The sequence below is a fragment of the Taudactylus pleione genome, unplaced genomic scaffold, assembly GCF_031769625.1.
Source record: "Taudactylus pleione unplaced genomic scaffold, aTauple2 ptg000128l, whole genome shotgun sequence".
Classification (NCBI taxonomy): Eukaryota; Metazoa; Chordata; class Amphibia; order Anura; family Myobatrachidae; genus Taudactylus; species Taudactylus pleione.
Window position 1 is genome coordinate 2,807,374 of NW_028284530.1, and position 57,857 is coordinate 2,865,230.

The 57,857-nt window shown below is 43.8% G+C and overlaps 1 protein-coding gene across 1 annotated transcript; it reads right to left on the reverse strand.

The window, feature by feature from the left end:
• Nucleotides 1-51,315: 51,315 nt before the first annotated feature.
• On the reverse strand, nt 51,316-54,214 carry HESX1 (HESX homeobox 1). Its single transcript, XM_088472751.1, has 4 exons — nt 54,019-54,214; nt 53,444-53,646; nt 53,111-53,212; nt 51,316-51,568 (listed from the first exon to the last, which is right to left on the reverse strand). The coding sequence occupies exons 1-4, from the start codon at nt 54,212-54,214 to the stop codon at nt 51,467-51,469; spliced, it is 603 nt and encodes a 200-aa protein (XP_088328877.1). The 3' UTR covers nt 51,316-51,466.
• Between the last annotated feature and the right edge of the window lie 3,643 nt (nt 54,215-57,857).

Sequence of the window (57,857 nt, forward strand, 5' to 3'; positions counted from 1 at the left end):
AGCGTGTGTGTGAGGCTATGGGGGCAGCGTGTGTGAGGCTATGGGCCAGCATGTGTGTGTCAGGCTATGGGGGCAGCGTGTGTGAGGCTATAGGGGCAGTGTGTATGTGTGAGGCTTTGGGGGGCAGTGTGTGTGTGTGAGGCTATGGGAGCAGTGTGTGTGTGAGGCTATGGGGGAAGCATGTGTGAGGCTATGGGGGCAGCGTGTGTGTGAGACTATGAGGGCAGCGTCTGTGTGAGGCTATTGGGGAAGCGTTTGTGAGACTATGAGGCCAGTGTGTGTGTGACGCTATGGGGGAAGCGTGTGTGAGGCTATGGGGGCAGCGTGTGTGTGTGAGGCTATGGTGGTAGCGTGTGTGTGAGGCTATGGGGGCAGCATGTGTGAGGCTATGGGGGCAGCATGTGTGAGGCTATGGGGGCAGCATATGTATGAGTCCTTAGATGTAGATATTTTCTACAAGCTACCCTATGGTGCTCAGTTAAATTCCATGTTCAATTGGACGGTAAGGCTGTATGGGACATACATATTTTTATATTATTCAAGGTAGTTGCTTCAAACCTACATTAAAAGACAGCAAACATTACATTAAAAGACAGCAAATATATAACTTTACGAATTTATGGATGAGAAATCTGGAACCAGAACCAATCACTAAACCATCTAAGCATCTATTTGGAAAATGGTTATGCAGTACGGGTCGGGCGTCTGCCCAGATTCCCGACCATCGGGAATCTGCGTTCAGCAGTTCACTGCTGAATAAGGGCCTTGTGTTCAAAATAACTGGACAGAGGCCCTGATTCAGAGCCGGACACTCTGACAGAGCGCTCACTCTGAATCAGGGCCGGGCGATTTTTTTTTTAGAGAGGCCTCCTGGCCGCTCGCATAGCTGTGGGTGACCACCCACGGCTATAGAGAGCAGCCAGGAAGATGGTTGCGATGGTCAAGACCATCGCGACCATCAGGCTTGTGACGAGATCCTTGTGGTAGGGTCTCGTTGCCGCAAGCCTCAGAGAGATTTCGGCTCAAACAGAGCCGAAATGTCTCCCACTGACATCATTCGTGATATCAGTGGGGCCGCCCCCACACGGAGGCGTTCACATGGGAACGCCTCCGTTTGGGCAGCCACTCCACCAGCCCGCCCACCAAAGGGGGCGTGCTGTCACTCAACATCGACAGCACGCCCCCTTTGGTATGAGACCCGGAGCGACATTACTGTCCCGCTGAAATCGGGATGCTGGAGAGGGGTGCGCCCTCTACGGGTGGCGCCCCTGTGCGACCGCACTGGTCGAACACCCCTAGAGCCGACCCTGGTAGTGCCCCCATAGTTATGCCCCTGTAGTAGTGCCCACATATAATGCCCCTGTACTGCTGCTTGTACAAAAAAACCACTTACCTTAATCCCCGCTCCTGCATCCGCCGCCGTCCTGTCCGCCCGGCTGCTCCTCGGAACTATGGGAGAGACGTCATGACGTCTCTCCCATAGTGCGCATGGAGAGAGGCGGAAGCTGGAGTTCAGAAGAGAACTCGAGCCTCAGGCTAGCGCGGTGCTGCAGGGAAGGAGCCGGGCACCCGCTGGTAATAACATCTCAGCGGGCGTCCGGCTTACAGCCTCCCTGCGGCACAGCCGGGCATGCATATGAATCATTCTATATTCATATGCATACCCGGCTGTCCGTCCATTACCCCCAGGAATTTCATTTTTACCCCATGTGGGGTAATTTACCCCTGTTCCCTGACCACTGAGTTAGGGGGATGTGTCTCTGGAGAATTTTGTTGAAAACTGGTGCCCCACAGGGGTGCGTTTTGAGCACTCTATTATATTCTCTATTTATTTATGACTGTGTTTCAACTTCACAGTCTGTTAAGATTGTGAAGTTTGCTGACGTCATTGCCATTGTGGGTCTGATAGGTAACGAGGGGGAGGAAGCCTATCGGTATGAGGTGCAAAGATTGCTAGAATGGAGCAAGGATAATTGTTTACTCCTAAATACCAAAAAAACTAAAGAGATGGTAATTGATTTTAGGACGGTGGGTTGTGGACCTAAATTACCAGTGGTTTTGTTGGACGATATGGTCATTGAGGAGGTGGATTCCTTTAAATTTTTGGGAGTTCATATCTCAAAGGAGCTGACCTGGTTTTTTAACTTTACATCTGTGGTAAAAAAGGCGCAGCAACGCCTTTTTTTTCTGCGGAGACTGAAGGCAGCTTGTCTGAGTACGGAGACGCTTCTAAGCATTTATCGTTGTATAATAGAGAGTGTCCTGACTTTTGGGATTATTATATGGTATGGGAATTGTACTGCTGCAGATCGGGGTGCTCTTTAGTGGGTGGTCAAAACTGCAAGCAAAGTAATAGGTGTAAAACTGCCCCAAATTCAAGTTCTCTATGAGAGTAGAGTATTAAAGCAGACTAGAAGCATTTTAGCTGACCCTAGTCATCCCAACTATATGGTTTTCGAAAGATTACCATCAAATGTACGCTTTAGGAGTGTGTGCAAACATACAAAGAGGTTAATAGCTTCTTTCCGGTAGCTGTTCGTCTATTGAACTGTCAAAATGCACTGACCTGAGTATTATGGAAATGTTTTACTGGTTTGTTTTATATGCTGAAGTGTTTGTAATTGACATTTCGTTGACAATCTAACATGTTTTGTTTTGTTGTTGATGACAATAAAGTGTGTATTGTATTGTATTGTATTGTATTGAGAACGTAGAACAATCTCTAGTTCTGCCATGGTATGACAATTGTTGCATACATATATATTAGTAACTGTTACATACATATATATTAGTAGTTCTTTCATAAGGCAACTTGTGTTTGTGGTCCTTAAATGTGGAGGGTTTGAAACCTGTCACTGAGTTTATTGTGCTATTTGATTAAGTAAGTGATTGCGTTTTCAAGCTAAGCACAGTTTATACTTCCTTCATAAATAGAGACATTTACTGGGATTTCAATCCCCTAGATGGGGGATCCAAGGCCTAATGAGGGTTAATGTAGAGCTATGAGAAATTTGTTCCTACATCCTCTGTACCTTCTCTAACCCACCGGATCAGCATAACAGAAGATTGCAATTACCGAAATCTAAGATAAATGGACAATCTGGCTGCGTTCAAATGTATTTAAGGAATTAGGAGAGCGAGTGGTAGAGAGAAAATAAAGAAATCAAATTCATCACGCAGGACCATGCCTGAAAGATCATATAACAAGAACGTCTGATTAACCCTTTAACACCGTGACCTGCTATTGAAGTGCTCCTCTTTTGTCTTAAAGGGTATCAAAATATAAGATCCTTTTATATGAAGGGCCGTGGACTGAATGAAGTGACACACTTAAAACAGGCTAGATGGCTATGTCTGTGGGCTTTCAGCTGGGCTGGTCTTTTAGTAGTAAATTAATATTTGTCATACCTTCACACAAAAGATCTCTTGATGCACCTCTGAACATTATCTTAAAATCCAATTTATAACAGATTAATGTCTGTAAGCAATTATAAGTACACACAGTTAAAATAAAAAGTATGTTACTTTACCTGAATGAATAAAACATTAACTGAAACACAATATAACTCACTAATACAAACATAACCCCAAAGGTATTAGTGCAGCTGTCTTTTGACAGTGTACTACACCAAGGTCACGTTCTGATAGAAATGGCCCTGATGAAGCTGGTGACCATTGGAGGTTGCTTGACTTCACCAACAAGCTGAACTGCTGATAGACATTGGATAATGGGAGATTGTGCTCCACCGAGTGGAGTAAAGAAAAAGAGCTGCTACAAATTACAGGCCCCACTATTATTATTAACATGCTCGTGATTGTGGCCTGTGCAAACACTGCAGACAGTAGAGCCTGATCCATGGGGTAACATCTTTCCCACAGCAATGAGATGAGATGATTCTTTTCCATGTCCCATCTTAATAATTGGACGGGTTGTAGCAGTTAGGTAATATGGTAGAGAATAAAAAAAAAATCCCAGATGGCTATAGATCTATCATAGCATCAAATTTATGCTAACCAATGATTGAACTGTGCATCTCATATCTTCTGTTTATTTTTGAAGTGGTTGCTAGAAGCCTAACTTGTCCCTAACCTCCACATTGAGTTGCTTTTATCTTAGTAGATTTATTTATTTTGCTCAGTGTAGATATGTACCTACAAATGTGTCCAATGCATATAATTAATGGGCCCATACATCTATGGCATCAATTCCCTGTTTTGCTGATCCGACCCGATCCTCTTATCGGGGAATCGTGATTTTTCAATGTTGAACATTCCTGATTCCCTGACCCTGCTGTCAGCAGAATGGGGAATTGCAGTCGCAGATATCTGGGCCCAGTAAGACATTTGGCACTGGATCGCATCATCATGGCCTTGTCCCCTGCCTCACAATGTCGGTAATCTCGGCAATGTGTAGCGGGGGCAAAATGGCGTGATTGTGTGGTCACGCCTACGCTCCGCCCCTAATGTTGAGTATTATCCTGGCCATGCCCCCTATGCCATGCCCCCCTCTATGCCGACCTGGCCGCCCCCAGAATGTCAGCAAGCATGACTTGTATGTTAAATTGTGCTGTTTGAGACAACTTAAAAACAAAAACAAGTAAAACATATGGAATAACATGGACATCTTGGGTGTAGTATATTTTGTCGACATTCATCATGTCGACATTTATAATGTAGACATAATGTGGACACTCATCATTTTTACATGCTTGGCATGTCAACATTGACCATGCCAACATTCATCATGTCAACAGTAATGAAATGTCGACAAAAGGTACCTGGTGGTCTAGTGGTGACTTACCTGGTACGGTGAGTCCGGCAGCTCCAGCGATGTCTTCCGAATCTGGCCTTCAGCTGATGACTTTCGGGAGATCTTGCGTGACTTCCGGCGGTGAGTATTACTAATACTAACACCTAACCCTCCTCCTAGTGCCTAACACTTACCTCCCCTCCTGTAACCTAACCCTCCCCCTAGTGCCTAACTCGAACCTCCCCTCCTGTAACCTAACCTCCCCCTAGTGTCTAACCCTAACCTCCCCTCCTATATCCTAACCCTCCCCCTAGTGCCTAATACTAACCTACCCTCCCGTAACCTAACCCCCCTAGTGCCTAACCTTAACTTCCCCTCCCGTAATCTAACCCTGACCCTCCTCCTAGTGCCTAACCCTAACCTCCCCTCCTGTAACGTAATCCTCCCCTCCTGTAGCGTAACCCTCCCTCTAAAGCCTAACCATAACCTCCCCTCCCGTAAACTAAATCTAACCCTCCTACTAGTGTCTAACCCTAACCTCCCCTCCCACAGCCTAACTCTAACCTATGCTGGTGGTCTGTGCAGAATGTCGACATTTCACATGTTGAAATTGTGAACATGTTGACATTCTGCAGATGCCGATTGCTCAATGTCAACATTTCAACAATATCAACATCATAACTGTCGAAATTGTGGTGTCCACATTATGAATGTAAGTAGTTAGCACTAGTGGCCAATTAGAAGCGGCACATAATCAGCGCCATGCAAAATTATATGTATTATTATAATTATTATTGTTTATTTATAAAGCAATGACATATTACACAGCGCTGTACATTGAGGGAATCATAATACAAACAGATGACGTACAATTAAATGAAACAGAAGATGCTCCTGCTCATACAATCTAGTAGGTGTGGGAAACAAATAATACATTGGGTAGAGGAAAAACACCTGTACACCTGCTTCTTAATGCAAATATCTATTCAGCCAATCATGTAGTGGCAACTAAATGCATAAAAGCATGAAGACATGGTCAAAAGGTTCAGTTGTTCAGACCAAACACCAGAATAGGTAGCATACATGATCTTAATGACTTTGACAGTGGAAGGATTGTTGGTGCCAGGCGGGGGTTGTTTGAGTATTTATCTCCTGTAATTTTTGCGCACAACAGTCTCTAGAGTTCTTGGATCTCGGAGTCTGGCGTTTGGTTGTGATGGATGTCACTGCACCTGATAGCACTGCTAACGTTGGTGGTAATTCTCAATGGCTGTGCAATTCACCAGTAATAACTTCCCCATACAAAGCATAGGAAAATCTATTCAACAAGCACCACAGTGGTACATGCACCACCACAATATTTGTTTTATTATTACGATATTAGGATGGTAATTTCCATCCCTCTCCCCAGGGGTGGTTTAAGATAGAAGAGGGCCTTTGTGCTGCCTCAGTGCCACCTATTCTCTGGCAGCACAGTAGACTCTGACTTTGTGGCAGAGTCTACTACGCATGCGCAGGTCTCTGGGAACATGGTGCCGGTGCTATGTTCCCAGAGACTACTCTATTGCACATGCGCAAATCTCCGGGAAAATGGCTGCCATCCCTTTTTCTGGTGATTTCTGTCTGCAGCACTGGCTGACGTGAGATTCTGTAGAGGTAAGTATTATATAATATGGGTAAATAATGTGCGGTGTGGGCCCCCATGGACCCAGGGGCGCCCATGTGCAAAGCACACCCTGACCCTACTATAGATAAGCCATTGCCTCTCCCTCTATCCCCCCAATATTAACATTCCCTCCATGTTCCTCTTTATTTCTTCCCACCTCATTTCTTTTTTTTCTTTTTTTTTTTTCCTATCCTGCCCTAGGCAACAATTGTGCTAAGTGGCTGTACTGGCTCTTGTTTACAGACATTGGCTTAGTTGACTGCCTATTGTTGTTTTGATTACAACAATTAATTGTCTTACTACTATCCCTTCCCCCATTTCCCTTTTTTATTGCTGCATTCTTCCCTTTTTTTATGCTGAAAACCTTTTTTATGCTGGAAACCTCGATTAATACTATTATTTTTTGTTTTATTTATTCTTTGAGTAAAACATGTTTTTTTCTCCCACTGGTCAAAATTTTTAAAATATTTATTTTTACATTTACATTTATTTTTTAACTATTTTTTTTTTCAATTATAATTAAAGAGGCGGCTAGATGAAGGTGTTATGTTACACTGAAATATTTACAGTTAAACATAAATTACACATTCATCCATTAAAAAAAGGTAATTTTTCAGAAAATTGTTACATAATACTGTCATCCACTCGCCTCTTCAATTATTATTATTTTATTTTTTTTACTTATTGGAGCTGAAAGCCTAAGTCTGGACTTTTAATTTCACTGTGTATGCGTGGAAAGGCTAGCTTGGCCACACATAAGCATATGCCCTAATGGTAAGTCAACAAATTGCAAATTTTTATCATGATAAATGGCGGAAAAAAAAATCAGGCTTATTGTCGCATTTTAAAAAATAGATAATTAAGTTCTAATATTATTTACAATATTGTATTAAATGTATTTCTGATGCAATATTGGCCCTGATTCTTTGCCACAGCCTTGTCTGCGTCATATGCTAACGACACCGCTGATTTCTTCAAAACTGAGACGTCCACTTGCTCCTGTGGAAATCCTTCTCGGTGCACCATCGGACGCACCATGGAAACTTGCACCAGCTGGAGCACCATTATCATACAAAACAAATTTGAAAACTCGTTGCATAAGATAAAACTCGTTGATAAGTATCCAGTATGAGTGATTGTGCTTCTTTAGACGCAGCCGCTGTCAGCGACACGCCTATGTCTGCCCAGGCACCCCCCTGTTACTTCCCAGGAATGCAAAAACCATACTCCATGCTTCAAAATTAGTTGTGCACCTCAGCGCAGTAACAATTGGGACACGTGCGCAGAACTTAAAACATTGGCCAACTGCGCTCATATCGGCATACCATGCGGCTCTAAATCTGGTCCATGGGTCCTGATTCAGATCTACATGCAACTACACTTTGCACATGGATCTTCTGATTTTTGTGCAAGCAACGGAGCCTGGGTACAAAACTTTGATCAACTATGGGCAATTCCAGTTGTGAGCTTCTCCACTTGCAGTTGAGAGAAAGCAACTGGTTACACATATAGGCTAAATGTACATGGGCGTGTAAATGGAATTGCAGGGTGAGCGTACTCAGTGATCCACCTGACGTCAGATGAATCCCTGGCACTAAGGATAGAATGCACTGATAGTGATGACAGTGACTTTGACAGTTAGATGAATGGGGGAGTTGCCACCTAATAGATGCAGCAAAATCTATGGGCGAAGATCCACATTTTTTTTTTTTGGAGCACTCAAAGCAGCCACAGATGAGGCCAAACTGCATGCGACTCAATTAAGCCCATTGTGCTTTTTCTATATATACTATTTAGTTTAAAAGCCACATCCATTTCAGTTTTAATGATGCAGATTTTTTTAAATGCCTGTTTATTTTATTGCATTTAGATTTGGTATAAGTGTTAACTAAAATGTGATTTACCATCATTACTGCACTGGGAATACCCACTTGACTCTTATTCAGATGTGGCATTATAGACCCACTTAAGAAATAGCAATCACTGCAAGTCTGCCACCAGTAATCCACCCATTTCTTTAAGGATTGCTTCTGCTCAGAAGACTCCACGTAATAGGAGGTGATTAGCAAATTTGAAATCTAAGCCCTCTTTCATTCTGGATTTGACAGCAGGAATACTACCAATGTACAAATGGTTTAGAAAACAAAGAACATTAAAATGTATTAATGAACAGTATAATAATGTGGTTCAATAAAAATGGGGAGGTATTCAAGTACAATATGTGACAATGTTATTATTAGGGGTGTGCACCGGCCACTTTTCGTGTTTTGTGTTTTGGTTTTGGATCTGGATCTTTCTTCGTGTTTTGGATCTGGATTGGATTTGCCAAAACCACCCTTCGGTGTTTTGGGTTCTGGGTTTTGTGTTTTGGATCTGTATTTTTTTTTTAAAAAGCATAAAAACAGCTAAAATCACAGAATGTGTTGATTTTTCTGCTCCTATGCTATTATTAACCTCAAAAACCTAAATTTCCACTCATTTCCAGTCTATTCTGAACACCTCACACTTCACAATAGTGTTTTTATGTCCAAAAGGTTGCACCGAGGTAAATGGATGACTATGCTAAGCGACACGAGTGGGCGGCACAAACACGTGGCCCATCTAGGAGTGACACTGCAGTGGCAGACAGGATGGCAGTTTGAAAACTAGGCCGCAAACAGTACATAATGCAAAGAAAAAAAAGAGGTGCAAGATGGAATTGTCTTTGGGCCCTCCCACCCACCCTTATGTTGTATAAACAAGACATGCACACTTTAACAAACCAATCATTTCAGCGCCAGGGTCTGCCACACGACTGTGGCTGAAATGATTGGTTCGTTTGGGCCCCCACAAAACAAGCTGGCAATTAATCTGTCCCTGCACAAACTGGCTCTACGGAGGCAAGATGTTGTCCTCATCCTCCTCATTCACCGATTCCTCACCCTCTTCAGTGTTGTGTACATCCTCATCCTCACAGAGTATTAATTCGTCCCCGCTGGAATCCACCACCACAGGTCCCTCTGTACGTTCTGGAGGCTGGTCTCCCTGGAAGAGTTAATAATTCATTTTTATGAACATCATTTCCACATTTTGTGGAAGCAACCTCCTACGCCTTTCGCTGACAAGGTTCCCGGCTGCACTAAACACTCTTTCGGAGTACACACTGGAGGGGTGGCAACTCATGTAAAATAGAGCCAGTTTGTACAGGGGCCTCCAAATTGCCTCTTTTTCCTGCCAGTACATGTACGGACTGTCTGACATGCCTACTTGGATGCTGTCACCGATGTAATCCTTTAACAGACAGACGCACACTTGTCGCTGCTGCTTTGAGGATGCAGGTGTGGCTACAGCCCACACAATTCACAAAGACAGAAAATTTTTATTTTTTATTTTTTGTGGAGCGCACTTTGAGGGTTACACCACCCTTTAACAGACAGACGCATGCTTGTCGCTGCTGCTTTGAGGATGCAGGTGCGGCTACTGCGCATACATTTCACACACAAACACAGAAAAAAAGATTATTTTATTTTGGTTGGAGCGCACTTTGGAGGTTACACCACCCTTTGACAGACAGACACACACTTGTCGCTGCTGCTTTGAGGATGCAGGTGCGGCTACAGCACACACAATTCACAAAGACAGAAAATTTTTATTTTTTATTTTTTGTGGAGCGCACTTTGAGGGTTACACCACCCTTTAACAGACAGACGCATGCTTGTCGCTGCTGCTTTGAGGATGCAGGTGCGGCTACTGCGCATACATTTCACACACAAACACAGAAAAAAAGATTATTTTATTTTGGTTGGAGCGCACTTTGGAGGTTACACCACCCTTTGACAGACAGACACACACTTGTCGCTGCTGCTTTGAGGATGCAGGTGCGGCTACAGCACACACAATTCACAAAGACAGAAAAAAAAGAAGAATTTGTTTATTGTTTGTGGAGCGCACTTTGAGGGTTACACCACCCTTTAACAGACAGACGCACGCTTGTCGCTGCTGCTTTGAGGGTGCAGGTGTGGCTACAGCCCACACAATTCACAAAGACAGAAAAAAAAAGAAGAATTTTTTTATTGTTTGTGGAGCGCACTTTGAGGGTTACACCACCCTTTAACAGACAGACACACGCTTGTCGCTGCTGCTTTGAGGATGCAGGTGGAATCTAGACGGGATTTGGAACCGGGGACACACTACCTCCATCAATTGTCTAAATCCCACTGCACTAGTGGCGGATACCGGACGCACGTCTAACACCAACATAGCAGTCAAGGCCTCAGTTATACGTTTTGCTTCAGGATGACTGCTGTCGTACTTCATCCACCTCGCTAGGGACTGTTGGAGGGTCAATTGTTTAGTAAAAGTAGTGGTGTTCCTACTTCCTCTCTGGGATGATGAACAACTCCCAGCAGCAGCAACAGCTTGTTTGGTCCTCCATTTATGTTATATTGATATATACGTGCGGCTAAGGCGCACACAAACACAGAAAATAATTTTTTATTTTTGTTGGACACTAGTGCACTTTGTGGGTTACACCACCCTTTAAGAAATGAGCCAGCCGGCCCTTTACTTATGGGACACAGGCGCACGCTTGGCGCTGCTCCTTTGTTGATGCACGCACAGCCACAGTGCACACAATTCACAAACACAGAAAATATTTTTTTATTTTGTTTGGAGTGCACTTTGGGGGTTACAGCACCCTTTAGCGGTCAAGCCAGCCGGCCCTTTACTTATGACACAGGCGCACGAATGGCACTACTTTGTTGATGCATGTGCTGCTACTGCGCACACAATTCACAAACACAAAAAAATTATTATTATTTTTTTTTTGGAGGGCACTTTGGGGGTTACAGCACCCTTTAACAGACAGACACACGCTTGTCGCTGCTGCTTTGAGGATGCAGGTGTGGCTACAGCCCACACAATTCACAAAGACAGAAAATTTTTATTTTTTATTTTTTGTGGAGCGCACTTTGAGGGTTACACCACCCTTTAACAGACAGACGCATGCTTGTCGCTGCTGCTTTGAGGATGCAGGTGCGGCTACTGCGCATACATTTCACACACAAACACAGAAAAAAAGATTATTTTATTTTGGTTGGAGCGCACTTTGGAGGTTACACCACCCTTTAACAGACAGATGCATGCTTGTCGCTGCTGCTTTTAGGATGCAGGTGCGGCTACAGCCCACACATTTCACAACGACAGAAAAAAAAAGAATTTTTTATTTTTTGTGGAGCGCACTTTGGGGGTTACACCACCCTTTGACAGACAGACACACACTTGTCGCTGCTGCTTTGAGGATGCAGGTGCGGCTACAGCACACACAATTCACAAAGACAGAAAAAAAAAGAATTTTTTATTTTTTGTGGAGCGCACTTTGGGGGTTACACCACCTTTTGACAGACAGACGCACGCTTGTCGCTGCTGCTTTGAGGATGCAGGTGCGGCTCCAGCCCACACAATTCACAAAGACAGAAAAAAAAGAAGAATTTGTTTATTGTTTGTGGAGCGCACTTTGAGGGTTACACCACCCTTTAACAGACAGACGCACGCTTGTCGCTGCTGCTTTGAGGGTGCAGGTGTGGCTACAGCCCACACAATTCACAAAGACAGAAAAAAAAAGAAGAATTTTTTTATTGTTTGTGGAGCGCACTTTGAGGGTTACACCACCCTTTAACAGACAGACACACGCTTGTCGCTGCTGCTTTGAGGATGCAGGTGGAATCTAGACGGGATTTGGAACCGGGGACACACTACCTCCATCAATTGTCTAAATCCCACTGCACTAGTGGCGGATACCGGACGCACGTCTAACACCAACATAGCAGTCAAGGCCTCAGTTATACGTTTTGCTTCAGGATGACTGCTGTCGTACTTCATCCACCTCGCTAGGGACTGTTGGAGGGTCAATTGTTTAGTAAAAGTAGTGGTGTTCCTACTTCCTCTCTGGGATGATGAACAACTCCCAGCAGCAGCAACAGCTTGTTTGGTCCTCCATTTATGTTATATTGATATATACGTGTGGCTAAGGCGCACACAAACACAGAAAATAATTTTTTATTTTTGTTGGACACTAGTGCACTTTGTGGGTTACACCACCCTTTAAGAAATGAGCCAGCCGGCCCTTTACTTATGGGACACAGGCGCACGCTTGGCGCTGCTCCTTTGTTGATGCACGCACAGCCACAGTGCACACAATTCACAAACACAGAAAATATTTTTTTATTTTGTTTGGAGTGCACTTTGGGGGTTACAGCACCCTTTAGCGGTCAAGCCAGCCGGCCCTTTACTTATGACACAGGCGCACGCTTGGCACTACTTTGTTGATGCATGTGCTGCTACTGCGCACACAATTCACAAACACAAAAAAATTATTATTTTTTTTTTTTTGGAGGGCACTTTGGGGGTTACAGCACCCTTTATCGGTCAAGCCAGCCGGCCCTTTACCTATGACACAGGCGCACGCTTGGTGCTACTTTGCTGATGCACGTACGGCTACTGCGCACACAATTCACAAACACAAAAAAAATATATTTTTTTATTTTGTTTGGAGTGCCCTTTGGGGTTACAGCACCCTTTAACGGACAAGCCAGCCGGCCCTTTACTTATGGGACACAGGCGCACGGTTGGCGCTGCTCCTTTGTTGATGCACGTGCAGCCACAGTGCACATAATTCACAAACACAGAAAGTATTTTTTTTATTTTGTTTGGAGTGCACTTTGGGGGTTACAGCACCCTTTAACGGTCAAGCCAGCCGGCCCTTTACTTATGACACAGGCGCACGCTTGGCACTACTTTGTTGATGCACGTGCGGCTACTGCGCACACAATTCACAAACACAGAAAAAATATTATTTTTTTTTTGCACTTGGGGGGAGCACCCCTGATGGACAGAGCACCCCCTGGTCAACACTACAGCACCCCTTTAGGACTGGGATACTGCACAGGACTTTGGAGTGGATGAAGCCCCTATGGACAACTGACTGCACAGCACAGTCCAGCCAGCCCCTATGGACTTTGGAGGAGTGGACACAGCCCCTATGGACAACAGCAGCACAGCACAACACAGCCAGCCCCTATGGACTTTGGAGGAGTGGATACAGCCCCTATGGACAACAGCAGCACAGCACAGCACAGCCAGCCCCTATGGACTTTGGAGGAGTGGACACAGCCCCTATGGACAACAGCAGCACAACACAGCCAGCCCCTATGGACTTTGGAGGAGTGGACACAGCCTCTATGGACAACAGCAGCACAGCGCAGCACAGCACAACACTACACAGCCCAGCCAGCCCTAACTCCCACCCTCCCTCTTCACTGTCCACAGCCGAGTGAGAAAATGGCGCAGACGCGGGTACCTTATATAGAATCCAAAACCCGCGAGACCCGGAAGGCGGGATGATGACGTTTTGCCTCGATTTCAGATCCGAGACAGGCGGGAAAAGTCGAGCCTTACTCGGATCGGCCTCGGATCGGGGGGGCTTGGGGGGGTTCGGATTTCAGAAATCCTAACCCGCTCACCCTACAATTGTACTGTAATGAATAGATTTTTAAAAAAAACATTGAGTGGAGAATATTATTGTAAAACTCAGGGCCTCCAGTCACGGTGCGATATGCATAATGCGATGTGACTTGCGGTCCGACAGGCGACATATAGGGCGGTCCCCACAAATGGAGTGATATGCCGGCAACCCCTTCCCCCACCCGCATAGCGCTGCATGGGATCGTACATCGCATCCCCAGATCAACTGAACATGCAGTAAGATCTGGAGGAGCGATATATATACGATCCCACGGGAGCGCGCACTGGCCGATATCATGCCCACACATGATACTATATAGCAGTGATATCGTTCCAATCCGTCGGATCAGCTGCTATATCGCACCGTGTATGGGGGCATCGGACATTGCATCCCCAGATCAAGTGAACATGCAGTAAGATCTGGAGGAGTGATATATACGATCCCACGGGAGTGTGCACTGGCCGATATCACGCCCACACACGGTACGACATAGCAGCAATATCGTTCCAATCTGTCGGATCGGCTACTATATCGCACTGTGTATGGGGCCTTTAGTGTGATACATTGGAAAATTATACGTTTGTAATACCAAATTGACTGTCTTAACTTCTACATTTTTGCTGACTGAAAGTAGCTGTATGTCATATTTTAGGAACAAAAAGCAATGGTAGTCAATTATTTTAAGCGTAATATCTGAATTTGCACAGAATGTTTAAAGTTAAACTGCTGTAGAATATATTGCTGCTTACAGGACAGTTAATGACAAACTTAAGTCACTTAGTTAGTTGCGTTTACCAATTGCACTTTTTAAAAAGAATTTGTACAAATTTGACTACTTTTTTTTCAGCAAATGCATTCAGATTTCTCCCACTTATCTGTTCTCGGTATCGGTACCATAAAGGGTCATGCATTTTGTAAGTTTGTGGGACCAATTGAAAATGCACACGATGGAACAGTACAAATGTACATATAAATTCTATCCAAATGCCACTTAGGAACACCCCCTTCATTAATATCAACGTTTAAATTTTTTTCCTAAAATGCTACTCATGGGAAACTTCATTTATGCCTCAAATTAATCATGTGGCATTATTGTACATTTCAGTGCACTGTATAAGTTGAAGTGTCAGATAGTGAGTGTTGCCATATAAAGTATGTACACATGGAAAGAATAAAGGGCATCCTTTATGAAAGTATAAGACAGGACTGATCTCTGCCACCTTAAGACGCAGAAAAATCAATTCATGTTGAATGCGGTGTACCATCCTTGAAATCAATATTGCATGTGGTTGGAAGAAATACCCCATAGGGCTGGTGCAAGTTTCAATGGTGCAACCAATGGTGGATTATAAGAACACATATAGTGGGCATCTCAGTCCTTGCACATTCAGTCGAACGCATGTACATTGAGGAAGGATGAACTCGCAGACAGGCCACCTGCAATAGACGCTGCTGGATGCGCTTTTGATTTTGACCCATAATTTGCAAAAATGTGGTCATACTTACTTATTGAGGTACCCCTTTATGAGATCTCGGGCCCAGGGTGCCGATCTCGGGTAGGGGAGGTCCAGGGTGCCAATCTTGGGTAGGGGAGGTCCAGGGTGCCGATCTCGGGTAGGGGAGGTCCAGGGTGCCGTTATCGCGTAGGGGAAGTCCAGGGTGCAGATCACAGGTAGGGGAGGTTGTGGAGCATGATCATGCAATTTGCAGTGAATCATGTAATAAATCATCACCCACCCCTTGTAGTTTGATGCTGTGTGTTGCATGTGAATGGGGAAGTGGGTGAGATCCGGGAGGGTAGAAAACTCTTCTCAGAGTCCGGATGCGGTTACCAAAATTCTGTAGTCTCCCGGACATGTCAGGACATCAGAAAGCACCAATTAAAAAGTCAGATCTCTCCAATTGAGCTTTCTCCAATGCTAGCCCTTCTCTGTCTTTACATGCGAAATTTCCCCAAACATGTTTTAAGACATCCTAATAGCCACCAAGGCGTCCGTTGCTCAATATTGGATAAATCTAACTAACCTGCCCCTCCTCAATGGTTAAATTGTTTAACCAACATGAATATGTGATGGATGATACTGGAGCCCCAACCCCCGCACCACTGATGACTATGATCTTCCCTCCATGTTAAGTCTTCATGAGACTCCTGATCCCAACATCCACTACTCATTTGTCTCTTTAGACAAGGATGTGTTTTGTTTTTATGCTGTTTGCCTCTGATTAATGTTCTTGTTTGCTTACTTGTCTGTGATCTACTGTATGTGAACTTACATTTTGTGTTTCTGTGTCCCTTACAATCCCCCCAAACCAAAAAAATCTTGTGAAAAAACTTAAATAAAAATAATTTATGCTAAAAAACCAGCCAAACTTCATTTACGCAACACACTAGGGGCTCTATTTACTACAATCCGCATATTGAATCCAGATTGTAGTGTGATATTAATGACTGAATTCGCATTGCGAATTCAGGCAATATCACAGGGATTTACTACAAATCCCTTGCAGGGACAGAGCTTGCGATAAAGCTCTGTCCCTGCGAATCCCCTTCGGAACCTTATCACGGTATTTTCGCAAAAAATACCGTGGCTAAGTGCCCGCGCATGCTCCGACTGACCGCCGCTGCTACCCCCCAGCGCTAAGCCCCGCACCCCGGTGCTAAGCATCGCCCCCCATAATCGCGGATCCCCTGCGACCCCCCCCATCCCTTAATTACACTTACCTGCATGATCCGGGCCTCCGGTGATGTTCTCCATGCCTCCGGTAAGGTGATCTCCCATACTGCACTGGGACCCGATCACCTGATGACCAGGCAGCAGTGCACTATAGGAGACCAGCTGACCGATGGGGAGTCATCACCGGAGGCCCGATCACCGATCCCTGGAGTCAGGTAAGTAAAAAAAAATTTTCACCAATTTTTTTTTTTTTACAGTAATCAGCTTGCGATCTGTTTAGACCACACAGCTGATTACTGGGACCGACTCCCGGCTCTGCTCTCCCCGTTAGAGCAGGGCAGGTGTCTGGTAACCGGGGGAGACCCTGGATAACGCCACCTCCAGGTGGCGTTATTATCACAGGGCTTTCCCCGATATTTTTTTACAATTTATTTTTAGTAACTTTGGCCAGATCACATTTCCCATTACAAATATGGGAAATGCGATCTGCTTTACTAAAAATAAGTGATACTTAGGGGTTGGAGTAGAATTTTATGAATTCTACTCCAATTGCCCTGTAATAACTATAGGTGATACTAAAATAATGTGAAAAGGGTGTGAAAACACCCTTTTTCACTTTATTTTAGTCAAAATAATGTTAATAAATAGAGCCCTAGATGTGCACTGTCAAGTGGTCTACTCATGCAAATTTGAACATACATGTTTGTTATCTACTCTCCAGAGACACATGGAAAAGAAGTTTAACCTCATTTATAGCATTACGAGAGTGAGAAGACATTTTTACTTGTGCCATTTTTGTATGCTTGAAATTTTTTATTACATTGAGAAAGTGTGTCTAGAAATGTGTTTTACTGCAAAAACTCAAGCACTTTGGCCAAAGTCTAGGAGCACCAGCACACAACGAGGTTTGTCATGTCACTGAAGGTTTTTGTTTAAATATGTTGTTTCATTAATATACTTATATATCACATATAATATACTGTCATTTTGTATGTTTTTTAAAACAATCCTGAGTGTTCCAGTGGATATACAGTTGAGTACAGTGAACACAATCACAATCAATTATTGATTTACAAAAGCAATTTTACACAGAAATGTTCTTCCAAAATGACCCAATTAAAAGTCAGTTGTATTGCAGAAATAAAAATATATTTTTTTAGAAGAAAAAAAAAGAACAACATTGGAATAATTAGCTTTTCATGGAGACAAATGTGAGCTAAGAAGCAATAAGATTAAAAAGGGGATTATTCATACTGTATGTTCATAGTATTCCCTCCTTAATTGACATCCAGCCACCAGAGACGGGCCATTGTGTTCCACCCCTCTTTGTTATTCCGCTGCTACTCGGGACACATTAGCCAAATTTTGGCAGTAGCCAGTTAATTGTCAAATGCTGAGGAAGATTCTCCCTGACTGGATTAGTCAGATCAGCTGCCATTGTAAAGGCTTTTCCCAGAATTAAGGTGAACAATAGACAGGGAATTACCTGAAAATGGGTGAACCTAAACAGTGGATCTCTTATATAGTGATTACAAATTTTAATTCTACCTCTATCGTTCCACAGGACTGGAACTGAATGGAGTTTGCTCAATGCTTAATCCAAACACAGTGGATACTTTACTGTTACTGTTATTGCGAGTATCTTGTTCCCACCAGTCATTAGATGGATTTGGCCAGACAATTTTAAATAAAATTGTTTCTTTTATTTTTTTAACTCAAATAATTTTTATTAAAAAGAAAAATTTTCATTACAGATCATAGACATCAATAAACAGAAGTTTGTAAAAATAACACTAGAATTGCGTATTTTGTTATACAATTTGCAATACATTATGTAACACAAATCAAATCGAATCGAAACATGAAATAAAAGAAAAAATAAAGTAGTATAGAAGAAAAAAAGAAAGAAATAAAGAGAAAGATAGAGAAAGAAAATAGCATGTACACACATTTATTATGGAGGAAAAAATATAGATAACCACAGCATTGCAAACAGTAGAGGCTTCCGGGAGGCTTGCCTGCCTTTCCGGGGGGGCGGGAGCGGCACCCGAAAATCGTGAGGCTCCCGGACAAATTGGGAGGGCAGGCAAGCCTGGTGCAGGGTGAACAGTGCACGCAGGACCCTGGGTCCCGGGGGAACCCACGACCCTCACCCTGCAATTACCTTAAATCTCCGGAATCCGGTACTGTAGATATTGCCAAAATGGTGAGCAGCTGCCATTTTCCCGAAGAGAATTCACCGGGAACAAGGCAAGGGTGGCATGTACCTGGAGACCTGAGCATGTGTAATAGATGCTGACACAGTGCCAGAGTTTCCTCCGCAACTGTGACAACGAGGGGGTGGTGAGGGGAGCACAGAGGCTGAACACTGGCCCCTTCCACACTTAAAAAGTTCTTGCTTCAACCTGTCCTCCATGGGCACAATTCAGTGACTTTGAGATACCACCCGACAACATTGAAATATGCTGCTTTTTTGTATTAAAACATTTGTTGTTTTTTTCAGACTCCTTGCTTTGATTTTCTTTTGGGCAAAGTATTACACAGGGTAAATTTACTAAAGTGCGGGTTTTTAGAAGTGCAGCTGTTGCCCATAGCAACCAATCCGATTCTACTTATCATTTATCTAGCACCTTCTAGAATTGGCTGGGACCCACGTGGGCTTAGCCAATCAGCGGCTCCTCCACGTGGGTCCCAGCCAATGAGCGTCCGCTAATGGAAGCCGCCGCTGATTGGCTGGCACCACAGCACTAAGGATAACTCAAGGCTGGAGCTGTTATTAGCGATACAGTAACAATATGCTGTAGCGTCTTGTTACAGTGTCTCCGGGGCCCTCTTTGGAATACTGCGAAGAACATTGTGGGACAAAAGGTGAGTATTGGTTCTTTTTTTACAGGTACAACCATTGGATACTTTACTTTGAGAAGGGGACGTGAACATCTGGGAGCAGGTAAGTATGTGTGTGTATGTATGTAAACAATAAATCTATTTTTTTTTTCTTGGTATGTGTTGTGTTTTTTTACACATTTCTTTACAGGTGAACTACAGGTACCAGTGGCCCTTTAATGCCCCGCATGCTGGTACTTGTGGTTCTCCAGCATGCGGGGGAGGCTTGCTGGGACCTGCAGTTCTACTGTAAAGACAATGTTGTTAATTCAATTTTTAACACTGCACCTACACTATCAACCCACCACCCAGGGGTGGCGGGGATAGCCCTGGGCTACCAGCCTAGGCCAGGGGTGCCCTGGAGAGGGGCTCCCCTTTATTGTAGGGGTCCCCAACTCCCCAGGGATCCCTGACCTGGGCTGACTAGCGGTCAGGGCTGATGCTGCGGCTGGGGGGCCTGGTGAGAGGGCACCCCTAGCTGTGGTATCAGCCCCCCACTAGAAAGGGTCCAGTGCTGGTTTTAATTGTAGGGGTACCCCTACACCAAATTTTTTTAACCTTAAAATTAAAACCAGGACTGGCCTTGCAGCCTGGCGCTGGTACCTAATCTACGGGGGAACCCTACTTGTTTTGTTCCCCATAATTTTAGGTACCAGGACAGGCTGGCAAATCCAGGGATGGTTAAGCATTAGGGGGGGGACCCTACGTCATTTTATTTTTAAACTTATTTAACTATTTTTTTACAGGTATTAAAACACACAAGCAGCTTACACATATTTCACTGATATGTGCAGGCTGCTTGCTCGTGTGAGTTTTGCAGAGAGAAAACGCTGCAATCTCCAGCAAGTAATCTCATCCAAACTCTCATCTAAACTCTCCTTAAACTCTCATCTAAAATCTCCTTAAACTCACCTTAAACTCACCTCTAAACTCGCAATTTGGAAGAAAAAACTCACTTTGCTTCACCATCGAAAAACTCACTTTCAGCTAAACTCACTTCTTAGTAAATTTGCGAGTTTGATAAGGAAAAACTCACCCGAGTTTTGGTGAAGCAAAGTGAGTTTAAAAACTAAAAAAACTCGACCAAACTCACTTCTTAGTAAATTTACCCCTAAGTGTCAACAGAAAAATTCCATCCTCTTAATAACCATGATTCAACATATTTTAAAGGACAAAGGGCCTGATTCAGCTTTGGGAATAGAGTAAGATATAGCAAGCAAGTAAGTAGTAACTGTGTACCTGGACAAATCATGTTGCATATACATACATTGTTTTTGCATGTAGGGTAAATACTGGTTGCTTTTGCATGTAGTCCACACATACTTTATTTTTACAATGCAATTTACATTTCAGTTTGGACACACCACTCCCAAATCCAAATCTCTCTGCATTTTAAATCTGCCCCACCTGCAGTGCAACATGGTGCTACTAAGATGCACAGTCACTTTCTATATTTTAAGGTGCACATTCACGGTGCGATACAGTAGCCGATCTGATGGGTTAGTATGATATCGCTGCTATAACGTACCATGGGCATGATATCGGACAGAGGGCCCGATTCAGAGCCGCTCACAAGTGCCTCAATGTTATAGCCCTGCGCACGCGCTGCATCCGGCGTGCGCATGCGCGAGCCCCGCAGAGCAACTGAAATTCAGTCGCTCCGGGGCTCACAACAAGACGGGGCAGCTGTCGATGTTGTTTGACAGCTCTCCCCGTTTTGAGGCCGGTTAGAGGGGGTGGCCGGACAAACGCAGGCATTCCCTTAGGAACACCTGGCATTTGTAGGAGGGCTTACTGACATCACTAGTGATGTCAGTAGTGGACATCCTGCTCTATTAGAGCAGGTAGTCCACTCAGGCTTGCAGCAGCTAGACCCTACCCCAGGGTCTTGTCGCAAGCCCGATAGTCGCGACGGTCTCCAGCCTGCTAGCACAAGCTGTGGGTGGTCACCCACAGCTTTGCGAGCAGCCTGGAGACTAAAAAAAAAATGCCCACAGACTCAGCGAGCGGCTGAATCAGGCCAGAGCGCACTCCTGTGGGGTCGTACATCGCACCTCCAGACCTTACTGCAGGTTTATTTGATCTTGGGATGCGATGTACGATCCCATGCAGCGCTATGGGGGAGGGGGGTGCCGGCATATCGGGCGGTCGACCACCTGATCGCACCGTGCATGGGGACCACCCGATATGTCGGCAGTCTGATCCCCCGTCGCGTCGCATATCGTGTTTGGGTGGCTTACCTCTATTCTCAAAGCTGAATCAGGCTCAAAATTGGCAAAGAGGTGATCCTACACACACCATGAATAAAATGCTCTAACAGTAAAAAATTCCATGGAACAGCACAATATAGTGACCAGATTATCTCAATAAGAGCCCTGTAGCATTACAAAACAATAATCATAACCATCCATTTCAGAGAGAACATGTTTTGTTTATGAATATTTATTGGCTTACTGTAATTAGGTGGCTGCTTCATGTACCAGAATCTATAACACCTGCCTGAGCAGGATAATCATTTTCTCTTAAATAAAAATACATTTTTCTATTTTTTTATTTATTTTTAGAATCCAAATAAGCTTCAGAATCAGCTTATTTCTCACCTGAGTCTTAGGTTCTTATAGATGAATTGCTGAGCAACAAGTCTCCTGTCCTCGCAATAGCAGCAAGTCTCCTGCCCTCGCAATAGCAGCAAGTCTCCTGCCCTCGCAATAGCAGCAAGTCTCCTGCCCTCTCAATAGCAGCAAGTCTCCTGCCCTCGCAATAGCAACAAGTCTCCTGCCCTCGCAATAGCAGCAAGTCTCCTGCCCTCGCAATAGCAGCAAGTCTCCTGTCCTCGCAATAGCAGCAAGTCTCCTGCCCTCGCAATAGCAGCAAGTCTCCTGCCCTCGCAATAGCAGCAAGTCTCCTGCCCTCGCAATAGCAGCAAGTCTCCTGCCCTCGCAATAGCAGCAAGTCTCCTGTCCTCGCAATAGCAGCAAGTCTCCTGCCCTCGCAATAGCAGCAAGTCTCCTGCCCTCGCAATAGCAGCAAGTCTCCTGCCCTCGCAATAGCAGCAAGTCTCCTGCCCTCGCAATAGCAGCAAGTCTCCTGCCCTCGCAATAGCAGCAAGTCTCCTGCCCTCGCAATAGCAGCAAGTCTCCTGCCCTCGCAATAGCAGCAAGTCTCCTGCCCTCGCAATAGCAGCAAGTCTCCTGCCCTCGCAATAGCAGCAAGTCTCCTGCCCTCGCAATAGCAGCAAGTCTCCTGCCCTCGCAATAGCAGCAAGTCTCCTGCCCTCGCAATAGCAGCAAGTCTCCTGCCCTCGCAATAGCAGCAAGTCTCCTGCCCTCGCAATAGCAGCAAGTCTCCTGCCCTCGCAATAGCAGCAAGTCTCCTGCCCTCGCAATAGCAGCAAGTCTCCTGCCCTCGCAATAGCAGCAAGTCTCCTGCCCTCGCAATAGCAGCAAGTCTCCTGCCCTCGCAATAGCAGCAAGTCTCCTGCCCTCGCAATAGCAACAAGTCTCCTGCCCTCGCAATAGCAGCAAGTCTCCTGCCCTCGCAATAGCAGCAAGTCTCCTGCCCTCGCAATAGCAGCAAGTCTCCTGCCCTCGCAATAGCAGCAAGTCTCCTGTCCTCACAATAGCAACAGGTATACGCATAAAAGTTGAGCTTTAACTTTAGATTTAATACAAGTGTGCATTTAATGCCGCATAACATAAGTATTTCCTTTTCTCCCCCAACCTCTTAACCCAGTGGTCTCCAACCTGTAGCTTGCAGTCTTTATTTTGGTAGCTCACCTAGCTGCAGTACTGCCGAGTCAACTAGGTCACTAGAAGTGACCTTTGACGTGTGCTCTCCCGTGGCATCAACGCCATGGGTGGAGCCATAGGGAAGCACGTCAGGTGATTGCTGCAGCCTGTACAGCAATCACCTGACGTGCTTCCCCATGGTTCCACCCATGGCGTCTACGCTATTTCGGAGCGAGTGACTCCTGCCCAGGCCTGCCGGAAAATCACACAGCAGCCCTATAACTTTTGCTCCTCTACTGCACGTACCTCCTCGGAGCCGGTAATTAACAGTGAAATGTGCCTGTGCTTAAATTTTATTTACAAACTACAACAATATCACTGTAATAATTAAATGCATTTTTATTTTCTATGAAACATTTTTTTAAAATTTTCATTAAATTACTTTCAATTGTTCGGTTATTTGCCAGACTTTTTTTTTTTTTCTACAATTTTAGTAGCTCTTCAGGATGTTTCATTTTTCTAAAGTAGCTCACACCTCAATTAACTTTGGAGACCACTGTTTTAACCTTTTCTGAAACTCTTTAGGCAAGTTAATCATATTGCAAACCATCTTCTTAACCTTCCTCGGCTATTCTACCCATTTACCTCTCCTCTACACAGTTTGCTCAAAATTACATTTATTGTCTTTCTATATTCCAACATTCCTCTGACTCCAATTCAAACATTGCTGACCAGATGGCATTGCCCTGCTAAGCACTTTTGCCTACTGGAATCTGGATGGACCTATAACCTCATGTATCTAACGCATACAGTATTTTCCTATCATTTGTAAGCTTGCGAGCAGGGATTTCTTATTTCTTTTTTCTTTTTCAAACAATTTTTATTGACAGATTGCCAAAAAGGAGCAAAATACAAAATACAATATCAGGTACAGATATTTGATAAAAAAATATCTAATAACATACAAACAAATGTAAATAAATTATGTAGCAGAAAAGGGGATGTAAAACACATACATAAATCCCATATAACAAATTTGGTCAACAGGGCCAACCGCATCAATCAAAAAGGTATTCCTGAACTTAGGATTTCCGACTGATACCATTCCATCAAACCAAAACATTTTCTTAATGCTTCTTTTAATACATCCGAAACTGTATGAACATAGGGGAGCCATGTTTCAAAAAAAGTTTTCGTCTGTTTTTCTTTATGTAAAGACGCTTCTGTCCAATCCATAAAAAATAAAAAGGAAAATTTGGTGTAAAATAAATTTATGGGAAGTGGATCAGTCGAGATCCATTGTGATAAAATGACTTTTTTAGCAGCTGCTGCCAGTTTAATGAGTAAGACGCGGTTGCCCCTGGTCAGACCATCACTACCTCTATTGGAATAAATACCCCAAAATAACCATTCTTTGGTTAATTCAAATCTAATCTTCAAACAATTAACAATATAGTTCTGAAGGGACTTCCAAAACACTTGAACCTGGGGGCAAAGCCAAAAGCAATGCATAATATCTGCCTCTGGAGCACCACATTTATAACAGTTAGAATTTTCTGCGTTTCCAATAATATATTTTAATTTTGGGGTGAGGTATGCTCTATGCAGGATTTTCTGGTGCATTTCAGTGTAGGAAGATGAGGACAAATTTTTATTGAGTTTTGTATAGGCCTCAAGAATACTTTTCATAGAAAGGTCCGGGAAGTCTATTTTCCATTTTAGTAATCCCGTCGAACCGGATTCTAAATTTAGAGTAGAACGTGAATGTGCATAAATGGATGAGGTGGAGAGGGGGTCTTTAGGTTTAAATAATAACATTCTGTCTAGGGAGCATAGATCTAACTTCAAGCCTTGTGATACTTTTTGAGCACAACTCACGGCTTGTAAGAAGGGAAATAGTGGTATTGGAAGAAGAGGGAATTTATCTTGTAGCTGTGAGCGAGAAATAGGTGAAAGATCATCCGTGTTTAGAAACTGAAATACATAGCATAATCCTGCAGCGTGCCATACTTCAAAGATTGACGAGGCTAAGCCTGGAATAAAATTTGGGTTACCCCACAGTGGTAAGAATAATGAGTTAGATTTTGATACCTTCAAGCTAGACCTAGTCAATCTCCACGCCATACATGTGGACTGTGGGCCTGATTCAGAGCCGGACGCTCTGACAAGTGCCCTCCTACCTTAAAATGGAGCGGCCTCCTGGCCGCTCGCATAGCATATGCGAGCGGCCAAAAAGATGGTCGCGATGGTCAAGACCATCGCGACCATCGGGCTTGCGACAAGACCCTTGTGGTAGGGTCTCGTTGCCGCAAGCCCTGGAGTGATTTTGGCTGTATCAGAGCCAAAATCACTCCCACTGACATCACTAGTGATGTCAGTGGGGGCGGACTCAGACGGTAGGCGTTCCCATGGCAACCACGCCCCCGGCACGCCCACTAAAGGGGGCGTGCTGTCAGTCACCACCGACAGCACGCCCCCTTTAGTGCGAGACCCATAACGACGGCTTGGCCGTCGTTATTCGGGTCTCGCGCATGCGCACGGCGGAGCTCCCTCCGTCGTGCGCATGCGCATTGGGGAACATCGACCCGCTTGCGAGCATCCTTCGTCTGAATGACCCCCAGTATTAGGATGATTTCCTTTATTGAAGCTGGGAAAAATTGTGGAGGGGTGTGCAACAAAGAGATCAGGTTACAATCGGGGATAAAGGCCTGTTCTATATGTCGTTTCGTATAAACATCAGAGCCTCCTATCCAATCAAGTGCTACTCTATAGTTCGCCGCCAAAGCATAGGTGCGGAGACATGGCAGATTAATACCCCCCAGGTCCCGTCCTTGCTGTAATTTGAACAACAATACCTTCGGGCGTTTACCGGCCCATATAAATTTTGTCAGAGCTCTGTTTAAGATTACTAGGTCTGATTTGGATGGTATTATCGGGAGCATTTGTAAAACATAAAGAAATCTAGGAAAACAAATCATTTTGTACAGATGACATCTGCCCAGGTAAGATAAAGGAAGGTGTGACCATCTATTAAAATCCGATATAGTCCGCGATAACATGGGAGAGAAATTTGTATCATATAGTTTAGTGGGGTGTAGTGGTATCCTAATTCCCAAATATGTGATGCAATCATCGGTAGCCCATTTAAAAGGAAATCTGTCTCCCCAGCCCAATTTAGCCTGCGGAAAAAAAGCCAAAGCTACAGTTTTTGTGCAGTTGATTTTAAATCCCGATATCAATTCAAACAAGTCAAATATACTCATCAATTGGTATTGATAAGTGGGTCCGCAAAGTATAGCAATAGGTCATCTGCAAATGCAGAACATTTAATTTCCATTTGTGCTAATTTAATACCTTTCCATCTAGTTTCATTGAAAAAGGATCTGATGAGGGGGTCCATAGCCAAATCAAATAGCAACGGCGAGAGTGGGCAGCCCTGTCTCGTACCACGGAAAAGTGTAAAGGGTTGAGTATTCATATTATTGCCAGTTAGAAAAGCTCTCGGTGTGTGATATATAGTATTAAAGATATGGATAAATTCTGAGCCGAAGTTCTGATGGGAAAAAATTCTATTCAAATGTGCCCAGGACACCCTGTCAAAAGCTTTATCCGCGTCGCAACTAATAATTATATTGCCCTTCTCTCGTCCTTGATGGGTTTTGATCATGGCTGCAATAAGAGTTCTAATATTATGTACCGAGTGGCGATTTTTGAGGAAACCTGTCTGAGCAGGGTGTAATATTTTTTAAAAAATCTATTGTAATCTCAGGGCCAACAATTTAGTAAATATTTTTATGTCCTGATTTAATAGAGAAATATGAAGAGACCAGTGTGGGATCTTTATTTGGTTTAGGAATTAAAATAATTTGTGCGGTATTGAAATCATGTGGGGCAGGTCCACCTTTAACTCTGTAAAGAACTGCGGAATATGTGTGCGCTATATTAATAACTGGTAATAAATAAATAAATAAATAAATGATAGCATTAAATAGATTGGAGAGATGAGGAAGAATTTGTGGGGTAAGGAGTTTATAATAGGCTGCAGATAAGCCGTCTGGGCCTGGTGTCTTTCCCGTAGGTAAAGTTTTTATAATCTGTGTGATTTCTTGATCTGTGACTTGAGCTGTTAATGTTTCCCTATCTTCATCAGTGATTTTTGTCAAACCAGCCCTTTCTAAGAATTCATCACCCAAGGACGGGTGGTCCGGAGATTCCCTATAAAAGGACTCAAAATATTCTAAAAAAGTCTTGCTAATCTGTTCTGGTTTAGAGCCAAGGCTGTCCAGTTCAGTTCGAATGGAAGAGAATGGTTTAGGTGTGGACCTAGATTTCACTAAATTTGCTAATAATCTACCAGGGCGGTTGCCCCATCTAAAATATTTGTTGTTACGGTATGTGTGTGTATGTATGTAAACAATAAATCTATTTTTTTTTTCTTGGTATGTGTTGTGTTTTTTTACACATTTCTTTACAGGTGAACTAGAGGTACCAGTGGCCCTTTAATGCCCCGCATGCTGGTACTTGTGGTTCTCCAGCATGCGGGGGAGGCTTGCTGGGACCTGCAGTTCTACTGTAAAGACAATGTTGTTAATTCAATTTTTAACACTGCACCTACACTATCAACCCACCACCCAGGGGTGGCGGGGATAGCCCTGGGCTACCAGCCTAGGCCAGGGGTGCCCTGGAGAGGGGCTCCCCTTTATTGTAGGGGTCCCCAACTCCCCAGGGATCCCTGACCTGGGCTGACTAGCGGTCAGGGCTGATGCTGCGGCTGGGGGGCCTGGTGAGAGGGCACCCCTAGCTGTGGTATCAGCCCCCCACTAGAAAGGGTCCAGTGCTGGTTTTAATTGTAGGGGTACCCCTACACCAAATTTTTTAACCTTAAAATTAAAACCAGGACTGGCCTTGCAGCCTGGCGCTGGTACCTAATCTACGGGGGAACCCTACTCACAATAGCAACAGGTATACGCATAAAAGTTGAGCTTTAACTTTAGATTTAATACAAGTGTGCATTTAATGCCGCATAACATAAGTATTTCCTTTTCTCCCCGAACCTCTTAACCCAGTGGTCTCCAACCTGTAGCTTGCAGTCTTTATTTTGGTAGCTCACCTAGCTGCAGTACTGCCGAGTCAACTAGGTCACTAGAAGTGACCTTTGACGTGTGCTCTCCCGTGGCATCAACGCCATGGGTGGAGCCATAGGGAAGCACGTCAGGTGATTGCTGCAGCCTGTACAGCAATCACCTGACGTGCTTCCCCATGGTTCCACCCATGGCGTCTACGCTATTTCGGAGCGAGTGACTCCTGCCCAGGCCTGCCGGAAAATCACACAGCAGCCCTATAACTTTTGCTCCTCTACTGCACGTACCTCCTCGGAGCCGGTAATTAACAGTGAAATGTGCCTGTGCTTAAATTTTATTTACAAACTACAACAATATCACTGTAATAATTAAATGCATTTTTATTTTCTATGAAACATTTTTTTAAAATTTTCATTAAATTACTTTCAATTGTTCGGTTATTTGCCAGACTTTTTTTTTTTTTCTACAATTTTAGTAGCTCTTCAGGATGTTTCATTTTTCTAAAGTAGCTCACACCTCAATTAACTTTGGAGACCACTGTTTTAACCTTTTCTGAAACTCTTTAGGCAAGTTAATCATATTGCAAACCATCTTCTTAACCTTCCTCGGCTATTCTACCCATTTACCTCTCCTCTACACAGTTTGCTCAAAATTACATTTATTGTCTTTCTATATTCCAACATTCCTCTGACTCCAATTCAAACATTGCTGACCAGATGGCATTGCCCTGCTAAGCACTTTTGCCTACTGGAATCTGGATGGACCTATAACCTCATGTATCTAACGCATACAGTATTTTCCTATCATTTGTAAGCTTGCGAGCAGGGATTTCTTATTTCTTTTTTCTTTTTCAAACAATTTTTATTGACAGATTGCCAAAAAGGAGCAAAATACAAAATACAATATCAGGTACAGATATTTGATAAAAAAATATCTAATAACATACAAACAAATGTAAATAAATTATGTAGCAGAAAAGGGGATGTAAAACACATACATAAATCCCATATAACAAATTTGGTCAACAGGGCCAACCGCATCAATCAAAAAGGTATTCCTGAACTTAGGATTTCCGACTGATACCATTCCATCAAACCAAAACATTTTCTTAATGCTTCTTTTAATACATCCGAAACTGTATGAACATAGGGGAGCCATGTTTCAAAAAAAGTTTTCGTCTGTTTTTCTTTATGTAAAGACGCTTCTGTCCAATCCATAAAAAATAAAAAGGAAAATTTGGTGTAAAATAAATTTATGGGAAGTGGATCAGTCGAGATCCATTGTGATAAAATGACTTTTTTAGCAGCTGCTGCCAGTTTAATGAGTAAGACGCGGTTGCCCCTGGTCAGACCATCACTACCTCTATTGGAATAAATACCCCAAAATAACCATTCTTTGGTTAATTCAAATCTAATCTTCAAACAATTAACAATATAGTTCTGAAGGGACTTCCAAAACACTTGAACCTGGGGGCAAAGCCAAAAGCAATGCATAATATCTGCCTCTGGAGCACCACATTTATAACAGTTAGAATTTTCTGCGTTTCCAATAATATATTTTAATTTTGGGGTGAGGTATGCTCTATGCAGGATTTTCTGGTGCATTTCAGTGTAGGAAGATGAGGACAAATTTTTATTGAGTTTTGTATAGGCCTCAAGAATACTTTTCATAGAAAGGTCCGGGAAGTCTATTTTCCATTTTAGTAATCCCGTCGAACCGGATTCTAAATTTAGAGTAGAACGTGAATGTGCATAAATGGATGAGGTGGAGAGGGGGTCTTTAGGTTTAAATAATAACATTCTGTCTAGGGAGCATAGATCTAACTTCAAGCCTTGTGATACTTTTTGAGCACAACTCACGGCTTGTAAGAAGGGAAATAGTGGTATTGGAAGAAGAGGGAATTTATCTTGTAGCTGTGAGCGAGAAATAGGTGAAAGATCATCCGTGTTTAGAAACTGAAATACATAGCATAATCCTGCAGCGTGCCATACTTCAAAGATTGACGAGGCTAAGCCTGGAATAAAATTTGGGTTACCCCACAGTGGTAAGAATAATGAGTTAGATTTTGATACCTTCAAGCTAGACCTAGTCAATCTCCACGCCATACATGTGGACTGTGGGCCTGATTCAGAGCCGGACGCTCTGACAAGTGCCCTCCTACCTTAAAATGGAGCGGCCTCCTGGCCGCTCGCATAGCATATGCGAGCGGCCAAAAAGATGGTCGCGATGGTCAAGACCATCGCGACCATCGGGCTTGCGACAAGACCCTTGTGGTAGGGTCTCGTTGCCGCAAGCCCTGGAGTGATTTTGGCTGTATCAGAGCCAAAATCACTCCCACTGACATCACTAGTGATGTCAGTGGGGGCGGACTCAGATGGTAGGCGTTCCCATGGCAACCACGCCCCCGGCACGCCCACTAAAGGGGGCGTGCTGTCAGTCACCACCGACAGCACGCCCCCTTTAGTGCGAGACCCATAACGACGGCTTGGCCGTCGTTATTCGGGTCTCGCGCATGCGCACGGCGGAGCTCCCTCCGTCGTGCGCATGCGCATTGGGGAACATCGACCCGCTTGCGAGCATCCTTCGTCTGAATGACCCCCAGTATTAGGATGATTTCCTTTATTGAAGCTGGGAAAAATTGTGGAGGGGTGTGCAACAAAGAGATCAGGTTACAATCGGGGATAAAGGCCTGTTCTATATGTCGTTTCGTATAAACATCAGAGCCTCCTATCCAATCAAGTGCTACTCTATAGTTCGCCGCCAAAGCATAGGTGCGGAGACATGGCAGATTAATACCCCCCAGGTCCCGTCCTTGCTGTAATTTGAACAACAATACCTTCGGGCGTTTACCGGCCCATATAAATTTTGTCAGAGCTCTGTTTAAGATTACTAGGTCTGATTTGGATGGTATTATCGGGAGCATTTGTAAAACATAAAGAAATCTAGGAAAACAAATCATTTTGTACAGATGACATCTGCCCAGGTAAGATAAAGGAAGGTGTGACCATCTATTAAAATCCGATATAGTCCGCGATAACATGGGAGAGAAATTTGTATCATATAGTTTAGTGGGGTGTAGTGGTATCCTAATTCCCAAATATGTGATGCAATCATCGGTAGCCCATTTAAAAGGAAATCTGTCTCCCCAGCCCAATTTAGCCTGCGGAAAAAAAGCCAAAGCTACAGTTTTTGTGCAGTTGATTTTAAATCCCGATATCAATTCAAACAAGTCAAATATACTCATCAATTGGTATTGATAAGTGGGTCCGCAAAGTATAGCAATAGGTCATCTGCAAATGCAGAACATTTAATTTCCATTTGTGCTAATTTAATACCTTTCCATCTAGTTTCATTGAAAAAGGATCTGATGAGGGGGTCCATAGCCAAATCAAATAGCAACGGCGAGAGTGGGCAGCCCTGTCTCGTACCACGGAAAAGTGTAAAAGGTTGAGTATTCATATTATTGCCAGTTAGAAAAGCTCTCGGTGTGTGATATATAGTATTAAAGATATGGATAAATTCTGAGCCGAAGTTCTGATGGGAAAAAATTCTATTCAAATGTGCCCAGGACACCCTGTCAAAAGCTTTATCCGCGTCGCAACTAATAATTATATTGCCCTTCTCTCGTCCTTGATGGGTTTTGATCATGGCTGCAATAAGAGTTCTAATATTATGTACCGAGTGGCGATTTTTGAGGAAACCTGTCTGAGCAGGGTGTAATATTTTTTTAAAAATCTATTGTAATCTCAGGGCCAACAATTTAGTAAATATTTTTATGTCCTGATTTAATAGAGAAATATGAAGAGACCAGTGTGGGATCTTTATTTGGTTTAGGAATTAAAATAATTTGTGCGGTATTGAAATCATGTGGGGCAGGTCCACCTTTAACTCTGTAAAGAACTGCGGAATATGTGTGCGCTATATTAATAACTGGTAATAAATAAATAAATAAATAAATGATAGCATTAAATAGATTGGAGAGATGAGGAAGAATTTGTGGGGTAAGGAGTTTATAATAGGCTGCAGATAAGCCGTCTGGGCCTGGTGTCTTTCCCGTAGGTAAAGTTTTTATAATCTGTGTGATTTCTTGATCTGTGACTTGAGCTGTTAATGTTTCCCTATCTTCATCAGTGATTTTTGTCAAACCAGCCCTTTCTAAGAATTCATCACCCAAGGACGGGTGGTCCGGAGATTCCCTATAAAAGGACTCAAAATATTCTAAAAAAGTCTTGCTAATCTGTTCTGGTTTAGAGCCAAGGCTGTCCAGTTCAGTTCGAATGGAAGAGAATGGTTTAGGTGTGGACCTAGATTTCACTAAATTTGCTAATAATCTACCAGGGCGGTTGCCCCATCTAAAATATTTGTTGTTACGGTATGTGAGATCCATTTGGGCCTGTTCCTCACATAAAGTGTCATAGACAGCTTTGGCATCTTTGTAGGATAATCTGTTGGATTCCGAGGGGTTTGTCAAAAGGGCCGAGTACTTAGCAGATACTATTGTAGCAGCCTGGGAAAATCTTTGCAGTAATTGTTTCTTTTTGGATGCGACATATAATATCAAATGACCTCTTAGGACCGGTTTTGATGCCTGCCAAAAAAGATTTATATCTTCAATATGTACCTGATTATCAGTGGTAAAATTGAGAAATGTCTGTTGTACATAATTTGGGAAATCTACTGAGGAGGCCAGATAGTCAGGAAAGCGCCAGTTATGGGATGAAAGCTTTGGGACATCTAACTGTAACCGTAGTTTAATGGGTGCATGGTCAGAAATGAGTATATCTCCAATATCTGCATCCACTACTCTATGTAGTAAAGTATTTGAAGTTAACCAATAGTCCAATCTAGAGAAGCATTTATGGGGATGCGAAAAGAAAGAATATTCCCTGGAAACTGGGTGAAGATGTCTCCATGGGTCAATCAAATTCAAAGAATCCATTAACAAGGCAGTGGCAGACGGAGTAGACCGGTTTCCTCTCTCATGTCTGGGGCCACCCGAGACATCCAGAGAGGGATCCAACACCACATTGAGGTCCCCTCCCAAGATCAATGGGCCATCTATCCTGGGTAATATAGTAGTGTATAAATTGGAGAAAAATTCTGCATTGGGACCTGTGGGTGCATAGATGTTTGCTAGGGTAAATTTTTTGTTATTAATTATTACTTTCAATAGAAGATATCTCCCTTCCCGATCTGCCTTTTCCTCCATGATACTATAGTTAAGAGATTTACTAAATAGTATGAGTACCCCGCGTGTCTTAGTTGGAATCTGCAAGTGCATGGGCGTAACGACCATTGGGCCAGATTCAGAGGCCCTCTGAATCAGGGCGGGTGCAGGTTTTTTTAGTTGCGGCCTCTTGGCTGCTCGCATAGCTGTGGGTTACCACCCACAGCTACTGCGAGCAGCCATGATGATGGTCGTAATGGTCAAGACCATCGCGACCATCGGGCTTGCAACGAGACCCTTGTGGCCGCAAGCCCCAGAGAGCTTCTGACTCAAATAGAGCCGGAAGCTCTCACAAACGGGAACGCCTCCATTTGTGAAACCACCCCCCCGCCACGCCTACAAAATGGGGCGAGCTGTCAATCAACATCGACAGCCGCCCCTTTTGTAGTGAGTCCCGGAAGCACTCGCTCCGGGGCTCGCGCACACGCAGTGCACACACCGCACGTGCGCACTGAGCCACCATCGACCCACTTGCGAGCGCAATGCGCTTGCGAGCGGGTCTGAATCAGGCCCATAGTTTACTGCCAGACTCCCGCACCCGGAGAGTCCAAACTCCCAACTTAATATATATATGGTACTTAGAATACACGTTCTAGAGAGAACATACCCCCTGAATTCTGCAATTTTCAATAGTAGATCCCCAGATAGGACGTATCAGATATTAACTGATAGGGACAATACTACGCATGGGCAGAACTACCATAATTACCATAGGTGCAAAGGGCGCAGCTGCTATGGGGCCCAGAGCTGAAGGGGGCCATCTTCCTTGTCAAAGTTACATGTGTAATATAAATTTTTTCACAATTGGGTGGTTTTGCTATGGGGCCTTGAAACGCCTAGTTACGCCCCTGCACAAGTGCCAGCTTTTCTAGCCCATTGCAGGGGTAAAAAAACAGCCTTAGGAGCAAGAAGGACACGTTATGTTAATACTAGTGTACTATATATTAACCTGTATGTACTGTTGCTGAGCTAAAAGATTTTTTAACAGGCTGTCAATACAAAGCCAAGACAAAACAATCTATACCCAGAAACTTCTCTTCACATAAAGAGAATTGATAGAACCTAGCTTGACGTAAAGAGGTGTGATATGATATGTCAGCAGTCATCAGGTTGACACTGATGAAATGTTGACATGATAGAATGTCAACATATTGTCCCTGGTGACCCAGGGGTGACTTACCTGCTCCCGATGACTGTAGCGGCTCTAGCGGTGTCTTCCGTAACCCGGTGGTCATGAGACTGGCAGTTCCAGTGGAGTCATCTGACAGAGCAACACCCTGGTGAGAAAACCTTTCCACAGCCTAACCCTAACCTTCCTTTAGTGCCTAACACTAAACCTCCCATCCCAAAGCCTAACCCTAATGACCTTCTGAGAATGTCAGAATTTCAAATGTTGACACGTTGCCGGTCAACTTTTCAACAATGTCGGCATCATAACTGTCGACATTGTGGTGTCGAACTTATGACTGCATCCTCATGCAATGTTAACAGAGAGGCATCCTTCCAGCTTACACAAAGGTCCACACAGCAAGGATGGTTGTGCTAAAGCCCAGTTGTTAATGTTGACAATAATATACATAGGGCTGCAAAGGCCTTTGACATAGGGAGGAGGCAACCTCAAAACTGGGCTCGATCCTTGATTAGTGTGCCTTATTATAGGACCAGTAGGGTGTGCAGAGCGCTACACAACCTAATCCAGGACTACTCTTTATTCTGTTAATAATGACTACTCTCCTTTAGTGGAAGTCTCTCAGTGGATACAATACAGCAGGGCCCTCAATATTACCATAGACACCCAGGACAATAAAGTCGCCAAATGGGAGTGAATTTGGAACTGAGGAAGGAGCAAGCAGAACTGATATGTAGAAGAAAAGGAAGTTGTCAGCTACTCCAATATTTGGAGAGCGCTTAAATAGGGTAAAAATGTAATTTAGACATTGGAAGGTCATTTTTTCCCGATCAGAGGTGCAAAGTCAAACAGATCCCTGGTATTCTCCAGGACCCCTGCAAGGACATTTGGGCTTCACTGAGGAAGGTCCACAATTTGCGAAACTTGGAAGGAACGAAGACAGAAGCTGGAGAAAAAGTCATGCCATGATCAGGAACCAAAAATGTTGGTGTACAGCACCAAATCAGGTCAGGAGACATAAATCATAGCCAAGGATAAGAAAGCTCTGAAATACAACAAAACAAAGCTACAGAACAGGAACGCTAGCGGCAGTGCATGAGAAAAGCAGGTCGGAATTTGCTGACCTTTTAAATCAACAATCAGCTGACTACAGTCACCGGTACATCTGGAAGCTGCTCAACAGAGCTACATAGAGCAGGACCACAAGAACCCTTGTGCGGATAGTGTACATCAGATTCTGTGACCAGAGTATAACAGATGTATAGTGGAATTTATGTAAATAATTGTCATCCAATTAATTAACTAAATAGGAGGAGGAGCTAATTCAGCACTGCTCGCAAGTGCAATGTTGAATGCAGATTCACGATTATCGGGAATCTGTATGTGCGCAGCACCCGTTATGTGAATGTGCAGAATGGGTCCTGCGTGATCGCATGCAGCCCCTGCAATGCCTCTGCCTGATTAACAGGCAGAGGCATTTAAGAGACGGCGCGGGTGCCGGGACGTCCGGTGTACCTGGAAAAGGGGACGTGTCCGCCTCGTTTTCCAGGAGTGGCAAGGCCAGGGTCTGCATCCACGGACGCAGTTTCCTGGTCTCGCAAGCTGGCCAGCCTGAGTGGTTTGGTCACAGTGCTCGGTCGCAGTTCTGTAATCGCAAATGCAGCAGGGTGTGTCATACACCTCCTGCTGCATTTGCATGTGTGCAAGGACGGAATTGCAAAGCTGCCTGCGTGCAGCTTTGCAATTCCATCCTAAGCTGATCACCCCTAGAAGCATTCTGATAAGGTCTTCCGACCTGGTCATCAGCACAACACTCACCAAACTAATCATTACAGCAACATAACCAGTTCTGTCAAAACTAAAACCCATTAGCAAGAAAAGAGGATTTGGAATAAATGGGGAATACACAAAGTAGCAAGAACACAACAATTGTGTTTATCTCTGCTCCCCAGCACCGAGCTATGTGGAACTTTCCCGTAATGAGCCTTTGGCATCCTGCCCTGAGGATGTTTGCAGAACTAATTGGACAATGTTCCAGAATTTTGTCATTGACATTTCTGAAAACAAATATGATGTTAAAGCAAAGTGGGGCAGATCACTAAGGAGTGAGCCCAGTAACGACACACCTAGTACGAGGCTGTTTAAATGTATTTAGAATTCAATGGTTTTAAACAGAAGGAAAGGGAAAATTGGAATAACGGGTCGCACCAAGGATATTATGTTTGCAGAATAACCCTGTTAATAATCAAATTATCTCTCAATATATAATATAATGATCTACAGGGGTGCAACTCAGGGATATTACAATATTATATAAACACAGAAAGAAAAAAGAAACCCTATATGAGTGCACAGATTCTTGGCAAGAATCTGTGCACTCATATAGGGTTTCTTTTTTCTTTCTGTGTTTATATAGTATTTAGAATTAATTTTTTAACTCTTTCCTATTCGTGAGAATTATACATATATACATTTCAAAACAATGTTCTCATTTTATTCTGTTATTTGTCATTTTGTATTTCCCCTACCATGTCACAATGTGACCTTGTTGCGGCAACAGAATAACATAAAAGTAAAGTACAATACATCAGAATAAAAAAACACATGCAGCATTTTACAGAGAATCACAATGTGGGAGCATGTTTGTTTTAAGATGCACATCTTTCCCAGAAACCCATGACAGCTATATTACAATAGCTCAACAATTAGAGGCAACTTTAAGTCTAGATAATAGTACAACTGTACATGTAAAGGGGCCTATCCATTACATGACTTTGTGAACAAACCGACCAAAACCAGGTTTTGGTCGCCATGGGGGCGATTCAATTCAACGCGAATTGAATAGCGCCGGGAGCGAGCTCCCGGAGCTATTCAATTCAGTGCGCTGTGTGGTTCAGAGAATTGCCGGTTATTGTGCCTGAACAATGGTGTTAAGGCGCGTTAACCGGCATTATCTGACCAAAGTGTCGGGCGCGCAGCTGTTAGAGCCGCGCTAACCAGAAAAACTGCTTCGCGCCCGGCACTTTGGTTGGATTTCTCCTCGCATTACCAGGGGGGTGCGAGAAGAAATCCTTAGTGTGCTAAAACAGCGCGGTGTATTGAATAGCTGCGGGAGCTCCCTCCCGCGGCTATTCAACATCGTCTTGAATTTAATTCCCCCCATTGTTCACAAAGTCGTGCAATGGATAGCCGGCAAGGACCAGCGATGCGTGTGCACGCTGGGTCCTTGCCGACCCCGACTATCTACTGAACATGCCCGTCAACCTGACGACGCTCGCCAGGTTCAGCATGTTCAGAGATAGGAGGTCGGACTCCTGCACTGAATCACGATCAGTGAACGCTGTTCAGTGCGGGCACTGCACCTCGGTGACCTGAAGGTCTGAATGCTAAACGTTCAGTCTTTCAGGTCACCTAGTCGATAGGCACCTACAGCAATGTTGCTAGCAGATAAGTGTTTGCAAGGGGGGTACTTGTGCATGGCTTACAGCTGAGTGTGTTCAATAACAAGGACTGTACAGTTGTATTTGTTTTCTAGGACACGTTACCAGCCATTCCTTGGTAGCTAGTATATTGTATTCCATATTGCACAGTTTCCCAAACTCCACCACGTTTTAAGGATATCCATAATTGTGTCCAGATGATTAAATCAAATTGACTGAGGTACTAATTAAGTCACCTGTGCTCAATCATGGATATCCTTAAAACCTGGACTGTAATGGCGAGAAACTCTGCCATATAGCAAAATGAAACAATGCCAACAACAAGATTTACATTTATTGTGGAGTATTTATTGAATTATTGAAAATAATCTTAATTTTGACTGTGGCCAACAAACCATCATATTGAAGGTTATCTCTGCTAAAGTAATTTTTTTATGGTAAATCACGCACCCACTTTCCAGTTTTTGGAGAAACTCCTGTAGAAGATAAATTTACCTATATTTGTGGCTTTCCAACAACTTGTCAACACCAGACAACTTGACTGGTTTGCAAGCTTTGTATGGTCTCCATCAGTGTGTTAGAAAAACCTTTTGATTTATGAACCATGATCTTAACAGCAATGCCATTACAAGCCAACCAAGAATTGTAAATAAAGAATGTTTTTTGGCTTAACAGATTCCCGTCTAGTGCATGACACTATGACAGACTTCTTGCCATTTTTAGAACCTCTCTGGACCATGATATTCTTGAGTAATCCGGTGCTACAAGAGCCGCCAGAGCTCTTTCTTTTTTAATCTTACAGAATACCCTTGGTAGCATAGCTACTAGAAGAATAGGTAAGCAAATGGAACGACCCACAGATCCAAAAGGGCATCTACTAGGGAAGCCCTTGAGTAATTTATTCTTGAATAATAACAGTCTATAAAAGTAAGTCAACCGAGGTGCCACCATGTCAATATCTGGTTGACCCCACCTCTCAATTATTCATAGAAATATTCCTGGGTAAAGGTACCATTATCTGGAATGTACAATCTTACTACTAAGAGGTCTGCTTCCCAGTATTTTAGTCCTGAAATAAATGCCACATCATCATTGGAAAGATTGCATCCATCCAGCACATGTTCCCTTTGTTTCTTTGCCGGGGAACTCTTGGTGTCTCCCTGGTGGTTAATGTATGCCACTGTTATGGCCATGTCAGACTGAGTTTTTACAGCCTTTATGTTAGGAGAGGTTTAGCTTTAAAAAATACTTTTAATACCACTCTTATTTCCAGTACTTTGCTGACTTTTTATTAGTACCAGAGTCTCAGTGAAGAATCATGGCTCCATCAATGAAGATTGTTGGTCCTGAGCCACCAAAGGAGCAACAACACATTTTTGGTGACAGCTGGGTGAGTTGCCTGAGTAGGAGGTATTGCAATTCATTCAATTTTGATGGTCAAGTTTAGATGAAAAAATCTTGTGTTCTGGCAAGAAAACTGTCAGCCTTCTGTTGTTGATAGAAGACCAAGACAGATCATCCACTGACTATTGAGTCGAAGATGAGTGTTTAGGTCTTTCAGGTTTAAATCAGGATGGTTCCTGAATTAAGAAATAGTTTGAATAGAATACTAACCTTTCTTGCTGTTTTGGGACTTAAATTCCATGCAGAGGAATCCAAAGATTGGATGGCCTCTAACAGGGCCAGTCTTTACATATTGTCTCCAGCATGGCCTTCTGGTGGGGAACACCACAGATCTATTATTTCTCTCATCCAAGTATTTGAAGTGGAAAGAAACCACTGATACCTGCAGAGAAAGTTGCTCCTAAAACAAAGTTTCCGAGTGGGCAGTGACATCACTGTTTTCCCAAGAATAAGGCCTTCTAAGTATTCTGGAAGATCCATAGGACATAAAATTAAGAATGATTGAATATGGGAATCTTAACAAAATTAAAAGATCTATTTTCCCCCATGGCCTGACTAATCATTTTATCAAGCTTAGGACCAAACCTGCAAATGGAAAGGACTCCACAGTTGGATTCTGGGTTAAACTCCCATGCCTTCAGCTAGAATGTCCGCCATGCCCTACAACCAAGACACTCCTGAATGTTGAGAGTGAAACACACAGCCCGAACTAAGCCATCCCTTGCTTGTTAGAAGCATCTGCTTCAATATGTCTATATATATATATATATATATATATAATATATTTAATAATTAACTAGTTTACATTGTATTTTTTCTTGTAAACCACAAAAGGTATGATATCACTTTATAATACTTTTGGTTTTTTATTGCAACACAAATTTATCATCTACCATACAGTGCGTTTCTCCATCTTTGTAATGTAATCCCGATACCAGCTCCGCAAACAATAGAGTAAATTTGTCCAAATGCCAACCAACAGAAGGAACTGTATCAAAAAATTCTTTGTTAATTCTTGCCACACCCAGGATCTCATTCAGATCCGCTCGCAAGCGCCTATGCGCTCGCAAGCGCCTATGCGCTCGCAAGCGGGTCGATGTTGAGGCACTGCGCACGTGCAGCGGCCGCACTGCGCGTGCGCAAGCTCCGGAGCGAGGGAGAAATCCTCGCGCTCTGGGGCTCACTACATAAGGGGCGGCTGTCGATGGTGATCGACAGCTCGCACTATTTTGTAGGAGGTGGGGGGGGTGCCTGGCCAAATGGAGGCATTCTCGACGGAACGCCTGCCGTTTGGGGGCGGCCCAACTGACATCACTCGTGATGTCAGTGGTGAGCTTTCGGCTCTGATAGAGCCGAAAGCTCACTGGGGCTTTCGGTAGACGAGACCCTACCACAAGGGTCTCGTCGCAAGCCCCGATGGTCGCGATGGTCTTGACCATCACGACCATCAACCTGGCCGCTCGCTAAAGCTGTGGGTGGTCATCCACAGCCTAGTGAGCGGCCAGGAGGCCGGCTCTGAACATAGAAGTGGCCGCCCTCATTCAGAGCAAGCGCTCGCATTTTGCGAGCGGCTCTGAATGAGGTCCCCATTGCTGCCAATATTGAGCAATTGAACCTATTTCACAGATTAGCCAAAGAGCTCTCCGGGATTTTTCCCAGTGGGCCGGACTGTTTTGGGGCCACTGAAAACAATTTAATTTTCCCTTTTTTTTTTTTTTGAAATATGTGACCTGGCTCACCTAGTGGGAGTCGGACCTGGCATATTAATGGCTGAAGCCGACGTGATTTTTTTCATGGTTGTTGACCACTCCCCAGGGACCAGCCCCCTATGGCTGTTCTGTGCAGATCAGCCCACCCCAGTGGCGGGCTGGGCGGGGGGCAGGGTGCCATGTGCCCCCCAGGCCAATAACATTTTAGTGTCCCATTTTAGTGTCTCTGCATATACATAGCAGCGCAGGCTGTGGAAGGCCGTCGGCTGGGGCTGGTCCTCTCCTCTCTGCTCCATCGGACTTCCTACCTCTTGCCCCGCCTCCTGTTCTCCGTTCTCGGGCCCCAGGCCATTAATTGCAGCTGCAGTCAGTGCCACAGTGCAGTGCAGTTCCAAGTAGGCTAACAGGGAGGCGGAGTCGGGACAGGGGGCGGGGCTACACGGCAGTCAGTGCTGGGCCAGCAGCAGCATGGATGAGAGTGGATGGAGGAGACAGAGTATATAAACAGTGAGTATACTGTATCCTGTCTGACAGTAAGGTGTTAGAGAGGGGGGGGGATCCTGTGACTGTGTATGTATCTGTGTGTATAAGTGTGTAAGTATGAGTCTCTGTAACTGTATCTGTGTGTATGTATATGTATGTGTCTCTGTAACTATGCATGTATCTGTGTGTATGTATGTGTCTCTGTAACTGTATGTATGTGTGTTTGACTGTGTATGTATGTCTGGGTATGTGTTTATATTTAAGCGTGTTTATGCATGTTTGTGTGTGACTGTGTGTATGTCTGTATAAGTGTGTGTATGTATGTCTGTGACTGTGGGTATGAATATATTTATCAGTTTGTGTGTGTATGTATGTGTGTAACTATATGTATGTGTGTGTGTATGTGATTATATGTGGACTGTGTGTGTGTATTCATTTGTGACTGTAGGTGTGTTTTAGTGTGTAACTGTATGTGTGTATTAGTGTGTGACGGTGAATAAATGTGTATATGCATGTGTGTAACTGTATGTGCGTATGTGACTATGGGCTCTATTTACTACAATCCGCATATTGAATGCGGATTGTAGTGTGATATTACCAAGTGAATTCGCATTGCGAATTCAGGCAATATCACAGGGATTTACTATAAATCCCTTGCAGGGACAGAGCTTGCGATAAAGCTCTGTCCCTGCGGATCCCATCCGCACTCTAGTCGCGGTATTTTCGGAAAAAATACCGCGACTAAGAGCCTGTGCATGCGCCGACCCACCGTCGCTGCTACCCCCCACCGACGCTAAGCCCCGCCCCCCACGATCGCGGACCCCCGCGACCCCCCCTCCCTTCATTACACTTACCTGCATCCTCCTGGCCTCTGGTGATCTTCTCCGGGCTTCCTGATCAGGTGATCTCCCATACTGCACTGGGACCCGATCATCTGATGACCGGGCAGCAGTGCACTGTGGGAGACCAGCTGACCGGAGAGGAGCCATCCCCTGGAGGCCCGATCACCGGTCCCTGGATTCAGGTAAGTAAAAAAAAATGTTAACTTTTTTTTTTTCTTTTTTTTTTACAACAATCAGCTTGCGGTCTGTTTAGACCACACAGCTGATTACTGGTACCGGCTCCCGCCTCTGCTCTCCCCATTAGAACAGAGTGGGAGCCCGGTAACCAAGGGGGAGATCCTGGATAACGCCACCTCCAGGTGGCGTTATTATCACAGGGCTTCCCCCGGTATTTTTTTACAATTTATTTTTAGTAACTCTGGTCAGATCACATTTCCCATTACAATTATGGGAAATGCGATCTGCTTTACTAAAAATAAGTGATACTAGGGGTTGGAGTAGAATTTTACTAATTCTACTCCAATTGCCCTGTAATAACTATAGGTGAAACTAAAATAATGTGAAAAGGGTGTGAAAACACCCTTTTTCACTTTATTTTAGTAAAAATAATGTTAATAAATAGAGCCCTATGTGTGTGTGTATTCATTTGTGACTAGGGGCTCTATTTACTACAATCTGCATATTGAATGCGGATTGTAGTGTGATATTACCGAGTGAATTCGCATTGCGAATTCAGGCAATATCACAGGGATTTACTATAAATCCCTTGCAGGGACAGAGCTTGCGATAAAGCTCTGTCCCTGCGGATCCCATCCGCACTCTAGTCGCGGTAGTTTCGGAAAAAAAAAATGGCCGACTATTTGATGCAGCTACTCACCATCATGCTACCATGATGATGGGCATATTATGTGGAGGCCTGGAGCTGGAGCTCTATTCACCCCATTGTTAATCTGGCCCTTCTGACAGCAGGAGAACAACCACCCCAAGCCCAGCAGTTGGGAAACTCCCTCACAGAGAGGAAAGCCCTGTCTACTCGGTTACCAACCAGCTAGAGGATTCTCCTCTGGGGATTAACAGAGTGGGTCCCAGCCAACAAGACCTCCCCTCCTCAACATTGAGTTGAATCATACTTGTCAACATTAATCTCCCTCCTTCCAGGGGGGAGATGAATGTCATTTTACAGCGGGGGGCGTGGCCGGATGATAGTGACAATTTAGGGGCGGAGCCGGGGCTGTGATTGAGATTGCGTCATCGCGGCCCCGCCTCCTCTTCACAATGCGTAGTAAACGGTGTTTAAAGCAGCGTGAATCGCATCGCCGGGGGTTTCTCTATTTACTCTAGGGGGGGTCGGGAAAGACGGCGGATATTATAGGCACTAACAGCAAAAGCAGACTACACTGTTTCCAGTTGTGCCTAGAGACATTGAAACTCATTCATCGTCCTCTACATTTTAAGACGTTGGACAGCAGAATCTGGCCTGTAAGTGCACATACTCTGACCTGTACTCTCCCTGGTGTAATTGAGGGACGCCTCGTATCACCAGTATATCCATTGTGATTAGATTATGGTACTGTTTGATGGTGAACAGCTTTTTAGTTTATATGTATTAGATGAGATGTATATTAGATTTAAGTTTCATTTTCGCCTTTTCTCTTTCTTATAATTTATGTAATATTTATGTGCTGTCTATCTTGTGACATTGCCTTTACTGTACTTTGTGATCTGCATTTATTTCAGATGTATGATTTTTGCTCATGAGCTCTAACTTAAGTATCTTTTCTGCTGCATACAGCACTATTAGATTCTGCTTATAGGTGTGTGACTATCACAGCGAGGCGTCACATTAAAAATATATGATCTCTGTTTTTGATTTTGCCGCTGCATGCAGAATGACTGGATTCCGTGCATATACATGTGTGCAGCAACTGTAGCAAGCTATACACATTGATGACAACAATACGCTGTCATTTGTATAAATTTCAGCTCCTTCCACTGTACGCAGAATAATAGTTTGGTTTCTGAATACATGTGGGCGGCATTGATAGCGCAGCTTACAAAACGTTTAAATTCTGTATATATATGTGCGGCAATTACAGCAAGGTACCATACCTAAAACATACATTATATCTGTTACTGCTTAGATCTAATCATAATCATCTGGATACAGACTACATACATCTGTGTTCTACTTATTGCATAGGGATACATGATAACAGTGTCTGAGATTATACACATAACTATCCTGTGTCACTATTGTTATTTTCATCAATTTTTATTATTATTTTTTTTTTTGTCTGTGTGTGATCATTCATTTATCTCTGTAATATGGTCATAGATAGTTAGTCTAGTGATTTTCTTTTCTTCTCTTTTTATTGATTATTTAATAAAAGGTATGTTTTAACTACTATTCTATTTCTTGTGATTATGAAATTGTTGGGTGTGCCTCGCAAAGGACTCTTTTTCCTTACCCTCTCTTGCTGCATATAAACGTACACTCTAGGGAGCACCCCCATATTTTCCTTGTAGTAGAGACCCTACCTGAGTAGACTTCATTTTCAGATCTACTTTTACTCCTATGCAATTGTTTTTCCAATTCTTCCCCTCTTCCTTCCTTTTTACTTAGGTTACATGCATGATTAAATTATTGGCATTTAGCATATAATAAACATTATAAACAGGGCCAGATTAACAATGGTGCGGATGGAGCTCCAGGCCTCCACATAAAAAGGCCCATCATCATGACAGCATGTTAATGACCAGCCACCCAGATGATCACACGATCGCCCATAAATCATAAGTACTAAAATTGTATTTCTATTTTCCCACATAATGTTGTAATTTTTATACTTTTACATATTTAGTCAGACACTGGGGCTGATAATGTAGGGGGTGTACACACCCACATGGGGCTGACCACACCCACGCAACACTGGCCAAACCTCCTCTGCTTCTCACAATAGGCCCCTGATCATTTTCAACTCCAGGCCCAGGTGGCCCTTAATCCAGCCCTGATTATAAATGATTATTTTTTTTTAAGAAATATATAGTCTCTCTAATCCTAAATGTTTGATATAACATGGTATATAAGAAAGCTATGATTCACTAATAAATCAGTTAGTGAGGAGAGACGGAGGCAGAGCCGGCTGGGCCAGTGACAACAGATGCCCTGCAGCAGCACTCAGAGGCAAGCTAGGCCAGGGTCTTGTTGCAGCCCCACTCTCTGCACCTACTATCTGAGATCTGCAGCAAAATTGGACAGCTGCGTAGGCCTATATTGGGTGTTGAATCTGCATCCAGATCTCCAGTGGGATTGAGTCAACAGTCTAGTCTGGAGTTGGATCCTCAGAGGGTTGGACAAGTGTGTATCCATCTTAAGTCATGCAATGTCATATCAGATGAATAATTTGCTTTATCCATTATCCATAAGTCCTTACCCGCAGATGTTATTCAGATTCTTTTTCTGAAGATGTTGCTGTTCAGGACCTTATTGGAATATATCCAAAGCTCATATCAGCAGTCATTATCCAAAGTCGACTAAATTAAGCAGGAACTACTCAGAGAGTATCAATGTAGGACAAAATGTCACCACAAAATGGCTGCTACTAGCTGGGCATCCTTTATATAGGGCTGTGATCTGCATTGTGACATCACAATGCATGCAGGCAGCAGCTAGAGATGGCTGTAGCTTAGATCAGGTCTGGGTCCAGATGCCCTGCAGCAGCACTCTGGTGAGAATAGAAAAGCCGGGGCTCATTAAGTGGCAGTGTAACTTGGTGCAACAAGAGGGCCGGCCCTCAGAGGCTGCCTGAGCCCCGTAGCAACCGCACTTTCCGCACCTACTTGTGCTGTATCTGTATGGCAGGTACAAAGATGCTCTGTATATTGTATCGCTGTCAAGTTGGCTGTTTGCTAGCACCACTTATATATGTTGCGTTACCTACAGTTTAAATTGAATAAGGCCACTCTCAGAATTTTTTCCAGGGCCACTTTAAGTTCCCAATCTGCTCCTACTCCCCAGCCAGTGCCCCTTTTGTATCCCCAGCCAGCAGCCCTTCTGTTTCTTCAGTCAGCATCACTTCTGTCTCTCCAGAAAGCATCCCTTCTGTCTCCCCTCTCTCTCCACAATCCCCCCACATTCCCCTACAGCCAGCCCCCGCGTCCAGTCCCCTGCAGCCCACAGACACTTACCTTCTCCTGTGTCTTCTGGCTGTTCCTTTTCATGCTGTGGCCGGCTCCTCTGTCAGTCATGCGGCACGATTGATGTCATGATGTCTCAATAAAAATAAACTTTATCGTATCAGGCAACTGCAATCCCCACACATTTTTATCTGTCAGCATTTCCTCCCCATTCCTCTCTCAGCAATCTCCCCACATTACCCTGTCTCAGTGACATCCCCATACATTCCCCTCTCTCAATAATACCCTCCACATTACTCTCTGTCTTTCTCTCTCTCTCAGCGATCCCCCCCCATTCTCCTCTCTCAGCAAACCTCCCACATTTTACCTTCTCAGTGATCCCCTACACATTCCCTCTCTCTCTCTTTCAGTGATCCCCCCACACACATTCCCCTCCCTCTCTCAGCGATCCCCTCCACATTGCCCTCTCTCTCACAGTAATCCCTTCCATATTCCTTTCTCTTAGTGATCCACCCCACATTCCCTTCTCTCTCTCTCAGTGATCACCCCACATTCCCCTCTCTCAGCGATCCCCTCCACATTCCTTTCTCTCTCAGTGATCCACCCCACATTCCCTCTCTCTCTCTTTCAGTGATCCCCCCACATTCCCCTCTCTCTCTCAGCGATCCCCTCCACATTGCCCTCTCTCTCACAGTAATCCCTTCCATATTCCTTTCTCTTAGTGATCCACCCCACATTCCCTTCTCTCTCTCAGTGATCACCCCACATTCCCCTCTCTCTCTTTCAGTGATCCCCCCACACACATTCCCCTCCCTCTCTCACCGATCCCCTCCACATTGCCCTCTCTCTCAAAGTAATCCCTTCCATATTCCTTTCTCTTAGTGATCCACCCCACATTCCCTTCTCTCTCTGTGATCACCCCACATTCCCCTCTCTCAGCGATCCCCTCCACATTCCCTTCTCTCTGTGATCCACCCCACATTCCCTCTCTCTCTCTTTCAGTGATCCCCCCACACACATTCCCCTCCCACTCTCAGCGATCCCCTCCACATTGCCCTCTCTCTCACAGTAATCCCTACCATATTCCTTTCTCTTAGTGATCCACCCCACATTCCCTTCTCTCTCTCAGTGATCACCCCACATTCCCCTCTCAACGATCCCCTCCACATTCCCTTCTCTCTCTCAGCGATCACCCCACATTCGCCTCTCTCAGTGATCCCCCCACATTCCCCTCTGTGTGTCAGTGATCCCTTGCACATTCCCTTGTCTCTCTGTGATCCCCTAACACACATTCACCAGACTGCCTCTCAGTGATCCCTTCCCCCCGCATTCCCCTCTGTCCCCTATACACACACCCTCATTCCCCTCTGTCTGTGATCCTCACACACATTCCCCCGTCTCTCTATGACCTCACACACATTCCCCTCTGTCTCTCTGTGACCTCACACACATTCCCCTCTGTCTCTCTGTGACCTCACACACATTCCCCTCTGTCTCTCTGTGACCTCACACACATTCCATTGTGTCTGTTAGAGGGCCATAACTAGGGTGGTTCGGCATGTGCCATAGCACAGGGCACTGCAGGGGGGCGCTGTTCGGCCCTGTCTATCTTCTGTGTATAATCCCCATTGCTGATGTTTGCTGCATATGCACTACAAGCAGCGCTCTTTCTATACCTTCAGTCGGTGATCTACACTGCCGGTTCTAGGCTTGTGTATGGCTGTTCTTATGGACAAATGTTGTTGCAGGTGCAGCTTCACCAGCGCTCTCCTACATCTAGAGCTGGAGATTTACTGTATATTGCATAATTATTGTGTATCATTAATGCAGCCATTGAATTCACACTATATTTAGCTGTGACTCCTGGATAACAGTAATACAACAAGATCGATACTCACACACATTCCCCTCTGTTAGTGACCCTCCACCACACACACACAGAGTCCCCTCTGTCTCTCTCACACACAGGGGCGCCGAGAGGGGGGGTGGAGCGGGTACAAATTACCTGGGCCCGGGCTTGCTGCAGGCCATGCCCCCTGTCACCTGGGCCCGGCGCGGCTCTTGTCTGCCCTGACCACACACATTCCCTGTGTCTCTCTGTGATTCTCAAACACATTCCCCTCTGTCAGTGACCCCCCCCCACCACCACTCACACCTACATTTCCCTCTGTCATTCTGTGGCCCACGGGTGTATTTATAATGATTGCAGGTTGTGCAGTGCACACGGCCCCTGGGCCCGCACCACACACCCTGCACCCATACTGGGGGCCCCGCACTGCTCACCCTGCACCCATACTTTTTTTTTCATACTTACCTTTCCAATGTCCCACGGAGTAGCGCTGCTGAAAACGCTTGGAAAATGGTCGTTGCACCCATTTTTCCTGTGTTTTGCGCAGTAGGAAATCACTGGGATAATGGTGCGGCAGCATGCACAGTAGACTACTGCTGCTGTCAGTTCGCTGACAGCAGCCGAGGAGAGAGGAGGGGGCCCCGGATGAGGTGTGAACATGGGCCCCCCCTCCTCTCTTAATATGCCCCTGCCGTGGCTCCCCCATTTACCTCTGTCTCTCAGTGCACTGAGGGGCCCTCACTACCGCCTCTTGCAAGGGGGAGGGGTCCGGGTAGCAGAGCGTGCTGGGGAGAGAGAAGTGTGCTAGTCACTGCTCAGGCATATGCTGATATGAGCTGCTGTGAGCTCATGGTAAGGTAGCCGGTCCAGGGGAGGAGCCAGCCACCAGGAATTATAGCTATGACAGCTGTCAGTGATGGCTGCCTGGCGCTGCGGATCTCAGTGATGATGATCTGGTATGCGCTGAGTTGCCGGCAGGACCATTACTCCTAAGGGGCCACTGCTGCATCGCCGGGTGATCCGTATCTGGGCGAGCCCCCTCTCTGTCCGGGCCCTGATGGTGGCCCTGTGTATAATTAATCCAATACAAAAATAAAAAGAGACCACTAGTGTGGATCTTAAAGGAATCCATGAAAAGGGAAGGGGCGCTATGGCAACCATATAGAATGGTGAGTTCTGGAAGCAAATTTTACAATCTCTATAACAATTATTTTATACATTAAAATGAAAAAATAAGATTTGCATATAGCCATAGCCAACTGATTAGTTTAACGCATACTTTCTATATGTGCTTACAATATCCAGCGACACATGACAAGCAGGGAATTTCTATCACCAGTGGGTTCTATTGATAATTGTGGCTTTCGCTACATGCAGTTACTCTAACCTAGAGATAAGCGGTTCGATTTAGGCTCGGTTTAGTTCAGATCTGAAAACCGAATCTCATTGGCTATCAGGCTATCATGAGTTTTGAATAGCCAATAAGATAAATCCAAACTTGCGCTAATTTGGCGAAAGGAGTAGAGTAAAACTAAACCGCTCATCTCTACTCTAATCACCTTGCCTCTAATCTCATCTGATGCCTAATTATGTAAAACATCCAAAATATGGTATTAGGATATGAATCTATATATTTTGGATGATTGCTATAAATATATATATATACACACACACACATATATATTTATTCTGTTACCTTCAATACCAAGTTCCTGAGTGCAACCTCTATGGTTTTGCTGTTTACTGTATATAGGAATATGTGTGCGCTATATAAATAACTGGTAATAATAAATAATAATGTGTGTATATAATATATATATATATATATATATACACACGTACGTACGTACGTACGTACGTACATACATGTGTGTGTTTTTTATACCTCAGCAAGCTTGTTTTGCTAACTTTTTCAAATCTCATACCCCCTTTTTGAAAGTCCTCATTGCCAGACCAGTAATTGGGTTATGCCTACTGATTTTACAGCACTCAAGAGCTAGCACGGACTAGTAAAATGTTACTTTGACTATTTCAGATTGTTAAGTATATGCTACACCAAACCTTTGATGACTCCACAAAAGTTTTTTTTCTCAGTTTTTATGATTTCTGTTGACTTATGGTGGAAAATATGTCTAATTATCGTTGCTATAAAACGTATTACTAACATATCTACTTGTGAGCTGGGGATTTCACGTACCACGAATAAATGCAGTTTGACAGCAGCTACAGTGCAATAAAATTATCCCTTAGAGAGAATTATTTTACAACCATTAGACAGCTGAAAAATTAATATACAATTTCCAGACGAAGGTTGGAGACCCGGAAGCCTGGGCCATGGAGAAGCTATCCAGCCTGTGTTTGAGGCTACACAATGGTAAAACTCTTGTAAGACATATTGGTAATACAATGCACATACTACTTTCACTAGTCTAACTAGCGTTAGATGTATAAAAGCTATTATGATTAGTTTCCTATAATACCAGTAAATATGACTTAAATAGGACAGTAAATATGTATACAGATATATTTCTTCTTTTTGCTCTCTCACACAGAATCAATTTGTTATTATTTTACATTAAATACCGTAAACCTTTCTAATGTAAACTTCCGCCTCCTGCCTTAGTATCCCGAGAGCATGCAATCCACCTATAACAGTTTTGCAGTTCTTTAAATACGTCTCTGAAAACAGCAAAATACAATATGTGCATGTTCAAAAAATATTTATTAAAATCCATTAAAAATCTATATTTACAAAAAAGTGCATGGACATTCCATAATTAAATTACAAACTATTTACTTAAACCTTTCCGACTCACACAGTATTCGAGAATAAATTCCATTATTAAATTTAATTACGAGTGCAAATGTCATTTTATTCCAACTCTTCCCGGGGTATTGAATGACTTAAAACAAAATGTTACACTTTTGTTTGGATATTGGTCAGTGACACGTAACAAGGATCTCATTTGTCCTGGATTTGCGGAGTTAATGTTTCTTTCACTATGAGGAATTGTGACTCCCGGTGGCATCTCTTTAGCTTGGCGCGGCGGTTTTGAAACCAGATCTGAATTAAAACAAATATATAAGTGTTATAATTATAGGATATAAAATTTGCACTTTGTGATCAAAGCCCAATATAATAAAATTATAAAATTACACACTTCTTAATTACTGCTAATGGATTCATATTGTTAATTATATACAGCTAGGAGGTTGGGCAGATTGCTAAGGATGTATAGGGAGCGTTATCCATGGATGAGAAAAGTACGTTATTATTAAGACAAAAATAAGTGATGACATGAAAGGAACATCTGTCCACCCCCGGTCCCATCTGTGGTCAGTTCTTACTGAGACAGGTATAGACACGGAGGGGGATAATCTGAGGCCTCAAATTTCCTTTAGGCTTGCCATTCTCACTAATCCATTTTACATAATGTTATATTGTCATTTTATGCACTGTTTCCTCCTCTTCCTGTGTTAATGAGTAAAAAGTGGGCGTGGCTCAGTTACATACGGTCCATTTTCTTATGAAACTACCAAAATATTACACTTTTCAAGAAATTAAAAAGGACAAATGTAATTTTTACATTCTAAAACAAAAAAAAGTTGATTTTATAGAATATGGGGTAAAAATTAATTTTTCTAAAAGATATTTTAAAGATTTTTTTTTTATTCTCCCTATATCTTGATAGTAAAGTAAACACAGGATGTAAATATCCTCTGCCTAAAATTTCGGATAAGATTGCAGAAGTTCATGATGCATCAAATCATCTCTCAGTAAAGTATATGAAGGTTAATGATGTGAAAAACAGCATAGAACAGAGGTTCCCAAACTCTGCCATTACAGTCCAGATTTTCAGGATATCCATATTTGAGCCCAGATGGTTAAATCAAATTGACCGAGGTACTACTTAAGTCACCTGTGTTCAAGCATGGATATCCATAAAACATGGACTGTAATGTCAGAGTTTGGGAACCTCTGCCATAGAACATTAATGGACCAGTTGGTTCATGGCTTCAGCAAATCAATATTTTGGACATACATGTTCTAACAAAGGGGTCAATTCAAATGCTTGTGAAGGGTGTGAGTTGCCATTACCATGGCTTAAAACGTCAGCAACGGCACCTCGCACCCCTTGCGGCCCACTCCGAGCCCAAATTCGCTTATGTTCCCTCGGAGCCCTATGGGGCTCTGAGCACTTTTATGCGAATCCGGGCTGCCATCAAGCACAGCCATTGTCGCGAGTACATTGCGTATAATTGTATTGATCCCAAAGTGTTTACTACTGGTCACAACCCCAAGAAAATGCTAACTTACAGAGGTAATGCGGATTGGAAAGTAACATTGTCCCAGAGAAAATCAGATTTTCAGTAACTAAGAATTTAATTCTAAGTAAATTCCAATTTGGTGATAGCTCTGTTTTGTAAGAATGAGATTGACATTAAAGAGGTCACTAAATTGATATATTAGTATTAGAAGAAAACATTAAAGGACACTATGAAATTTAGGAAGCATGAGGTTTGATGTGATACGTGTTTATACAGCAGATCGATAAGTCTAATCATAGAATTGCTTCTATGTACATTGTGCATGTAAATGTCGTACCTGAATTCTGTCTTCATCTAAAGATAACTTATTGGCAAGTTCTTCTCTGACATCAATGCCGGGGTATGAATTGAGTTGGAACACATTCTCCAAAACTTCTATCTAAACAAAACAATATAGTTAACTTAGTTAGATAAAGCTAATAGATAGAAGATACATAGATAGATAGATAGATAGATAGATAGATAGATAGATAGATAGATAGATAGATAGACAGTTAGTTAGATAGGCAGATAGATAGACAGACAGACATTAGATAAATAGATAGATAGATAGATAGATAGATAGATAGATAGATAGATAGATAGATAGATAGATGAGAAATACACTCACCTGACTTCTAGTAAATGCAGTTCTGGGTCTCCTTCCTCTATACCAGCTCAGTTCTCTTTTATAAGTCAGGCGTTCAGTCGGCGAGCAGCACTTTTCATACCGGACAGCTGTCTCCTTGTCCAGTGAATGTCTCACCGTGTGAACTTGTACAGGTATGTCATAGCTGATGATAGGGAGCCTCCAGCAGTGAGCATCAATTCCTTCTGAAATTATAAAATATATATTCATTTTTACAGACTGTGCTTTATATGCCAAAGTTCCTGTTAGTTTCACTATCATTTGAAAGTGTGTTTGCACAACACTAAAATAACCCGTCAATAACACAAGTACCCCTAATGTTTACACCACAGCACCTGATAACATAAATACAGTGGTAAGTGGATCAAAACTGGCCTAAGGGTTGCAAAGCACTTATCAGATCAACAGTATTTGCTGAGCTCTATGTAGTGTAGCCACATTGCAGATTTTAGGAGATGTAATGAGTATAATGCAAAGCAAAGCAATATACATATTAGATTCCATGCATTGTGCTTCTAACTGGTAACAGATAATGTTTAGACTGAAGTGGAACTTACCTCTACTGCAGTAATCATCCACCCATGGCCTATAGTGCCTGCTGGCGGACAAGCTGAAGTCCCTCTTCTTGTCCAGTCCGAGTATGCGCTCTATGGAAAATGAGCAGGTTGAGGGTCTGTTGTCTGCAAGACAGGACAGTTTCTGGAGATCTGCTGGCATCCTTGAGCTGTTCTCACGCACAGACACAGTTGTCATTATCCCAATCTTCACGCAGATTCTACAACACCAGAATGCTTATGGCTTTAGCCTTGTGGCCCTCCTTATAGCTGTGTTAACAAGGGGGCTGGATTTACAACCTCATTAATTAAAATCTTTCATTAGAAAGTCTTAGCATCTCAATGAAGACTCTCCCACCAAGAGGCAAGAGGAGTTAATTGTTTATTTGTTTGGCAAGTAATTAGCAGCTAATGGGGACACTAGGGGGGGTCACCTGGAGGGACAGTGTTATCTTTCCCAGCCAGAAGATCTGTACTTTCTCCAGCAGATGAACCGAGACTCTTAACTCCTCTTTTATTTGAAACCATTAATGTATAAAATTGTTTTTTATTCTTATTTTTTTTCAATTTCGCAGACTCTACTCATTTTAACCCAGCAGTATTGTCGAAAACCACTCAAGTAGTACGTAATCTCATTTAGCAGTTTTTTTTTTCTTCCAGGGAAATAAAATAAAGAAAGAAAGCTCTTAATGCTATTAGGCAAATCCTGTTGAAAATGCAGCATTTATTTCATATGATTATTTAGTGGTTAATGTGGTCAGTAAATGAACAATAGCATTTGGCACAAGGCACATCACTCCATGCTGGCAACGTTGTTGAAAACATTGTAATTGTTTTTTAAGGGCCTGGATTAGCAGTGTGGGGTGGTGGCATACAGTATTTTAAATAATAATGTGGTCGTTTATTTACCAATTACCACTTTTAATTCAGGTGGATTGGATGCTGGGACTTTAGCAATCAATTAGCGTTTAGCTACTCGTGGTCGATTCTGAAATTAGGTCCTAATAAGGCCTTTTCTAAGAAGACAAAGGTGCAGATTCAAGTTAGTTTTATTATTATTATCCTTTATTTACATGGCGCCACAAGGGTCCTGCAGCTCCTTACTAAGTACATAAACAAATGAGCATAACAAGAAAACAGTGACTTATACTGGGTACACACTGGCAGATTCATTGGCTGATTAATTGATTAATTTATTGGCTGATTAATTGATCGGCCAATATTGTGTGTGCATCGGCCAGTGTGTACCAGCGATATGTCTGTGAACGACGTTGTTCACAGACATATTGTGTCACATATTGTGTCGGCTGTGCTGCACAGCCGATGGCAGATATATCTGCACATCATACTGTGTGTACGTGCGGTGATGACTGCCCGTACACTTGCTGCACAGGTCGCCGGGTAGGGAGTGCGACGCAACCCCTGGCCAGTGGGACCCGCGGTCAGATGGCAGTTACGGCTGTTCAGTGTGTATGAACAACCATCATCTGCAGATATATCTTTCTGGTGTGTACCCAGCTTTACTGTACAATACAATGCTGGACAAGTACATGGTTTGTGAACATTGCTGCGTTAGTAGTCATAACAAATAAGCAGCAGGGAGGCAAAAATAAAGGTTATGTGTCGTTGTAGGATGTATGCAGTCTATAATAGTATAAGTAAAGGTGGGTACTACAAACTGGAAAGATAAATCTGCAGATCGACAGATATATCAGCAAATGATGGTTGTTCATACACTGAACAGCCATCACTACCTCTGCATCGTGACCCAATCCCCGCAGACCTCTGCAGCCAGTGTACAGGTGGTCGGCTGATATATCTACGGGGTGACACAGATGGGGTAGACAGTGAGCATGAGACAGAGGGTTAGTAGGAGAGATGGATGGCTCTGATGAATAAGTGGGTTTTGAAGCTCGTTTGATGTTTTGTAGAGAGGTGGCTGATAGGGAGAGGTAGGGAGTAGCACATGCAAAATCTAGGAGAGGGAAGTGGAAGTAATCAGATGGTAGGAGAGGTGGCAATCATTTGTGGAGCAAAGAGGGCGTGAGGGAGTATGAAGGGAGATAAGGTCAGAGATGTAAATGGGGGAGGAATGTGTGAGAAGCTTGAATTGGGTTATGAAGGGGAAGCCAGTGTAGGGCTTGTAGGAGAGGGAAGGCAGATGTAGTATGTTTGGAGAGGAAGATGAGCCTTTTGAGGACAGATCTTGTGCGTTTTCACACTGGAACCAAGCGCATGTATCTATCGGTGATGCAGAGCCATGCATGTCTGAGTGGCGTCCAGTGGGTGCATGTCAACAGCATTTGTGCGTACACAAAGATAAAACTATTTTCAGATGGGTCTCTTGCAAGAAGAATAGTGCTGATACTGATGAAACCAATGGGTAGGAGCAGTGCGGCCGTTGGGTTGCATACAAATCAGCGTGCAGGCAAATATCCGGCATATATTTTGGGAATGCAATATGGGAGCATTTACAGCCGACTTGCATTCATCTCCACTACAGCCCCACAATGTCATTTTCACACAATGTAATCATGCAGGTAATCGTATACCACAGATAAAGAACGTGCAACAAATGCTATACCTCCAAGTGTAAATGAGTTGTAAATCTATCATCTATAATGAGCTAAGGTCATGTGTACAGACTCAGCAGAGCAGAGGTATTCAACATACAGTCCTCCAGCTGTTGTGGAACTACACATACCAGCATGCCCTGACACTATTTTGCTATTAGGGCATGTTAAAATTTTGTCAGAGTATGCTGGGATGTGTAGTTCCACAATTTCTGGAAGCAGGGCTGAATCAAACCTTCAGGAAGTCCAGGACACGTAAGCCACTCCCACTCCTCCGGTGTTCCCCCTCTTGTCAGCACTGCCCCCATCCAGTGGTGGCAGAGTGAATATTGAAGACGCGGTGGATTAATATGTCATGTCATATTTCAGTGTCACCCATGTCCCTTATATGCCGCCATCTGGGCGGTGATCATATCACCCCATTTGATACAGCCCTGTGTCTAAAGGCAGGTAGAGGATCCATTCTGGGTCACCAGGGCACGGGGCAAATACATGCTAAGTGTTCTCTGGCGGGGGGAGGGGCGTGAGAGAGGGGGCACTTAAGAGAATGGGACCCTGTGGACTAAAATAAATATATAATAGTCCTAAAATAAGTAAAATAATATATACAGAAGTAGCCATGCTCATCCATCGCTTCATGGATGGTGCGACTAGTGTGCACCATACTTACCTACCCTCCCGATTTGGTCGGGAGCCTCCAGAAAAGGTAGGTAGGTCTCCCGGTCCCCGGTGATCCATCTGGCTCGCCGCCGCTCCCCCGCAAATACAGTATTATCCCCGTCAGCGGGGGGCCCGATGACACGATTCGCGTCATGGCCCCGCCCCCTGCTTCACACTTCCATTTATCTTGGCATTGTGAAGAGGGGGCGGGGCCGCGATGACGCGATAGCGTTGTCACGCCCATGCCCCACCCCCATTGACTAGTCATAGTCCGGGTCATGGCCCCTTCTGAATGGACACGCCCCCCTGCTGAGGAAGGCCGACAGCTCCCTTTGGCAAGTCTGGTGTGCACGCCTCTATGGAGTGAACACCGGCTGCAACTAGTCTCAGCCCGGCGAATGCTGCGCTATGCCGCGATGTGAATGCCCGTGCGCACACATCTCGGGATTGATGAGCGAAGCTACATCTGTATAGTCCTGTCCCAGAAAAATAAAACTGAAAACACTTGAAATGGCATAGACGTGTCCTTTTTTTATGCCATTCTTTTTATCATATATTTCAATTTGATAGCAGCCTTCAATAAAGCTGCATTACTGGAAACACCATATT

Bases quoted from the DNA above. Each gene is read 5' to 3' on its own strand.
- HESX1 (XM_088472751.1), bottom strand. From the start codon at position 54,214: ATGACAACTGTGTCTGTGCGTGAGAACAGCTCAAGGATGCCAGCAGAT. The intron at 53,647-54,018 runs GTAAGTTCCACT...TTATAATTTCAG, and splicing joins GGATGATTACTGCAGTAGAG to AAGGAATTGATGCTCACTGC. The intron at 53,213-53,443 runs GTGAGTGTATTT...TGTTTTGTTTAG, and splicing joins CTGCATTTACTAGAAGTCAG to ATAGAAGTTTTGGAGAATGT.